Source organism: Larus michahellis, chromosome 2, assembly GCF_964199755.1.
Source record: "Larus michahellis chromosome 2, bLarMic1.1, whole genome shotgun sequence".
In the NCBI taxonomy this organism is placed as follows: Eukaryota; Metazoa; Chordata; class Aves; order Charadriiformes; family Laridae; genus Larus; species Larus michahellis.
This window is the reverse complement of record NC_133897.1, coordinates 34,829,390-34,901,478: the sequence shown is the minus strand read 5'-3', so window position 1 is coordinate 34,901,478 and position 72,089 is coordinate 34,829,390. Positions and strand designations below refer to the sequence as shown.

General features: G+C 40.6%; 1 protein-coding gene across 2 annotated transcripts; it reads right to left on the bottom strand.

Annotated features, from left to right (window-relative positions):
* Nucleotides 1-22,215: 22,215 nt before the first annotated feature.
* Nucleotides 22,216-70,457, bottom strand: ITGB8 (integrin subunit beta 8). Of its 2 annotated transcripts, none has more exons than XM_074574825.1 (14): nt 69,866-70,457; nt 55,581-55,666; nt 52,700-52,874; nt 49,593-49,770; nt 47,884-48,049; nt 45,001-45,159; nt 39,986-40,081; nt 39,804-39,893; nt 37,010-37,144; nt 33,635-34,040; nt 31,179-31,404; nt 29,457-29,560; nt 28,176-28,339; nt 22,216-28,082 (listed from the first exon to the last, which is right to left on the bottom strand). In XM_074574825.1, the coding sequence occupies exons 1-14, from the start codon at nt 69,993-69,995 to the stop codon at nt 27,960-27,962; spliced, it is 2,238 nt and encodes a 745-aa protein (XP_074430926.1). In that variant the 5' UTR covers nt 69,996-70,457; the 3' UTR covers nt 22,216-27,959. The 2 variants fall into 2 exon arrangements, with proteins under 2 accessions (XP_074430926.1, XP_074430925.1); XM_074574824.1 differs by having other exon boundaries at nt 49,593-49,839; nt 69,866-70,455.
* Nucleotides 70,458-72,089: the final 1,632 nt, after the last annotated feature.

Genomic DNA, 72,089 nt, shown 5'->3' with positions numbered 1-72,089 from the left:
ATTTGTACATGTGCTCATCACTTGTGACTAATGAGACAGCACAAAAAGAGGTTTGGCATCCTCCCCTGGGTGGTGACCACTCAGGCTCTGAGAGAAATTAATTATTGAGAGCAATTTGTGTAGGGTAGTTCACAAATACTACTGCTGCAGAAGAATTCATAGCTGGAAGAGGACAGAGATTCATGTCTGACAATTGCTTTTGACAAAGTTTTCCTTACAAACTTGATATCATGGAAAAGGCTTTTTATGATAAAAGAAAATGACCATTTAATCCCGTGCTAATAAACGTGTCCTAAGAAGAGGTCAGGCTTTGCTGTTATCTCCAGTTATAGGTAAGCCATGGATGGGACAAACATACAGTCCTAAAACCCATGAGCCTGACTTATCATTGCATTTCTGCTTTTACGGAGCAGACCCTGGAAGATGTCCAGGGCGTATCAAAACTATCAGAGACTAGTTTTAACTTCAACAGGACTTCGTGCCTGCACAGCTAGCTCCCTGAGGAGAAGGGACACGGGCAGCCAGGCTTAGGAAGGCAAAAACGAACAGGAAAGCAGTGGAGGGACTTAATTAGGGAACGACAAAAACCCAGCACATGGGAAGCTGAACACAGTGGGATAACTGAAGCCACACACATCCCAGTGGGCTGAAAGCTCAGCCCAGTGACCGCTGTCTTGTTTTCTGGTCCAGCCTTTGCATTGACAGGGCGGGTTTACCAGGCGGAGGGTGTTTATCGTGTCTTCTTCCCCTTCCACCTCCTCGTCACCCAGCACGCGATTCATCTGCTAATAATGCACAGCCACGAGTGACCACGCCAGCTCTGGGCCCCAGTCCCAGCTCAGAGCTCATGTTCCCAATGCCGGCGACCCCTTAATGCACACGCTGGTGCCAGCCTGCAGTGTAGGGGTCTCTTGGCATGGGAAGCTGAGGAGTTGCCAGGAGCAGAGGAGATAGATACATGTTTTTCATCTGACTTGACAGCTACCGTGGTTGTGGTCGGTTCAAACCTTCTCAAAGGTTGCAGTGTGACAGGGTGTATGGGGGTCTTGTGGTGAAAAGCACTGGGTTTCTGGGGTGTTAGTGGCACGTTCTTGTTGAAAGGTAGCAAAAGTCTCACCACAGCTGCTTTGAAATCACTGGGGCTTCATCACAGTTAAGGAACCTAGATGAACGAGCTGCTCCACGACAGAGCAGTAAGGTTTTGAAAACCACCAAGTGTCGCTGAGGGACCAGCTTTGAATTTCTTCTGGTTAATAGATACCACGGAGAAATTTTGAAAACCCCAAAACCCATGATATGCCTTTGAAAAAAATCTCCCCCACCAAGTCTAATGCTCAGGAGTTCAGGCAATTTGAAAATCTACTGTAACAGTCTCTGAGAGGAAGACTTGCTCTAGCTAATGACCATGGCCTTATCTCCTTCCTGTTCAGATTTGACTCAAAAAGCTGCGCTAACACTCCTAGCAATATGATGAGAATGGAAAAATAACCCTACCAGCACTTCTCTTCATTTGGCTCATTAACTGCATGGCAAGAATATTAGCCATGTTAAAGCACTAATAAAGCTTTCTTCTCTTGGTGCTAAATGTGAGGACTGCAGTTTACTACAAACCCATAAAGTGTTCATTTAGGCTGCAAGAAACTGTTAAGCTTTCCCAGAACACATTAGGTCATCTATTCAGGGAAAAATCTTCAGTAAAAATCCAATAATGTTTCTTCAAGAGGGCTCAAACTGAATATTTTTCTCCTTTGATCTGAACCTTGGTCATTGCAGCAATGCTGATCTCAGCCACAAATCTGTAGCCACACCTGGCCCCAACTTCAGCTGGATTTGATCAATGGAATCCATGCAGGAGGGACGGCAGAGGTCTGCCCGGCAGACACACGCTCGGTGGGAGTGAAATAGTGATGACTGTCAGCACTTTCCTTCTTGAAAGGGGCCCCGGAGCAGCGAATTCTTGATCTGCTTCAGGATGCTGGGTCTTGCTCTTGGGGAGGATTTTTTTTTTTCTTTTGAAATATTCAAAATTGTCATTTGGTCTCCTTAGAGTTTCACCATTGAGAAGGTGAGAAAAGTTTGCCTGGGAAGTTCTTGCTTCTCCATCCCTCCTGACCCCTCGATGCTAGCCTTTGTTTTCTGTTTTGGGTTTTTTTATGAAATGCATTAGTTTATAATAACAATTTAGAAAATAAAGTAGTCAACTAGAGGAAACTTCTGCATTTAGCTGTTATTCATCTCTATTATCAGAATAGATTTGTCTATATTATAAATAATATGCTATAATAAACATAGCATAAGATAACATAATACAATATATGATACAACATAACATTACATACCATAACATAATATAAATAATATGGTATATATTATACATAAATTATCCTTATCACCCCTCCCCCCCCCGTCATTTTTGAAGAACTGGTGATACCTAAAATCAAAACAATAGCATGAATGTTCTTTCCAGGTGTGGAGGTATGGTGTTTTGTAAACATGAGCTGTGTGCATCAGGGACAAAGTATCTCAAACAACACTTTCAAAAGTGACCAGTGATTTTGCTGCCTAATTTTTAAGAAGCCTTGAAAAAGCTGGATTTTTCCCCGGAGAAAAGTTGTCTTAAGCACCTCTTAGATTTGCCCTCTAGAAACTAAGACTCTCTAAATCGGTAGACACCTTCTAAACTTCAGGCCAAGATACAATTTTGTTTAGATCAAAGAGTTTCCTTGGGGGAGAACTTTCCTGTGTCTTTGTACCAGCGTGTTAACTAGTCTCTCATAGCACAGTGTGGCGCAGTACATAAGGCACCGATGTGCAGTGATTCATGTCCCCAAAAGGCAGGACCACATTACACGGAGATTTCCCTGGAAGTCCTTCTTGGCAGAGGGCAAGTTGCTGCGTGTCTTCAAGAAAATATGTTGGGAAATACTTAATCCTTGAGGAACCACATTGAGATATAGTGAGTCACAGCAACGTTGGGAATTACAAGTGGTGTTCCTCAGGGCTCAGTGTTGGGACCACTTCTGTTTAACATCTTTATTTATGATCTTGATAAGGACATAGAGTGTATCATCAGTAAGTTTGCAGATGACACCAAGTTAAGCAGGAGTGTTGATCTGCATGAGGATAGGGAGGCTCTACAGAGAGACTTGGATAGATTGGATCGATAGGCCAACGTTAACGGTATGAGCTTCAACAAGGTCAAGTGCCAGGTGCTGCTCTTGGGCCACAACAACCCCATGCATCGCTACAGGCTTGGGGAAGTGTGGCTGGAGAGCTGCCTGGGTCTCAATACTCAAGGCCACACCTTGAGTATTGTGTCCAGTTTTGGGCACCTCAATAGGAGAGAGATATCAAGGTGCTGGAGCAAGTGCAGAGAAAGGCAACAAGCTGGTGAAGGGCCTCGAGAATAAATCTTACAAAGAGCTATTGAAGGAGATGGGACTGTTTAGTTTGAGGAAGAGGAGACTGAGAGGAGACCTCAACACTCTCTATAATTACTTGAAATGACATTGTAGAGAGGTTGGTGCTGGTCTCTTCTCACAGGTAATCAGCAATAGAACAAGAGGGAATGGGTTCAAGCTGCAGCAGGGTAGGTTTAGACCGGACATTAGGAAAAAATTCTTCACAGAAAGAGTGGTCAGACACTGGAATAGGCTGCCCAGGGAGGTGGTGGAGTCACCATCCTTGAATGTGTTTAAGAGTCATTTAGATGTGGTGTTAGGGGATATGGTGTAGGGGAGAACTTTGTAGAGTGGCGTTGATGGTTGGACTCGATGATCCCAAGGGTCTTTTCCAACCTAAATGATTCTATGATTCTATGATTCTATGAACGTAGTGGAGAAGGGAGATGGGGAGGACATGCCAGAATGAGGTCTGGATTGGCTGCTGTACCTGGAGTCGGGTGCTTTGCATGGGGTCACAACATGCTGCTTCTGGAAGGACTCCACAGCTGGACTGCATGCAGACCCCAAGAAGCTGAAAAGCTGCAATTAGACCCAAGTGAAAATAAATGGGCAGTCTATTAGTTAAGAGAGGGGTGGCTGGGCATTCCCCTCCCCTTCGCTGCCAGGGTCACGGGAGTGTAAGTCTCTTGTACAAGAACCAAGGTGTAACTGTATGCTGGGACTGGGAGATCTTCCTTCATGAGCTGTACCCACAGCATGAGGCCCCCACTCTATTTTAACAATCCACTTTTTCTCAAGGTGATGGGCCCTGGGATACGCAACTTTGTCTGCACAAGGTTATTGTTTCAGGGTGACGGAAGGCCTCAAAACACAGGAGTAGCAAAAGGAGCCAGAATAGAGTCTCAGAATCCATTTCCCTTCTTCAAAGCTGTACAAACTGTGCAGCATTATACATGTCTGAGCCTCTTCCCCTGCATTTCCCTTCCAATGAGCACCTTCTTCTTGTTTTTTTTTCTTTCCCATGTGTTGCTTTTGTCCAAATGAGAGGCTTCACATGGATGCCAGAAAGTTAATTTGCATAATGAGGCTTTCTCCCCAAACAGGCTTGTGGTTCACCAACAAAACGTTGCAATTGGGAAGGTCCTTCTTCCTCAGAAGTGATCACAGTAGAGTTTGGTTTGGAAATAAGGAGACCTTTTGAAGTCATGACTCATGGCTGCATTTCCCATCTACTCAGTACAGACTCAGGCAAAAAGGACCAGATCTCACCTTGCGCTCCAGATAATTGCTTTAGAAATTATGGTGGTGAAATGAGTGAGGCTGATCATATAAGAATGTAATCATACCGTAGGATTATTTTGTCATATTGTCTGTCCCCTCTGACTCTTTCAAACAGTCACAGGCATGTTTCATGAACCAATTTATAAGCTCAGTTATGGTTGTTATTACAAAAAGTTACATTGGGAACACTTCATCAAAGGTTCTGCCATGGTCCATGGGCACAGTAGGCAAGTTGAGTCAAGAGCTATGTTTTTCTCGGCTCACTGTTGTTAGTGGTCCATGACATTTGATGATAAGGTGTGTAGTAACCTGTAACATCTCTAATTGATCCAGAAGGATGTATGGCACATCTTTCTTTTCTTTTGGGCCTTCACTTTGAGAAGGGTATTAGAAAAAAAGGGTGAAGAGAATTAATGTTTTTATTACATATATTAATGGGATGCAGCGGTGGAATGAACATTGTACATTACAATAATTACATATTTTTTGAATAAGAAACAAGAAATACCGAATGATAACGTGGAAGGAGAAGAAGGGAGTTAACCTAGCTAGCCACTGGATGGCACAATTGCTCTATTTAACTATTGCAAAACTGGGTTGTTTTTTTCTTCAGATGCAAGTGAATAAACAAATCAATCCAGATGTAAGGTAGTTATTTACAGTGTAATAAACCAAACTAGAAAACCAAAGTCATGCACCAAGTAGGAAGTACAGTTTGTCATTGCGCAATTAATGATGTCTCACAAACACTACTATTTTAATAAATCAATCAACCAAAACAACCGATAGAGCAATTGGCACTACACTGAACTTTGCTTTCTCTCCTGTTTAAGCAGCTCCACTGTCTTCAAATTTGTTAAAAAAAAAGAAAAAGAATAAAATTGCTAAAAATGTAGAAGTATAAACGTCTAATAAAATGAAATTAAACTTCCTCATCAAATACTTGTTGTTTTAAAAATAAATTATAGTTAATAGGTCTAAACATTAAAATTATGGAAGTGTCTGTAACTTCCCAGTTGAGTTTTTTGGAACCTCATTGCCTATTTTGTTTCAAGGCCTCTGTTTCATGGTGTTGGGTGTACTGTAATTACCTGATTTTTTTCTTGCAGACATTCTTTGGATCCACACCTTTTTTCCTCCCTTGAGGAAAAGTAGGGAAGATTTCTATAAGTCATAACATGGAAGGCTATGACATATGTTGTTTTCCTCCAGTGAGACATGTTACTAGTTAACCAAGTAGTTTTTCGAGAATAAAGCAGTCATATAAAGATGATATTTAACCTTGGTAGTACAATAATAACACGCAGCAACAGCAGCACTGTCCTTTTGATAGGCTTTACTGGTAGCCTGTTGCTCATATGGGACCTCTCCTCCCCAGCTCCATTTTCAGCTGTGATTTTGACTGTTTTTTCATGGGCGGATATAAATCCAGTGACAACCGCAACGTGGGTGGGCACCATTGTTTGCCCAAATCAACCACAGAAAAAAGCTTAAGAACTGCTGATTTAACTTTTATTGTGGTTTTCTAAAAAAATAACAATAAAAAAAAAAAACAGAGGAAAGAGTTTTGCACGATCACATTGTTTTTGAGTTGGCCACTTGCCTTTAATAACTTCTGAAAGATGACAGCAGCCTACAGTTCTAAAATGTAGAAATTTCTCCCAGTTCGGGGTGAAACAAAATGGTACCTGGGGACAAAAGACATGGAAACAGCAGTGCCCCCTTACCATTTCTGAAAGCTGGCTGTTGCTGGCCTGTCAGCACAGCAGCCTACCGATCAGTGTATGCATTACTTCAACATCTGCTCTGCCAACCAGACAAACGGGGACATGGGAAGAGGGTGCTGGGGTTATCAGGGAACAATGGGGAGGCTTCTGGAGGATGGAGAGCAACCAGACTTCATCGGATCCACCACTCATGCTTTTTTTACTTGTTTTAAAGATGCCTGGTTTCAGACGCACATCAAAAAACAAAGAAATAAATAAGTAACAAGACCTGTGAAGGCTGTAGAAGGCCAAAGCTGTGATGGAAAGGCTGATACTAGCTCCAAGGGTTTGCATGTGGAAACAGTGGCATGTGGCCAGTTCCAAATCCCAGGGACGCCGCTCTCGCAGCAAAGCAAATTCTTTAATAGGCATAATTCAAAAACAGAAGAATAAACACTATTTGTATGAATAGCTGACCAGTTCATGTGTGGAGGAGGGATCCCCTTGACGGGGAAATGAGTAGTACCCCTGAGACCTAAAACCGCTGGATGAAACTGAAAAAAAGCCTGTACTTAATATTACCAAAGACTCCTACACAAACCCAAGGCACGAGCATAAAAGAAGAGCTCACTTTTCTGTAAGGAGAAGGGAAGTCCTGTCATACCACCAGTCTCCAGCGCACAAGCTGGCTCACCCATAGAAGGCATATGAGTTAGGGATCTTAATTTTTTCTCCTCAGAGCATCTAAAATACAGAAAAAAGAGAAGAAGAGGAGTATGATACACTAATAGAGAGGGCAGGCCCTCACTGGCCCCGGCCCCCTGGCACTGCTGCTCTCATCCCCCTCCTGATTTATAAATCTGCTGCAGAGGGCAGGGAGGAAAGCATGATAGGTCAGAGAGGTCCAACCAGGGGCTTTTTGACTGGGTGGGTCCTACCTAGCCCTCTACCCTCCTGCCCCCCCTGCTGCTCCACAGTCATCTGTGCCCAACTGCTTGGCCCTACGCAAAGATGGAGAGTGGGTTCCCACTCTGTCACTCTGGGGTGACCACCAGATGCTCCCAAACCAATGCTCCTCCTGTCCACAGCATCCCAAACAGACCATCCTGGCTTCAGTGGATGCCCAGGCTGAGGACAGTCTTTTTTGGGGGGGCTTACGTTGCCCATGGCACAATGGGTGAGTAACCAGGACCTTGGCTGCTCCTGCAGTATAACCAATAACCTCACTTTGAATGGAGGTAAAGGTACACACGGAGTTATTTGGACCTACTGAATCCACAGGCAAAATCAGCAGTTTTTTGCTGTCTCTGAAATTAAAGCTTTGTGGATAAAAGCCTTCCATTCTGCACATGCAGTGTTTATTTCTCATAAAGAATTTAAAGTAATTGTCAAGAGAATAGACCCCATAGAATAAATACACTGTAGGCCCCTAATTTATTCTCAAATCTTTACTGATCCTGCAACCCACAAACAGCAACAGATCCCTTCGTGTGAATTAAAACTTGTATTTGGTTACAACAATCTGTTTACAGCGCATAGCTTTGAGGCCTGATTCATTATGGCATAACTCCAGTTTTATAAATGGCATTTAGACTAACATTAGAGCGATGCTTAGATGAATCTCACTTTTTAATGTTTTAACAGTTTGTTTTTCCTTAACTATCATAGTTGTTACCTGTCAAAAAAATAACAGCTGAATGTAACATTCACGGGCATGAGTCCACTAGAAGAAATGCACTGCAGGTCTCCTACTGCTGCCTAAGAGAAGGACTGTGACTATGGACTAAGAATTGGAATATGTTATAAAATAAAAGTGTTGGGCAATGTATTTGGGATAGTTAATATTTTTTGTGATGTGCTAATCTGACACGTGAAGACTTAATTGTGTGATAGCTTTGTGGGATGTAAATATGGCACCCATAGGAAGCTTATGAGGCATCCGTATTGGCAAGCCGATGTCTCTCATGTTTTGCTCTGAAGCTATGTTCTCCTGGTCACCCAGATGGCACATGTCCACCTGAAACAAGCAAGCTGCTTCCCAGGAGGGGAGAGAGCCTTACTCATGGCACACTACTATTGCCTTTCCTGCAATGCCAAAATGTCAGGTGAGTGCTGCACAGCTTACACGTGAACAAGCCATACATCCTGGCTGGAGGCACAAAGGGGTCTTCTGACACCGCTGACAAAAGAACGCAAAGGAAACCAGTATGACCTGTCCCAAAGGTGGCTACCTTCCCAGGTTGGAACACTGAGTTTCTTGTAAACCTGATGAAAGCACAATGTTATTGACATAAGAGATCTGCTATTGACTCAAGTCCTGCCAGATTTCGCCCTTCCCTTTTACTATCCTGGTGCAAAGCGAGCACCACAGACATCAGAATCTGCACCTTGCCAATATGGAGAACATGGGTCTCAGGAGTAGTTTGTGTCCTTTGTTCCCAGGTTAGCACATAACCTATTGCAGGATGAAGTTGTAAGAAAAAAAAGTTGTGTTTGTTTTTTGGTTTTGTTTTTTTTTTTTTTAAAATACCACCCCACCTCCAGGTATCTTCTGGGATTTTAAACTTCCTCATATTCACTAAAGAAAGGAAATATCATGGACTGTAACCATGTGGTTTGCCATCATCACGACCTGCTGATAAAGATGTGGGTCATCGGTCACCTCTCTAAGTCTCACCCTGCAGACCCTGCCCAAGGAAATATGTGTTGACCCATTAGCCAGGAGTACTTGCAGAGATGAAGTATTGTCAGATGTAGCTGTTGCACTCATGCTTGAAAATCTGGGAAAATATAAGACAGTAAGTTGATGACATGTATTTCTACAAATATATAGCCCATAAAGTAACCAAAAGCTGGTCTGGTTTATTTTAACTTTAAACAATGCAAATTTAATTGTAACTATTTTTTGTTAGTTCCAATTCCTACAGGTATATACTCTACTATATCTTGAATTTCAAGGAAGATTAAATGACTCTGGGTTGGTTTAGAATTTATTTTAAAGAATGTTTTGTACATCCTTTAGAAATCAAGGTAATTATGCATATTTTTGGAAATATATTCAGTTTCTGGTTTAATCTAGGACTTCTACCTTTCTTCTTGTGTTAAACAAGTTAAAAAGCAATCTCAAAACATCAGACAAGGCACAGATGCAAAAGTTAAGTTAAACTCAACACTACTTTTCTTTAGCCTCATTGTTGACATTTTTATTTCATAAAATGGGAAATTAACACCAGATTGAGGAATCTTCTTTCTTTGAAATATAAACATTACTGCAGTTTCACTTTAGACTGTCAATCAATTTTTTGACAGGAAAAGAAAACCATTAATAAAAATATACATATATCTAGTGTCTTTTCCTTTTTTTTCCCTATGAAATCAATCTACCTTCACTGCTGAAGCATCAGAGTGCCTTCCTAAAGTTACTGTGAGTGGCATTACATTCTGCCTTGTTTATAGAATCTCTCTGTTATATCCCTCTGTTTAATATTTAAAATAGCTTGGAGCCTGCAATTTGATTCTGAAACGCAATAAAATATTTGACAGTGGATTAAGCTTTCTCATAATCATACTTTTGCCTGCCAAACTTTTTTTATAAACTATCAGTCAGCAGTTAAGGGCTTAAGTCTCTCCCTCAGTTATAGGCATCCCTGCAGTTGTTTTCACCTCAAAAATTTATGAAAAGAGTTTTCCCCTTAGGATCTCAGTTTAACAAGAAAAATGTTACTGCTGCATCCCAATATTATAGATGCCCAGAGGGGGAAAACCAAACAAACAAACAGACAAGAACAAACATATCTGTATGACCTTGAGCAACACGCATACGCATTTTATGGTTTCTGTTGCATCACTTCAAGGTTTTTTACATGGAAAACTCAACTGTTTTTCCCTAGTCTGTTCAGTGCGTGTTAATAATCACTTGTGGTCACACAACCATGGGCTACAGGCTCCTCATATCTTAATAGGGTCATGCCTGCTTGGTCCCTCAGTGAGAAACCTCCAAGGAAAGTGAGGGTTTGGGAGGAGGTGGCCCTGGGGTCCCTGGCAGAGCAGTGGGGGCAAGTGCTGAGGAGACATAAACCAAGCACTTGCCACCAGCACCGAGGTCCCTTGCTCTCTGCTCAGCTGCTGGACGGTTGAAGCCAGAGCATCACCGATATTTCATCTTGTGGCATTACAATTTCTCTAGTTATATTCTTGCCACAATTCAGCCAGGAGAGCCTTTTTTCATAGCACCCCCTCCTTAAGCGCAGCAGCATTAGGCTGTGTTAGGTGGCCATGGTGTTTCAAGATGAACATGGCTGAGCTCAGCCCGTAGAGACAGTCACGGCTCGGGACAAGCCTGACACACGCTTTGCTATTGTTAGTCCACTGAAGACAGAATATGGCTTAACAGTAAGTTACTAAGAGTAAATCTTAGCTTAGTTTGTAAATACGCTTCAGGATCTTCCGGGCTGAAAACGTTGCAGTTGTAAACAAGATGTTGCTGTAGAGTAAAAGCAGTCCATGCTGCGTTCCCTTCTGCGCTGCACAGCAGAGGCAATTGCTTGTTGGGCATGAGGGAAGTGCTGAGATGCTAGAAGGTGGGATACAGCATCTCTCCCCACGCCCCAGCACTTCCCAGCGAGCCTTGTGAGGGGCCACCCGAGCAAACCATGGGCATGTGCATGTGCAAACTCATCCCCTCCTCTCCCTGCCCCCTGCCCCTGCCTCCAAAGGCAAATCAGACCCCATTTCACACCCACTGCCAACATATTGGCAGATGGACAAGGCCAGGACTGGTTCAGAATGGCTGTCAGGTTCAATTTTCAAGTTTTTATAGTTGTACGTGAATAATTCTGCATAATCACTTACACATATCTAGAAAAAGGGCATCGATGCCAGAACTCTGTTTTTGTATAATATTTTATCTTGCTAGCTCTATGGATGCAGTCTATACCTGGCCTTGGATGCTGCAGTCATAACAGATCTCATGTACAGGCGAGGCTTTCCTTGGGAAGGTCACAGGTACTATCACCATGGAACCAGCCCTGGTGAGATAAAGTCTAAGTGCATTTTGTCCTGTGTTGTTATTTTCTTATGCCTTGTGGCAGTCTCCACTTCTGGCCAATGTTGACACTGTACAGAAAATTTTCTACACTGGTACTCCATGCATCGCTGGCATACGGTGGACATCGCTCTGTTGTGAAGTTTCTCATACACATGCAATATATCGCCTGTAAGTTCTCTACAAATTAACAATACCCTTCACAGTATTCCTAAATTGCAGTGAACCAAGCTATGCTTTGCAACTTCGTGGACAAGGATGATGTTACCCTGGTGTAATGGATAAACTTCAGCTTACTGTGGGAAGGGGAAGACTGCGAGAAGGGGCATTTTCCATAGGAAATATGAGAATGGACTATATGAAGAATATTTGGCACTTCTCTGATATGTCATATATATCCCACAAGCTTTTCAAACCCAACTCATGAGTGGGAAGAGAGCATGAATTACAGAACAATTGCATAATATTTGGTCTAATACCGCTGCGTGACAGTTTTGGCCTGAAGCAATCTTGTGAGTCTTTCTCAAGAAATCTAATTAGACTTCAAAGATGTTCCCACTAAATTGAACTCTATAAGTGCAGCAACAGGAATGACATCAGAACCTTTGGAAAGGAAAAAAGATGAATACTGCAAGAAACAAAAAAAATGTAGGAAAAAAGCTTTTAGGAGGCTATTGACCCTGGGCCAAACCATGCCCTCAGCTATGTGTGTGTTATTCCCATTGAAGCTAAGGGGATTTGTATATGCCTCAGAGCAGAATACAGTCCCTTGCTTTAGATGGCAAAACTCTTCCATGGCCAGATGAGAAATACACATTCGAAAATCAACGCATGCTATAAATTTCACTGTATTGAGTTTCCTTCTTCACTAAAGAAGATCTGTCTGCTTTGTAAAGGAGTTTGAAAATTGCAGCTTTTCCTTCCCAGCAGATTCTTAGTAAAATGTTGCTAGTAGTACAGCTTGCCAGTTGCACACAGCAAGCTTCTTGAAGTAAATGCAGGTAATAAGGAAGGAAAAAACAATGTCTTCTTGAGAGTTAACCAGACTCCACATTTATCACAGACTCACAGACCTATTCAATTTGGAAAGGTCCTTGTAAGGTCTCTAGTCCAACCTCCTGCTCAAAGGAGAGTCAACACTGCATCAAACTGGTTTGCTCAGGGCTTTGTCCAGCTGGGTTTTGAAAACACTGAAAGAGAGAGACCCCGCAGCTTCTCTGAGCAACCTCTTCCAATGCTGAATTACCCTAAGAATGAACATTCTTCCTTATACGCAGTCTCAATCTCCTGTTTCAACTTATGTCCATTATCTCACCATAGACCTCAGTGAAGAGGCTGGCTCCATCTTCTTGATAACTTCCCTTGCAGGCTGCTCTTTGGTGCCCTGAAGCCGTCTTGCCTTCCAGGCTAAGCAAGCCTAGCTCCCTTGACCTCTTTTCACTGGGCAAATGCTGCAACCCCAATCATCTCTGTGGCTCCCCACTGAACTTGCTCAAGGTTCTCAATGTCTTCCTTGTACCGAGGCCCCAAAAGTGCATGCAATATCTAGATGTGGTCTAATGAGTGCTAAATAAAGGCGGACAGTCACTTCCATCATTTTACTCGCTATACTCCTGTTAATAGAGCCCAGGATGCTGTTGGCTTGCTTGGGTGCCAGGGCCCCCTGCTGTCTCACGTTCAGCTTGTGTCCACCAGGACTCACAGATCTTTTCCAGCGGAGCTGCTCTCCAACAAGGCAGATCCTGGCCTGGATCGGTGCAAGGGGTTACTCTGCCCCAGTTGGAGGACTTGGCATTTATGCTTGCTGAATTTCATGAGGCTCCTGTCGGCCTATTCCTCCAGCCTGTCAAGATGTCTACCTTAATCCAAATGCTCACCCCATGGGGAAAAGCCTTAGAGATTCATACCGTGGAAAATATCTTAATATATTTCTGCCTTGCTGACTCTTACTCTCGGAGTTATCCCAGTAGTCTTTTCTTGTTTTTTAATTTTCCACTTTTTGGGATTCAACAAATGTAGGAGTGCATTTGGGCCTGTACTGTGCCAAAAGTTGGAGGAATCTCTGCCAAAATTTTTAAGTTCAGAACTTTAGACTTTGAACAAAGCCTAGGAGTGAAATAAGGATTTCCCACCCTCAAAAGACCATTTTTAAGGTGATAGTCACCATAGTAGAGGACATGATAATCCTTGTTTTGACTGTTTTCAGATGCACCCTTGTTTCTGTCTCATTTTATTTTTTGTCTTAGAAACAATCCTTCCCTTTGACATAGTTGTGCCTAATTAAAAATTAGCTTATAAATCAGGGAGCCTCACTTAGCAAATGACCTGGTTAACAGATGATATATTTTACAGCAGGAGAGTTTAGGGCCCATATATAAAAACTTCATCTCCTATGCGGCTCAGACATAATCCCTTAACTCTGGCCCCCAAACCTGGAAGCCTTTCTAGACTCTTTCTCTAAGATCTACTGAGTTTGGATCTAAGTTACCCAACCACAGATCAAAGTTGGGGTTTTTTTGTTTCCCCCCTCCCAGAAAAATACTTTTGCAGAAGTTCTGAAGATAGGAAGGGATAGACCCCAAAGGGTGCTGAATCAATCCGCAGGAAATCAGGCTTAGACACCGAAGGACCTGTGCTATGAAGCATGAGGAATGGACAGAGAAATTTATCCAGGAGGCAGCACATTTGCTGAGCAATTGTTGTGATCTTATAGGTACTTTTCCCATTGTGGGAAGTTGTAGACTGGCTAGTAGGTAGACAAGCTAAAAAGAAGTAACAGGCTGATCTAGGAGTTAAAGAACTTAGTTATTTTACAGGAAAATTAAAAGTATTGCAATCCTTTCAAGTTGTGAATCTTATGATCTCCTTAAATAAAATTCGTTTCCGCATCCCTCTCACAACTCTGCGGGTTGTAGGACTAATTCAATATCACGTTTAAGAAAAATTCCCTTTTCAAGAACCCTCTGTATATAGCCAAGGTGCTAATTAGCCAATCAAGTAGCCAACCAAGGACATTCAAGAATAGCAACTCAGTCTGGGGAAGTTTGGAGAGGGATGGGTAGGAGGAGGCCGGCCAGCCACAGGTATGAAGGCAGAGGCAAGGCGAGGATGCCTTCCTCTGTGAAGGCCAGCTCTAGCACAGAGTGAGTAGCAGTCTAAGAAGTAAGTAAGAAGTGGACAATATTTTTCACTCCTGCAGAGAGACGGGAGCAGAAGAGGTTGGTGGCTTTCTGGTTTTTGTGCTGTGGGAGGTTAATGGAATAAGGAGCATCTGGCAAAAGACAGTCCTTTAGGAATTGCTCTTGCACCTACTCACAAAGGTGAAAGGAAGGAAGAACACTGGCAATACTTTTCCTGCAGGGAGAGACTTATAAAAGTGCTTGCCCTGTGGGGAAGCCAGCAGATTTGTGTATGGATATAGGGGTAGGATAGCTGACCCAGAGGGAAGTAGATTAATGGAGATGTTCACTGAGGACGCATTGAGGTTGCTGAACAGTTTAGTCTTAAAAAAAAAAAATTTTCTTCTGCTGAGACCTAGGCTGACAGAGGAGATATCCAGGAATGTCATACGGGCAAGTGAAAGGAAACATGACTACTGCAACAGGTTTCTCTTAGCGGGATTATACATATGTGCCCTCTCTTAATGTGAGTGCCCTTCTGGAATCAGGATGTCCAGCAGGAAGGGAAGAGGGGGAAGATGTTCTCATCCAGCAAAGAAATGTACAGGAGTTCAGACATACAAACATACAATTTGCCTACTTAATGCAAAGCTGGTAAACCTCAGAGGCAGAAGCAGTATTAAGGTGAGTATCAACCACATAGAGAAGAGGGAAGGTAGGAAATTCTAGAGGCAAAACTTTTTTCTCTGAAAAAAAACCTGGAGACCAGGACTTTGGTGGGAACGTTCTCTGAAACATTCGCCATACCCTGTGCAGGACTGGATAGAGAAGTAGAAAGGCAGAGCTGTAGTGCTAGGAGGGTACTATCTGGAGGAGATTTCTGCTTCTGTAGGAATGGTGATACTTGCAGACTAAGCAGAAGCTATGAAGAAGAGAGAGACCCAAAGGTGAACCAAACCGCTGGTATTTGCATTCAAGATAGCTGTGAGTGATCAGCTTTCCTTCATGCAGCGGTTTCAGAGCTAAACATGATAGGATGGTAATTCGGTATAAGACCTCTGTTAAGGAATTAAAAATTCTGCATCAAATTAAGCCATACAAACTTTAGGAAATAAATAAATTATAATAGTATTATAAAAGCAATAGGAAAAGACTCACATCATCAAGTCCCTATGTAAATGGGTGGTTCATCTACATTTTGAATATTCAAACTATTTCTACTCCCTCATCCTTAAGGAAGGGAAGAAGGATGATGGTGAGAGTCAGAAAAGGGCAGCAAAGATGATCAAAGATAAGAAAAGGCTTTGGTATAAAGAATGACCTTGGATTCTGCAGTCTGGGAAAGGCGACTTGGGGAGATGTGACAAGATCTACAGAAGAGAGTCTGGGGCTTAGTGTCCACGCTGAATGCAGGTGGCTGTGTGCCACCAAGCAAAGTGCTGGGTTCAAAACAAAAGGAAGCAGGTTTTCATGCAGCAGTTCCAAACTTGGTGGATTTTTATTTTTTTTTTAAGTTCAATGGCACATACCTGAAAGTGAGGGTTACTGATTAAACAGACTAATAAGATGTAGAAAATTCCCTAAGCTGAAAAATGACTGGGGGGAAACTCAGGGGAGTTACGTACACTCCACCGTTGGAGACAGCTACACAGGGCTAGATGGACTCTAGGTCTGAAAAAATCTGTCTCTTCTCATGGAAGACTGGTATAAAAAGTAAGTACTCTTGTCAGAACACGGTTCTGGTGCTGTGAGAGCACTCATCACTTCTGTATCCCTAAGGTAAGGAAGGCACAGTGCCGCTCACATTCTTTGTGAATACTGTAAATTAAATCATATTTTAATGTCTTTTAGGGAGGCACCCTGGGGAGGCGAAAAATATCATTCCAAGGAACATCTCAAAAAGATTCCAGTTCCAAAAAAAAAAAGGATTCTTCAAGCAATTCCCTCATGCAATAATCCTTAGAATTAGCAAGACTTCAGGTATGCGATACCGGTGACTTCAGGAGTAGCTGTGTATAAATTGACTATAAATTTTATATCCAATAAAACTTCAATAACCTAGGTGTTGTAATCATAGCACAATTATAATACTCTCTTCTTTGCCAAAGTGTGCCCAGGAAAAACAATTCCCTTATCTCGCTGGTTCAAAGGACACTGCAGACTTCACCGTGTTGGCAAGCACCTGCGTTGGCCGAGGAAAGCAGCAGTAACTGGGCACTGACCAAGTAGGCAGTGAAATTTGGCAAGGTAAAAGAACTTGAATTCCATAGGAACTAGGTCACCAAGTGTATCAAATAGTTTAAATGACAGCAATTAAACTCAGTAACACAATTTCCTTCAAGACATTTCAAGTGATGTTGACAGCCATTTATTAGATTTTCCTTTTCTTTTTTTTACCCTCAAAAATAACTGAGTATGTTAATACACTTGACAGAAAGCCAGCTAACTAGAGAAGCAAAATTCTTGGGTAGTACAGGAATTTACAGTGAATTCTACATTGCATTATTTTCAGGTAGTTCAAATCCAAACTATTACTTTGGTGAGTGAAAAGGGGATAAATAGAAAATGTAAGAATAATCCACAATAGTTGCTAGCATAAATTCTTTGTGATCTAAGAGGGAACATCAGCTAAGACAATAAATAAAGATTCTTATGTTTTGGCTTGCCAAACAGGTTCTGTAAGATAACTTTTTTTTTTTTCGAAGAAGGAATATAACACATATTACATTAACATTCCTAATCTGTTATATATCTGATCTCAAAGGGGACCTTATGGACTTGATATTCAAAGATGCACAGCATGTTCACTCCTAATATAATCTGCAGCTGAACCACAAGGGCCCAGCAATTTCAAAGAATTGAACCTTGGACAAAATTGTTGAAACTGAAGTTTCTTTCTTTCTTTTTTTTTTTTTTTTTTTTTTGGTCTGGAAATTAATCTACTTGGTTTTCTTTTTAGGCAGCATGAAACGCTCTCAGTCTGTCATATGACAATAAATCTTCCTTCTGAGAATGCCACTTTTTTTTTCTTTGCAAAACGATCAGTCTGATACATTATCTTTTCTTTCTTTTGACCTAATGCTTCTTTCCTTTTTAAAAAGCAAGGCCTCACTTTCAAAGGCACGAGGAATAAATTGACTAAAGAAATATTCGTTTATTATGTTTAACATCACGATTAGAACCTATTTGTGAACCAAGAATCATAGAATCATAGAATCATAGAATTGCTGAGGTTGGAAGGCACCTTTAAGATCATTAAGTCCAACCATTAACCTACCCTGACAAAAGCCACTTCTAAACCATGTCCCTAAGTGCCCCATCTACCCTTTTTTTAAACACCTCCAGGGATGGTGAATCCACCACCTCCCTGGGCAGCCTATTCCAATGTTTAATAACCCTTTCAGTGAAAAAATGTCTCCTAATATCCAATCTAAACCTCCCCTGACGTAACTTGAACCCGTTCCCTCTCGTCCTATCACTTGTCACCAGGGAGAAGAGGTCAGCCCTCATCTCTCTACAACCTCCTTTCAGGTAGCTGTAGAGGGTGATAAGGTCTCCCCTCAGCCTCCTCTTCTCCAGGCTAAACAACCCCAGCTCCCTCAGTCGTTCTTCATAAGGTTTGTCCTCCAGACCCCTCACCAGCTTTGTAGCCCTTCCCTGGACACACTCCAACACCTCAATGTCCCTCTTGTAGCGAGGGGCCCAAAACTGAACCCAGTACTCGAGGTGGGGCCTCACCAGTGCCGAGTACAGGGGGAAGAGTCCCTGTGTAAGTTGCTGTGTCCGTTTTCCATGCTTTAGGTTTAATGTGCAAGGCAGCAGCCAAAAAAGACAAAAGCACAAAGACTCAAGGAGATTGAACACTGGCGAACGCTTCAAGTCGCGGTTTCAACATGATAGCAGCCTAACTATTAACAGAAATTGGGATACGTATAGGAATTTTAAAGGAAGATCCTGCAATGCATGAGAAATTAGGAGAGGAATGCCATTTTAAATATATACAAAAAAGGTATGTGAGACTACATCTGTATATATCTTGCATCTATTTATATAATTTGGTCCGACAGGCTATTTAGCAGTCAGAGATGAACTTCTTGATGCTGAGGAGAAGTTAATTTGGATGGAATGTGCAGACACACACTTACACACACATGAAGAAATATTTACAAATGATAACAATTGCCATCAGAATGGTGGTTCTGGAAGGGAAATGCGTCTCTGGGGTTTGTGTTTTGCATATACCTTGCAGAAGCTGCAAGGGTACCGTATTTAAAGCTTACAGCAGGACAGTTCCTGGGAGTATCTGAGGACTGGCAAGTTCACCAAGAAATAGCCCTGACTACTCGACACTGGAAAGGGGCAGAGGAATGTGACTGCATCCGACCAGGCTCAGAAACGCTCTGTTTATCTTTGCGCTACAGACGCTAACTTGTTGCTGTCTGCCCAAAAAATAAAAAAAGCTCTCCTCATCAGCTGTTCACTGATGAAGCCCTCTGATTCATTGCAATTTTCAAAGAAGGCACAGTGAGGAAAACTTTCTCTGACAGCCCCGTTTAGATATGGAGACATGCACAAGAAGCTGAGAAAGATGAGAAAACAATTCAAGGGCAGAAGCCAAACCACAAGCTGTACACCTTAAACGCTGCTGAGGACAAAGACAATCTAGGTAGAGCGCACCACGCCTAAGTTGTAGAAGTCTTCAAAATTCCTACTTTGTCCAAAGCGGAGTAAAGAGAAGGTATGTCCAAAAACTCTGTGGAAAACCCAGTCACTGACATGTCCCCTGCCTCCTCAGCAGTTCAGCCACAAATCTTGGAGCCTCAGTGAAGCTTTCAGAATGGCTACCATTAAGGCTATGGTTAAAGGCTAAAAGTCAGAAGGGGGCTTGTGGGAGAGGCTGCTCCCGTGAGCAGCTCTGAGAGCAGAGAAACCCCACTGAGGAACAGGTCCTGAGCTCTCCAGATTGCCAAGGCATAAACAAGAGGCTTAGGGCCCCAAAAGGGGGACTTGGCAAGCTGCAAAGCTGAAAGAAATACATCACACGCACCGATTTCAATAAGCATATGTGACATAACTTGGCAATATTATGCTTTTGTGGTTAATCATTTAGTTTTATCAGCTTGCATACACATCAACTTTATTAAACAGTAACTGTCCTTCATGAGTCATGCAGTTCAAGGCCAAGAAAATAATAAGAGGCCATATTATGCTCTGGGCTGGGTAGATGATAGAATGGTTTGAAAAAGGGAGACGTTGCTTTCTGCCACCCACCACTCTTTCCCTGGGATGAGGGGTCAGGAGATGATAATGTCGGGGCCTCTTTTGTGCAAATAAATCAGACCGGCACCTTATGTCTGGGTGACATGAATTCTGCGCAGTCCAACCCAACTTGGACCACCCCAAGGCTCCCTAGCAGAAGATGAGCAGCCAGAAGCACCTGCACCACACTGAGAGTACCCGTGCTCTAAACACAGCTTCAGACCATTTGGGTTTCTGTAAAACTAGACTTTTTTATGTAATTCATACAATACATTTAAACTATTTTATTTTAAAACCAGGGTAGCAAGAATGTATTTCCATGTTTCCTGTCTTTGTTGTAGACCCGAAAGCAGAAGAAACCACACACTTTTCAGATTAACTCCTTACTAGTTACAATCAGCCTGTTGACAAAGTTTTTATTCGTAATGCTAATTATTGCCTTTTGGTTATCATCATACAAATTGAGATCTTCAATCAAACCAACTATCCCTAATGCTGAACTATTCTCCTCCCATCCTCTCTGTATATTGGATCGAACCTGCACCTACTACAAAGGGAACCATGGAGGGAGGGAAATTCTGTAATAGCGTGCACCTACATGAGTGGTGCCAAAAAAGTGGCTGAAATCAGGATCTCTTTCCTCCTCCAGTTTTAGAGGCTGCAACTTAGGTTTCTTTCCTCTTTGGAGGGACAAAGTGTCAAGCCTTTTTCTTGTCAATGGTATCCGCAACAAAATAGCAGTTTTGTTACATTAAAGCCAAATTACGGCACCCACTGGCACCTTCCTGGATGCGAATAAAAATTGGCTAAATACAATGCCCCTAGTGTCAAAAACTGTCTGTCACTATATGGACATTTTAAGCTATACAGGCATGATTTAATTGCTGGATTTAAGGACAAAGAAAGAAAGAAAGAAAGAAAGACTTCAGGTCACTTAGCATCATTCCACAACATACAGCGTAGCCAACACAGCTTGATGCCAGGATCGCTGTCTGTAGGAGACTTAAGCATTAACACTAACCTTAGTTTCAAGTTTACTATCAAAGGGCAAAATGAATGCCTATGTTGGTAGCTCAAGTTATATGCTTAAATCATATGTCTGAAATTCAGATCTAGCTTTATGTTTACTCGGAGTTGGTGACAACGTTGATGTTCCCTCAACAAAGATCTTTCAAGGAAAATGTGTATTTCTCAGTTTGTAGGACCGGTGATATGTGCTTGCTCTGTGTGTCACCGAAGGATGGAAGGATGGTGACTCCTGCCTCTGTGAAAGGAAATTTCTCAGCCTCAATCTCATCGGGCACATATTGAGATTACGTTCCTTGCTTTGATAGAAGAAGCAACAAAGACGAACAGATCGTCCCTGTAATATTTACTTATTTTTCTTTCTAGTTTTGCTGTACACCTATCCTGGTTTGAGGAAACTCATAAATCTCTTTTATCTCTCCTCCTTCTCTCCTTGCAGTGAGAGGTGGGGGGAGAGCATCTGTCACCTGTCATTGGCCTGTCCGGCCCAAACCACAACAACACCTTTTCCCAGGTGTTTTCTGTTGTATTGTTAAGTCCTGGACATTAAGTGTTGTGGTGATTGAGCATATATCAGTAGTCACTTGATTCTAGCGTGCTCTCTCAGCCCCAGAGCGAAAACTGGCTCATGTTGGAAGCGCGAACAGCTAGTTTTACCAGTGAAGTCACCCAGGTGTCTTAATGCCACATCTGTCTCTCACTGCGGCATCGTGGTCTCACACACAAATTTTGACTGTCCTTACACATAGCATGTCCGAAGTCCTTTTCATGAGAAATTTTGTGGCATTATGCAAAGCAAATGCTACTATTGATTCCGCTCAAGGACGGAATGTGTGTCACCTTCCCAACCTAGTGATGCGTTCTCACCAAGCAACCTAAGCCTGCAGTGAGTGGCATAGATGAGGCATCTGCAGAGACTGAGCCATTCCCAGAAAACCAGCTCCTCTACCACCCAACACAGCAAAGCAGAAGAAAGGCCATTGTAACCACCCATCAATCTATAGATTATATTGCTGCAACATGTATCTTCTTGTCCCCTGCAAAGTGCTAACACCTCCTGGTGCATTCATGTTTCAGTTGGGTTGGGCAAGGTAAACCAGCTGCACCTCCAAACTTCTGTCGTGTTCCTTCCTACCCTCTCAAAGTTCATCCTGAATGTGCATTCATCTGTTTGCCTTACATCTGATAAACACGGTATTCACAGTATTCCTCGTATTTTACCTCTCCATCTTTCCATTTAAATATGACTGTAATCATATGCTTCCCTTTGCAGACATTTGTGCACCTTAACGAAAGTGCTTCCTATTTTTAAAAGGAGGTGATCATCTCTTCCTTATCACAGACATATTAAACATTAAAAATATGAAGAATTCATATGGATTAAATATTGATTTTATTTTTTAGAGAGCAAGTACAATGATGTTGCATTAAAATAATGCTATGTCATAGTTGTTACAGCTCTGATAGAAAAATAAACATCTCAATATACTACAGTGTCAACTCATTAATAAATATCAAAATAGAAGTTAGTAGTCAACTGAAATTAATAAACAGCTATAAAAGTATACTATTTTAAATAATAAAATATTCAGTATATTTCCAGACAAACAAAAGTAGTGATTTAAAAGTATCATTTAAAATGTAAAATGAACAGTAAGAAGTTATAAATTTATTTAAAACCTCTTCCCTTACTAACATTCTCTATGCAAAAAAATCTAGAGAAACATTATTTATCTGTATATACTTTTTTACAAAAGGTAGTATATGTTAAATAGGAAGTTAAAAACTGTAGTATTAATAGCTGTCACACCATTGCTAAATAAGACACTTTAAAGTAGCTTTTACTTTTTGAAGCAGTAGTAGGCAAAAGTGAAGAAGACGTTAGCACAGTGAATTCATCCAACATTAATGTCTTCTCAAAAGAATCTTTCATCTTTCCAACATCTCCCTTCAAAATATAACTGAAAGAGCCCGAACACGATACAGGTATCAGGATGAAACGTTAGGATTTGGGTAGAAGCCATTATTTTAACGAATGCCAGACATTTTAATTTTATTTTTTTTAATAAGTAGGTACCTTTTTTTTTTAAGAGAGTGCGCAGAAAAGGAAACAAAGAGAACATGCAATCCAAAGCAGCATTTCTAAGGCTTGAATCTACTAATTTTAGTTTTTTTTCTTTTTTCTTCTCCCCCTTCCTGCCCCTCCCCCCCCGAAAGGCCAACTATTCTGGGCTGGCTCGCACTCAGTGAAACCCCACTGATTTGGCTCGCTATAGAAATGCATTCACGCTGGCTAATTTTAACCTCTTTTCCCTTTCCACAAATTTCAGTTCTCTGTAAGATCCATGAGATGCCTCTGTGTCGCAGCAGTGTCAAGATCATCATTAAAAAGTAGTGTTCTTAACTATTGCTCCATTTCTGCTTAGCAAATAAATCTTTCCCCTCTCTTGCAAATGGACAGCCAGAACACTGGCACTACACTTCGCTCACAGCCAGAGCAGAGTAAGTGTCACCCAGCACTGACTCAGCACGAATGACTCTATGAGAAGTGCCCTTTCCCAGCTACAGCTTACATTCCTTAAGGCTGGCTGGTGGAAATCCTGGGGCTGGTGGGAAGTCAGTGGGCAGATGCCCAAAGACTTCCCAGAAGCTTTAGTGGAAGCCTGCAGCATCCAGGTTTACAGTACGTACTGGCACAGGTGGTGCTTTGCTATGTTACACGCAAGCATTTTTTGATGAATAAAGATGCGAAAAGCCCGCAGTGCTGAGGACAGTGTGTGGCCAAGCACCAAAGACAGAAACTGCCCCACCTCTGCCAAGCCAACCCACTCTGAAGATGCTTCCTGCCCCGAGAAATGGAGAAGTGTGGTCTCAGAGCACCATCTCTGCAGGATCATTCCCAACTCTGGGAACTGTAGGACGCATTGTGCCTGCTCAGGATGCCATCCCTCTTCAAATCCCTGCACAAGCAGCAGTGCCCTTCCATCTCTCTGCCTTGGCCATCACTAGGCCTTATGGCTACTTCCAGGACTAGGGGTTGCCTGAAGCTGCTTCACACGTTCACTCCCGCTGTTCGCAACATGTGTACATTTAGGTATGCACGCTAAGCAGGAAACAAATACATATGATCAGACTGGGAAAATAATTTTTTCCATTGCGGTCTGAAGAATACTTGACATAGCAGGTTTTCATGACACCGTGGAGAGGAAAAAATAAATCCAGTTGATAAATAATGGATAAAATGTAAACTATGCCTGTACAAACGTCCTTCCTTTTTAAGGTTCACTTTCAACATTCCTTGTGAACGTAAGGGAATTTCAGTTGGGCACAATGAAAATTCCTCGCATACCATGTGCACGTTTTCTGGATGAAACAGTTATTTTCCCACACGCTTCTGTAGCAATGTTATTAACGTACTCATGATGGTTGGAAATAATCAGTTCATAGTATTTCTTCACTTTGGAAGAATCTGAAGTAAAATGCAAGCTTTTTAATTGCATAAACACGTAATTTCTGAAATATTAGACAAATAAACAATTACAGGTAAAAAAAGTAGGATCAGAATTTGAAAATTATACAAATGGATTTTAACAGTAAGAAATCTGCTGTGAAAAGTCATGCACGTGCTGTTTGGGGAAGCAAATCTAAAAACAACTCCCAAACCCAATGATGAGATGCAACAATATCTGCTGTTGTATTTTGGGGTATAGGAATGCAGTTGAATTATTGACTTTTTTTTTTTTTCATTTTTTGAAGAAGCCCAGTATAAGAAGTTTTATTTAATAAGTTTGGAACGTTCTATTCTGAGGCTAGATATTTTTTCATCTATTTTTACGAGCATCTTTGACGCACAATGCATTGAAAACTAATATGAACTAATTCGTCTTTAATATCTCCCACATTAAGCACTATAGGAAGCAGAGTCCTTCTGCAATGGCTGAGGAAATTCCTTGTGAATTACAGGCTGCTTTCTCATTTAAGGTCATGTGCTAAGGGAACACAGCTCCCTAAATAGTGAGGCTTTTGTTGGGCTATTCATCTCCTGCAGCAGCTCTTCTGAAAAACATGGTCAAAGGCAGAGGGAAACAAGTACCAAGCAAAGCCAGAGTTTCTCATGGATAGATTCCATCCCTAGAAACAAAGCCTCCTCCCGAGGATCCTGCTCTGTATAAGCTCCCCATGGGCTTTCTAAAAGCCTTGACCTGTCACATTAGCAGCAGCTTATTCTTTTTCACTAGCCTCCTCCACAATACAGCAAAGCCATGAGGGAGATGCAAGAAAAGCTTTTTCTTTTCTTTTTTTTTTTTTTTTTCCTGACAAAACTTTTTTTTTTTTAAATACACTTTTTTTTAACCTCAGGACAGCAAGCATCTTCCAGTGCCATTTGTCCTGTGAGCCTGCTCTATTTGATCAGAGCGTTTTAAACATTCAGGCAGGTGTCTGCTAAGGAAATACTGGCCGTGCCCCTTCACAGGCAGCACTGCAGAAGAAAAGTAGTAGCAGTGTGATGTGTCTGGAAGATGGGTGTTACAGCTCAAATTGTTCTTCCACAAAGAACCCAGCTCCATTATCCCCTACCCACATAATTTAACTCCCTCTAACAATGAAAAGTAATTTCTAAAGGAAAAAAAAAAAACATTAGCTATCACTTCAGTAAATGCTTTAAAGGCCATTATGGGAATACATCTGAGGAACCTTTTTTGTTAAAAATATTTAGCGCACTGTTTAAAGAACATAATCACATCTTTTGTTATATACTCAGATAATCTCTGCTGAGCTTTTGATTTTCTTTGTTTGTTTTAAGTGAAACAGATAATCAGAGACTTTGTTTCCTACTCACTTACTAATACCAACAAATTGTGACAAGGGCAGAAGGAGGTAAACTTTTATCGACTTTTCATCTTAATACCACTGAAATCAATGGTTTAGAATGTGTTAATTTACATAGGAGGAAAATGGTTCTATGTGTTTTAAAAGAAAATGAAAGTTCAAGGTACACTTGACAGATTACAGAATTAGTCTATAATTAAGATACTACAATGAAGCTATCACTAAAATCAGGGTCAGCGTAAGGAAACCCCCCTTTCTTTAAATGAGGCACTTTTACCTATATTGTAGAAAGCTCAGGGACTACTTTGAAGACTGCTTTAGAAACATTTAATAGTCCATTTTTTATATTAAAAAAAACCCCAATCTCTAAAATCTAAAGCTTTTATGGCAGTTTAATGGAAGGCCGGCTGTCTTTAAATTATTTTTTCTCAGTCCCACTTGATCCATGACCCAAACTCACATAACACTTATCATTTGTCCTGCCTTCCTTTCACATGTGTACTCCTCAGATTTCAGTGGGAATTTACAGAAGAAATACAGAATAGGAAATATGTATATATACTAATTTCTAAAAACTGCATATAAAGAGGCCCTGCTTTGTTTCTATAACTCTTACCTATGACAAGTACAGACCAATGGACACTTTCAAGATTCAGCGGGACAGGGTGCTGGGCCATCTTGTCCAGACCATGCTTTTGCCATGAAAGGTTGGACCACATGATCCTTGAGGTCCCTTTCAACCTGGTAATCTACGATTCTCTGATTCTATGATTCAATATTTAGTATCAGTAATTAACGTTGCTAAAATGATACACTGCATACTTTCTGAGATGATTTTTTCTTTTTGCCAGCAAGATCTTAGTGCATTAGAGGCTGATCATATTTTCGTAGGGTTTTGGCAGCATAAAGTTAGTAAATCAGACTGTTGGCTGACTCTTCCAACTAGTATATAACAATAACACATCTTCTACCACTATAGCCAGGTTCGGGGATAAGAAAATGCTTCTGCTTGACCTTGTAGCTCAAATTCTGCTCTCAGATAAGCTCATATTGGTCCCACTGAGTTTAGAAGAGTTTTGCCCATTTCTAAAGGCAGAATTTGATCCCACATTTATGCTGTCAATGAACGTGTTCTCTTGAGAAAAAGACTCCTGTTTTCCTCACCTTCTTCCAAATTGCAGGTTCTTTTCCACATCACACTGGACACATTTCTCAATGCACAGTCACAAAAATTGAAGTGGTTACGTAAGGACTCAGGAAATCTAATCCTGTCAACTCATTTACATAGGAAAAAAGAGCACGCGTGTAAAATCAGACTTACGTCTCACATCATACAAAAAGAACAAAGCCCTTATTTGGCAAAACACTGACATGTAGCTAGCAAACCAAACACAGCTCTGGTGTAATTTATCTGCTTGCAATGGAGTTGATGCTGCTGACTCCAAAGGTGAGGTCAGCCAGCAGCGATCATCGTGTAGACTACGCTGTTGGACAGAGGAACTCTCCTGTTTTGTGTAGCCAATCAGTTTCCAAATACCATAAAATTCGTATATAGATTTATATGTTGAAACAAGTAAAAAAGCTAAAAATTACTCTTTATCAGATATAAATTATCTTTAAGTGACATCACAATGTATAAAAAACTATATATATAATTTACCTGTGTGTGTGTGCACGCATGTGTGTGCATATGCACGCACAACTATACACTCACACCAGTATCTAAGCACTCATTAAATCCAGTCATTTCTATTAAGTAATGAGGAGAAGCTAAGAGGCTAAAGCAGACAAATCAGTGGAATTTAGTCAACTGAGAGAACTGTAAAAGTACCGTTTACTCTATTTAAGAGCATTTGAATAGTTTTATCTATTGCTATAATATACAGCAATGTTAATATTTCAGTCACAGTTTTTGTCCATTCCCACAGAGCACATCAGTACTAGCTACATGTAGAGTGAGATCAGTGCTTTGTCAGACCGGTTCATATCTACATTCTAGGCCGTAACTAAATAAATTAGAATACACTAAAGTGCTACATCAACACTAACGTTCCTGAACAGTAGTAACGCACATTTCTCTTTCAAAAAAAAAAAATAAAATACAGCAGCTATAGTTTCAAACATAGTCACATTATGTGAATATGCTTACATGTCACTTTGTTAACAGTATTCACCAAAATGCACGACACAAAACTGAACGGCAACAGTCAAGAGTCCGACAGAGTACGAAAGGTAACTTTTTAAAAGTCGAGCATGATGGAAATAGATATTTGCAGAAAACACACCGTCTTCAGAACTCACACTTGAAAGTTTCATTTAATCGTAACTTGCTGATGTCGATATTTATTTCCTCTGGTTTGTCTCGTCTGTATGTTACTGTTCTTGTACAAACAGTAGGCAAAAACATCTTATCCTTGAAGGAGAAGATACAATTTTTATCAATGATTAGCTAACTTTTATGTGAAAGAAAAAGATTACTGAATACGATGGCTCTGAAATCAATTACCTTCTTTGTTGCAGATATTCTGTAATCAGCTGAAGATTTAACTTTATTGCTGCTCCCCTGCAGAATTATCTGCCTGATGATAAGGACAACAAGCAACCCGATCAGAAAGGTAACTATAAAGATTATGGAAAAGACTCTAAAGTAGCTTCGGCCAGAGAAACATTCTGCAACGAAAGGAAAACACAAGTGTAAAGCCTAATGTATGGAATAGGCACACCCCTGAAACACAGTTATAACTACCACTGCATAGTAATGTCACATAAATATAACAGGAGCCTGATAAAACTTAAAGGAAAATAACTTAAGGGAAGTTAAAGGGTAACAGTTGCCATATGCAAGCTTTTAAAGTAGGGCATGTCAGGAAAGGCAATTCTGATCAAGATCCACTGTAGAAAAATGGTGAAACTATTATTCCTTTAATCTACAGAACTAAGACTAAAGCTTCACTGTGTTGGCCGCCATAAATTCTCTGTAAACTGGTGACTTTATAGCTGAAATAGAGAGGATGAGTAGTTAGAGATGTATGGGTCCAATACAGTTTAATCCTCACAAGATTACAGTGCAGGTCATTGGCAAAATATGAAAGAAAATGTGGTTTCTTGAATCTTTGTCCAGTGCTCTCCTCACTGGTAAACCTCCCTCACACAGCAAGCTTTGCTTTAATTAATACTGAAGTTATGAGAAAAGTATTCACAGTTATTTTTCTCATTTATGAACAACTGTAAGATAAAAAGACGTATAAAAATGTGAAGTGACAAAAGGTAACCATTTACCTCCATTTTTGTTGCAGCGTGGACTGATTAAGCTTTATGAGATTCTATTTAAAAAGATGTTATTCTTCCGTACCCTCATAACTGTGCAGTTTTTTATACTTGAAAGGAATATTTAAACATTACTGAATGTGAGGTAAGCATTCTCCTTCATTCTTCCTCATTTCTGGTAATGTCAAATAATGTAAGCATATCCAAAGTAATAAAACATGCAGATGCCATATTATAAATATTTCTTTAAGCATTGCTCAGGCAGGATTCATTATTATTAGATGTGACTTCTCAAGGAGCTGGGAAATCTGATTTAGCAATGCTTGCCAATCACATTTCCTGTTATTATTTATCTTTTACTTTCCCTGAAGCTATGAGTGATTTTTCTCTTTTTCCTGCTTTCTTTGTTATTTTAATAACATGACACCCTTTTGAAAGACACTGTAACAGCGGTGAATTCAATTATTAATCTGAACAGATTTTCATCTTTTATTGAAATTACCTATAATATGTCACATACCTGAAGTCTGGTCAATATAATGCAGCAGGTAAGCGCATGAGGTCGTGCACTGGTCAAGTTTAGCCTGAGATGCATTGTTAGAATGATGGCACTGAACACAGTTCCTGTAAAATAAAAATTTAACTAAAACCCCATGTCTTTCTCCGCGCGCTCCTTAAAGAGATTTGCTGACGTATCGCTTGCACATAATGCTTTCCTGTTGCTAGTAAAAACATTGCGACATTTATTTATTTTTTTCTGAAATGTGATGCCTCTCAGCATTTTATCCCCTTGATGCTTCTCAGAACCAACCAGGCAGAAGTCGTAAAGTAAAAGATGTCTTTTTGGCTTCGAACCACCTTCCTCCAGCCCCTGCTCTGCCTTTTGTGATGTGTACTCTTCAGGGGGTGTAGCTAAGGGTCCAGCACCCTTTCTCCAGCTGTCAGCCTCTAGTTTGGCCCTAGTCTTTCTTAATCAATGTCATTGGCATACACGCTGGGACTGAAGGGAAGGGATAGGTGTAGGAAACACAGCTTTGTTAACACAGCATCCAAAAAACTTAAGACAAAGCTACGTAAGGTGCCGCTGCTGGGCAGTTCAGAGGGTCAGCAGCACAGTGGGAGGCAGTGCTGTCAGTCTTGCAGTCTTCACTTTTCAGCTTTGCAGAAGATGGACGTCACAAGTGATCCTGAAAATGCCCTGACTGAGTTTTTAAACGAAGCTATGCTATCTTCTGAATTTATTAATGGCGCGCATTTCACAGCAACTTTCAGCAAGTGTAAGCCAGCAAGGCTAACTGTATTTTATCTAGTGAAGTCTTAGCAGTCATCTTTTCAGACATGGCCCAGCTTGTCTCTCCAGTATATTCACCAAACGAGCTATAATTCAAATGAAACTGAATAAAAAACAATTCTGGTTTGATGACAATTCCCTTTTCAACTAAAGGCTGCTCTCTCACCCTCTCTGACGCAGTGGGATGCAGAAGGTTACATGTGCTGACAGAAGGGTGTAGAAGAGCCGTGCCCAAAGACAGGGTTTCATTGACTCTTTAAGCCAGCACCAGCCAGCGTGCCACTGACAGCTTGGTCTAGCTTCTCTCCTCCTTGGGCTGCTCATTTAAACCTCCACGCTGTCCCTTCCTTTACACGGGTAAGGAAAAACGGCATGCTTTAAAACTAGCACAGCAAAGACCAAGTGGTTTAAAACTGAGTAACAGAAAACGTTGTTCTCTGGGTAAGACCAGCTCTGCTCTGCTGACCGACAGCAGCGATAATGTGCAGGCACCGCTCCTGTTCCACACCTCCTTCTTTCAGCTGAGAAGCACAAGGAGTGCGCAGAAACAAACTTGGAGAACTGGAGTTGGTGGCATTCAAGAGTAGGATGTACTGTCCATTTTTAGAACTCCAAATTTATGGGCTTTATTTCCTACCTAGAAGATTTCACATGAAGAACCATCTTTTAATAAATACATGAAAAAAAAGATACTCATAGGACACACCTCCTTTGACTTCAGAAAGCTGAAAGTTGGACACAGACTGCTGAACACACAGATGGACATACAATTCTCTTAATTGCCAGTGTGAACCCCTCAGCTACATAGAGAAAAGTCTCAAGTACGAATTGTTCCAATTTCCTACAATCTAAATATCTAAAAAATATAGCACATAACTAGCCAAGCAGAAATATTTCTCCTTGTTTCAACACTACAGAGTTAAAAAGTCAAGTCTATCACAAGAAACGTACCAGTTTTCTTCACAGGCTTTGTTGCAAGTCGGGCAATATTCACACAAACGGCCAAAGCTTCTTGGATCTGTGCACTCACACTTTCCACATACGCATTTTCCTCTTCCACTGCAAATCTGGCCCTTTGAATTCAGGCAGTGCTTTGCTGATTGTAATGAGCACTGGCAACGGTCACCTTCCCAGCCAGGGAAGCATTTGCATCTACCAGCTTCACATTCACCGTTACCTACAACATCAGACAGGCTTGAGTCATTGTGCTTTTATGAAAACATAGAAAACCCATTTTTATATGCATACATTTGTATTGCTGGTGCTTTACATTAAGCAGAGCTAATGTAGACCTTGGCTTGCTTTAAGTTTTTAGGTTAACAATTTGGGCTGAAATTAAAACCATGTTACATATTTATGGCTGCTGTTTGTTGTTAAGTTCAGCAAAAGCTGCTACCTTGATGTCATCCTCAAACGTTATCAAAGTAGTGGGGATTAAAAATTACACAACGACCAGGAAAACAGTCTTCAGGCAAACTAAACAAACTTCTCTTTACCAAGAAAGCATTCAGTTCAAATAAACAGCGCAATTTAGTGGAGGAAGAAGTATCAAGTTCATGTCCACATGCCAGGTCGTTTGTTTTTTTTCTTTTCTTTTCGGAAGCACGCATGATAGTGCTGCTTTTCTGCCTTTCTAAAGGGCAGATGACTGAGCTGCACAGGTGGGTATGCTGTGCTTATGAAACGTAGGTTGTTTAACAAGAACTTAAAATGCAAAGCCTCAAAGATTCAAAGGCTATGAAGAACCTCTGGTGGCCTTTACAATTTTCCAGGCAAAGCAGTGGGAACTGTAGGGCAAAATCCATCTGTTTTCCATGTCGTAGCACGTTTAGGCAGCTGTACAACTGACATGCTGGTAATGTCTAGCCACATTATTACAGCATGGGAAAGCATCTTTAGGAAATATAGAAATAGAAAGCGCATAAAGCACAGGCAAATCTCATGAGGTCTCCTCAGCTATGCCTCAGCAGTACCTAAGTTTCACACAAAGTGCGACGGCCCTCTTGTGCTCCAGAGATCCACAGAGCAGCTGCAGGGAGACAGTCCCATGGAACAGATGGGATCCCCTAAATGGGAGTGAGGCCGAGGTATAGGCTGCCCCTTTTTTTGTCTGGGCTGGGCAAGATAGAGGGGGGATCATAGGGCAGTGGATCATAGAACATCTCAGAGCAAGGCTCTGCACTGGAAAATATCCCACGAAGAGGCACACTGCTCAGCCACGGCCCCAGGTGGCAGGTTCCCCTTGTGGTACCCTAGGGCAGGACTCCATCGCATGTGACAATCTCCAACACAACAGGGAGATCCTCCAACCTCCCTGTCTCCTCTGCTGACCAGGGCACCACACCACAGGCTTTAGGAGCTTGTAAGTTTCAAAGGTCTCCTTAAGTTAAGAAATAGTAAATTTGAAAAGTTGGCTGAGGGGAGGGGAGAGGAGTGAGAAGACAAACGGTAATTCTTTGTGTTGGAATAAAGTATTTAAAGGATTAGGTGACATTATTTCTCTTCATTTTATATAAAGTTCACAGCCATCAGCAGAGCAAAACCAAAATAGCTCTGCTAAAGTCCATATTATTACTCAAAATTTATCCATCTGCGGTTGAAAAAATTGGTGCCTCAATTCACTCATTGTTCAGTATACTTGATACAGGACAGCAGTGTGGATTTTAAAATATTTCATTACTTCTGAGGGGAAAAAAATAATTCGGGTAGAGATACAGTAATGATACCGATTCAATCCCATTTTTCCTTAGTAACTCTAATTTAAAAGTACATGTTTTGTATTTTGTTCATATGCTTTCTTTAAAAAACATAAAGTAGGCCACAAAAAGAATAAGAATTTCTGACAACTCTCCCTGTTTATGTTTCACTTCCACTCTCCTTTTCGGAGCAGGTGTTCTGAACAGTGCTAGCATATATATCAGTATTTGAAATCACATTTCACTCACATATCTCTGACAAGACTGATTTAGGGTGTTACAAAACTGGAAGTTATGATTCCTGCTAACCTCTGAGTATCTCATATTTCCATTAGACTGAAATGTATCAACTTACTTTCTCAAATAATGTTACTGTTTTATCAAAGATATCAGTATCATTACCTCTGAAGAAGTTTTAGATTTAAATCTTACAACAGCTAAATTTAGAAAAAGCTCAATAAGTCTCCTGAAAAGCAGTGCTAAAGTTTAGAAGACAGTGCATACCTCTGTGGTGAAGAAAGCCCAGGAGCGTGAATTCCTACCAGGCTGTTCTGGACATTTCACACACTAATTCTGCACACACAATTCTTGTATTTGACAGCCTTATGTCATTGTTTTCAGCTGCATCATGTATATAAGCTTCAGAAAACCAAACCAAACCAAACCAAACCAAAATGAAAACAAAATACAGACATAAACTCTGCAGCTTACCAGAACATAAGTTTCCCTGGTGATACGGGCAGGAAAAATCATCCATTTCACAGTATTTGCCATACACCGTGCCTAGCTTGCTTTTGTAGCAGAAACATTTCCCATCTATGCAATTTCCTTGGCCACTGCAGATGGGCTGGTCCTGGTGTCGTCTGCACCTCTCAGAAGGAAGTGTATCTTTATTAGAATTACAATTGTTTTCCCTGCAATGGGACTGTTGGCCATCAGAGAAAGTTTCATCAGCCCATATTCTTTTGTGCTTTGCACTGTCTCCATACTGACAGGCACAGCTTTTCTCCACGTTAACGATGGCGGTTTCATTGAAACCAATAGGCTTAAGTATTGCATATTTTCTTCCTCCAGTTGTATCGCATCCTTTCATTGTAACGGATACATTGAAAAGTACCTAAGAAGAAATAAAGACAGATTTTACATCATTATTATTTCCTATAAATTGCTTAACATTTTAACACATAAATAAAGCAGAATCTTACATTGTATATGAGTGTGCACCCACTAATAATAACAAAATGCACAGTGGCCATTTGTCAAACAGGATATATTTGCAATGACAAGCATCACAAATCCTTTTGTTTAAATCCTAACAATAGAAGATTGACAGCAATCTACTTTTCATGTTAAGAAAGCATAGTTGCAGAAGACAAGTTTAATACAAATTAAATAGTAACACAATTACTTTCATCATCCTCCTGATCTTATTTAATGCGCACATTCTGTTATATTATAGAAATACTCTGATGAGAACTGGGACTAGATTGAGCAAGACAATACACAAACAGAAACAGAGATACTCTTCATAAAAAGAACCTATAATGAATGTTCTTGGTGCAGAAATGGTCTGTGCAAATAGAAACCATAAAGGTTTTTTTGGATGGCTCTACTCCTACTAAAATGGCTCACACCTTAGTATCAGCTTTTTTTTCTCAATTCCTACAATGCGTATGAAGCAAGAGAGTCTTGCTGCTCTTGCTGTGGTTCTGGCCAGATGAAGCACTGCTTCAGAGTGGACCCAAGTGCCTAGCTCCTGGCCATGTCATGGCCATCACCACCATGCCCCAGGTCCTCACCCCAGCAGTACCCCCTGCAGCAGCAGCAGCCGCTGTGGCTTTCCAGAGTCCGGGCCCAGGACCCTCGATCATTTTGGTGATTAGATGTCTGCCATAGAGTTTGCGTCAGTCTCTACCAAAACTCTTTGACAGCTCTGACATCTGTGATACTTTCACTGGATAGCAGTCTTGTATTTCACGATTGTTTTTTGGGTTTTTATTTTGACCAGTAGGCTTCTGACAGGGTATTCTCACTAAGGCTATTTAGCATGCTGACAGAAAATGACTCTTCCTTGTCTCCTCACAGAGAAAATATAACGAAGAGGAAAAGGTGAGAAAGGAGCCCAACCTTTACTCTTTACCACCAAAGATTTCTAAATTTAAAAAAAAAAAAAAAGAAACCCAGAAACCCAAAGAAACTGATTGCATACGAGGTGGAAACTACCCGCAAAGACTAAGACCATTCATTTCTCATCGCTGTCTCCCCCTCCCGCTGCGCCCCCACACGAGAACAGCCGAGCCCTTGGGGACAATGGTGGCTTTGTGGCGAGTGGGGCTGCGGCTGCCTACACGGACAACAGGAGAAGAATGCTGTGCAGAAGCATGCGCTTCTTAATGTTGTATTGAGGGGGCACACAGGCTTTATCTTGCCCTTTGCTTTTCTTCTTCTTGTTTCTCAAATGCGCCACTACACACATAACCCCTCAGTTGCCTACGGTCTCCGCGCATGAGACTTCTTCCCTCTGGTTACGGGGCAGAAGTGTGGCTATGCTCTAATTAATTCATACGGCAGGTGCGTATCACATGGGGAGGACAGGCTGCAGCTAGAGAATGTGCTTTTTATTCAAGACAGAGCCCTTCTAGAAAACACCATCTTCATGTACAATACACCACTGGAGGAATGGCAGGGAAATGGGAGGGAAGGCCAAATCATGTCATGAAATTTGATGGGTCTGAACACAGCAGCAGAAAGATTAAATGTATTGCAACTAAACAATACACCATGAACACTGACACTTGCTGATTGATAGCCAAAGTTAGTTTTGCACTCTGAAGAAACCATAGGATTCTTCCAGAATATAACACACTTTGTGTTTTGGTAAGAAAAGGAAGGAAGAAGGATTAGACAATACGAGGAATGTGAGAATTAAGGAAAAGCATTTTGCCTGTAAACAAATACTGAAAGAAGGATTTATGGTTAAAATAAATTAATCTCTTGAGGATGGCTCATTTTCAACAGCAGTAGAGGGTTAGGACCACATGCAATCTGTTATAATCAGCTGGCTTGGCTTTTTATTAAAAAGAAACAGATATAAATATTTTTCTTTTCATTAAACAGAACAAATTCCAGTCCTATTTCTTCTGACATACACAGGGAATAACACTGGAGAAGAGATGAGTTAAGAAAAACATAGAAAACCTCCCTTAAACTGTACAAGCTAATCATCAGCAGGGCATGCAGACAAAATTCAGAAGATCATAAAACGCATCTAAATGAATATATTTAAAATTCACACATTTAATCTACTGATTTGTTTTGCTATTTTTACACACAGGCACAAGTAAAATCACACCAGCTGAGACGTGTGTACATGTCAAGAAGGAAAGAACTCCTTGACCCTGCACTCCAGAAACACAGACCTCTTCCTGGCAAGCTAAATGAATTACTCTACTAGTCCAAGCAATTAAATAAATATATCAAGGCACAGAGAAGTTGTTCTGGGAAGAAAATCATGTTCCTTATATTAGCCAGACATCTTCCCCCGCATTTTCATGGTGCATGATGCTCCAGTTTTACAATCCATTTCATTCAGTAGATGGCACCAATCCAAAAGGGGATAAATCATTTTATTAATTTGATTTATAAAATAAACTAATTAACCACAACCCTGATTGTGCATGAAGACTACTAGAGAAAGGACCGGGAAAGGTGGTGTCTTAGTACAGACCCAAGGAACACAAATTCCAGTGATTCTTTTCAACTGGGTGATTACCTTTCAGCCTCTTTAGGTACAGATTTCATCACAATGAACATGGCTATTGTGCCCAGTGGAGGACAAAGGAGGAGAGTTTTAATGGACGTTAGCTTTCAGGAAAAGCTTTGAGCCTTAGTTCCATGAGATTAGTGAGAATTAAAATAAGATTCAGGAAAAATAAAACCGGAGAATAATAGAGAGTCTGTAGTCATTAATCGCACAAATCCATTTTCAGTTTAAGTAAATCCCTAGAAGATTTCACACCATTGAAACCCAACCGAACAGAAAAACAAGTATTCCACTTCCTTGAAGAACGAGAACTATCAACATACTTCTTCATTATATCGCACATTTTTACATCCTTCCATGCCAGTTTTTTTACTTCCATCAGGACAGATTGCAGTGATATTGAAATGAAGACCTTGCATCTGGTTATCGACTTGAATTTTCACTTCCGAGATTAGTTTCTGTAACCAGAAAAAAAGTTTTAGTCGCTTTGCCTCTCAACATAGCATGTGCATTAGTGACTAACACCAAGTACGGCTACTGCATCTGACTGAAAATGAAGAAAGCTTGTCTGTGTGAATAAAGGAATGAATTAAAGCATTGTTTCCCATATAAAGACCCGATTACATTCCAAATATACACAACCAGTGAACTGGTAATTCTGATAAAGAGGATTACGTTTTCCAGATAAAAACATTTTCAGCTTTTCTAAAATGGTTTTGAGACTGTACTTTTCGCAATTTGAAAATCTATTCTAACAACCGCACACAACAAAAACTGCTTATTGTTTGGGAGACTACACTGCCTTTTAGACACACATTTAAAATAAAACAGTAAACATACATACAACTATTGCTATCCAGCAGAAAAGGTTCCTAATTGACTTGACACTTTATAAACTTCTGCTATTTTGCACCTGTCTTGGAAAAATCCTCTCTGAAAACTTTTCTCTGAAAACTAGAAGTTTTCTTAGGGTGATATAAAGGCTATTGGGATTACTCTTACTGATTTATTTGGGTCAGATAGGACTATATAAATCAACAACTGGTTGATTCCCATTAGGGCTTTTTTACAATATAAAATAACGAAAAAGCCAGCTACTTTGTAACTTGTATTTACTGCATGCTCTAAAATCCTACTTCCTTCCAAGAAGGAATATTGCTTTTAAAATTTAAATTTTTAAAAATTTGTAAAAATTTATTAAAGCTGTACAAACCGACAAGCTGAAAATTGCACAAAGAGATTATTAAAATTCCTGGCATATTAGTATATAAAAAATTAGTTCAGTGGGTATTTTTACTGCTACAAATGGAAATTTAATTACATGAATCTAAACACATGTTTATCTTAGTAACTTTTTGAAAATTAGTGACTCATCTTTGGCTTTTTAGCCAGGGATTTTCAGCCAGGGTTTTCCACAAATAAGCCTAAGGTTTCCCTGCTTAGAACAAGAGTGCAAGAGGCCCACTGTCATCAAACATCAACGCTAAATTTATTTTCTTATCTAAGTACTTTTGCTTTCAAGAAAGCAAAACATTCAAGCCCTGTTCACTGTGTGTTTGTATATTACAAGCCCCTAAAAGTATGATAAAAATCTCAAAGTATCAAATCCAATGAAGTTTAGGATGGGAAGGAAGATACTGTGTAAAAAATGAAAATAAGGCAAGAGCAAACTGGGGGTGGCTGGAGCAGGAAAGTCCCACAGAATCTTTCATTGAACTAAATCATTATTTTGTAAATTTTTGTTTCCTCTCCTTGAATGTTTGCCCTGCACTGTGCTCTAAAAAACGGGACACAATCTAGGATGGACAGTGTAAAAGTGGCACACAAAAGGACTATGATCTACAAAATTTTTTGCCAGCAATTTTCTGCAAACCTCCATATTCAAAATTAGATTTCTCAATTTTATAACAGAAAGTACAATATAGTGAGAATTTCTCTGCAATTTGATTCCACCTAATCTTCTCTGCTTTTGAATGTCTTTGCCTTCTGCACATTTCCAGCATGACAGTGAGGAAAACGTGCACAAACCCATGCTATTGACTAGGAACAGACATGGGACTTCCCTCTTCATTATAGCCAATTTTCTGAAAGCAAATAGCCCTATTTGGACGATTAACCTAGTACAATGGATAAATTCAGCCTCCCATGTACAACTGATCAAAAATAATGTGATATATCCTGAAACCTTGCATATAGTTTATAACTGAATTTTCAACTTTGGGAACTTGCATGTTTGTGTAACTTGCACACCTTAACAGCATTCAGCCATCTAACCCATGACGTTAATTTTGATGCTGCTCCCGATGCTCTAGTACATCAAATGTACACTACTTGGCTTCATTTTCAAAGCTGTTTATGCCCCCTCTTACCAGGCTATCTTTCATTCGCTATCAAGATGCCAATTTCCACTTTCAAGCTGCCATTCTCTGTCAATCATGTGTGGAAAACAACTTTATGCTCTTTACCATACTATTACTTTCTCTTTCCCATACTATTACTTTCAGTTGAGAACTCCAGGAAAGAGTTCACAAAGCCATTTCCATTGTTCTCTCACAAATCTCTATCAAAACTCTTCCTCACTGCCATGCCTCAAAACCCTGAGTCATTACACTGCTTTGTGCAGTGTAAATCCCGCTTCCCACTATACCCAATGTTGTAAAACTACCTCCTTCTAAATTCCCACTTGTTGTCCATTTTCTAAGAATTACGCTGTAAAACCCTCTAGATACTGCACTATCTTTTTGCTCGGAATTTATATGGTGCCTAGACAATGGTGTCTGGTCTGTAACTAAAGATCTGAGATGCCAAAATTCAAATAAGTCAGACATTTCTTTTGAAGTTACATAGCAACAGGTGCAGAGAATCAAACAGCATATTTAGAAGCGTCCTCAGAAAGGAACCAGTGCTAGCTCTTGCCTTTGAGACACCAACAGCCTGGGAATTTGAGAACTATTGTGGGATAGTGTCACCCAGCAACCTGGACATTCAGAAAAGTAGGGAACTTATCCTCATGGACTTCAGATAGAAGCCAAGATCCTGGAAATTCTAAATTGAGGTTATGAAAGGTGAAAAATACCCCTACAAATATGGCATACAACATTGTCACTGTCATCATACCTGATAGGCTTCTACCACCAAATCATTGAGATTTGCTGCTTGTGATTCTATCTGTCTTGCAACAGTACCAGGCAATAGAGGTAACAGATCCTACAAAAAATACAATCATTTATGCAGTTTTAATTTTTAATATAAATATTGTGCTTTCAAAATTGGAAAAAGAAATCAGGTTTCTAACCTACTTTATACCAATGGAACTGGCTTCCTTGAACTGCAAAAATAACATTGATGTTATTGTCAATCAGTTTTTCAGAGAGCTGCCCAAGAGACGGATGCTCCTGCAAAATACAACACAAAAGAGAAGACTGCAAATTAGCAGGGAAAAACCTTGTATTTCACACATGATGCAATACAGGATTTCAAAACCACCCCAATCCTTATTTCTAAATGCACAGAGCAATGCTAGGCCTACATCCAAAGGGAAGTGGGACCAACCAAATAAACAGATTATGAAAAAAAAGTCATCAGGGCATCAGCCAGACTGTGACAGGCTTATCTGTTGCCAACTATGCAGGGGTGCTACACGGTGGGAGGCCTAACTCATACAGTACGATTTAGTTTGTTTGAGTCTGCTTAAGAAATGCTTAAGAAATATGGATATGATGTTGTCCATGGTCCATCTAGAAGAATAACAAGATTCCTGAAAATGACAAGTGGGTTCTTGTGCAAAAGTCAGGAAGTACAACATGAGGACACCAAGATAAGGTGTGCTTTTGGGAACAGCAAGGTGAGTAATTAAAGGTTTTCTTTCTCAGAAATGTGTATTTTGGCACCAGGGATCAGACACATCAGCTAAATGCCGCCACTGGGTCAGATTCTAGCAATGTCAGTATTCTCTACAAATCTTACTTACGGCTGACAGCTTTCTCCTTTGTATGTCCAAGACCTGCCTTAGAAGTGATGCTTCCAGCCTGCACCGCGATGACCTGCTACATTTTTTTAACCATGCTTGTGCTTGAAGAAGTTTCACTTCTCTCCCCAGTAATGACATTGCTCTATTTGGTGAAGTACCTATGACAGCATGCCCTCTGCCAGTGACCTGCCCTTCTACACTTCTCATTGAGAGATCTGACATGGATTTGAGAACAAGAGGTGTGTTGCTATCCCTTCATCGAAGATCTGGGGAAGCACAAGGGTGTCTGTGTTGTCCCAGAGGGCTTTGTACACCTGGGCTATGTGAAATCCCTCCAGCTCCAATACTCTAAAACCAACTGTATCTGAAAGGCACTGCTTATTTACCATACATCTGTGAATACTTCTCAAGAAGCAAATTCAACACTTTAATTTGATGAATAAACATAGAGAAGTGACTAGGGCTTTGACCTGTGTTTCCCCTTACAGAGATTTCATCTGGACACCTCCATTTACGTCAGGTCCTTCAATGTCTTTCCCCCTTATACTTCTGCTGTCTTTCTCTTCCTGATCTTTTTTACCATCTGCCCCATATTGTCTCTCTTTTGCACTAACACACTCTGTTTCCTGGCACAATTCATTTCTCCACAGAGTGCCACTTGTTACTCAAGGCAACCCGCAAGTCAACTGCTCTCCTAACAGCAATCTGAATGCCAAGACAGCTGAGACAAAGTTATGCAAGGGGGCAAAATCCATTTTCCATCATATCGCACCATTATAAAGCGCCTCATATAGAAAGAACAAAGGAGTTTCTTGCTGTGGTTTGATCTTAGCCAGGGTCCAGGCCTCTCTCATCTTTTCTACCCTTTGATAAGAGATTATATTCCTTAAGATAAGTGATGAAAGGCAGCAATAAATGGACCTTCTTACAGCTGCAGCTGGGGAGTGTGCCACATGCAAGGGTCCAGTAAGCATGCATCCCACTACACAGCAGTTGTGGGTGAAGTGCAGCAGCAGTGGCTTTGCTGCCATTCTCAGTAGCCTGCAACACAGTACTACAGCCTCCTGCCTTCTCTATGACCACAGACCACAGTGGTGGGGCCTCCATTGTGCTGCACAGCCCTACAGGCCACAGGCAACTGGCTGGCAGAACACAGACACACTAAGTGGTCCCAGGACACAGGCGAGTGAAGCCAGACATTCTGTAAATACCTCCTGCACTATAAATGTGTGAAAGATGGGGGTAGTGTTGAGACATCACGAGGTGGTGGTCAAGTCTTCTGCTTAACACATGACTTGTCTGAATTCCAGCAAAGTGGCCCTTCAGCATCTCTGCAACTAAGGGCAAAACTCTGGGATCAGTGGTATCAGAAATGGGTTTCCAAGCCCTCGTGAAACAAAAACTTATTCAGATGGAGCTTACTGAAGTCAAGAGATGACATGCAAGATGATGTGCAAGGGCTGCAGGGACTAGATCCCCAACTACCAAGTCTGCTTACAAGTATACTTGCCAGCTCAAACTCACTAGTGTCCAGCTGAGTTAGTAGTACATTAAAGTCTCACTTCAGATTAGAAATAAAGAAATTGTTTTTATTAGAAGAGACTTTTTTTAAAAAAAAGCGTCCATAGACTCACACTATCTTTTTCATTTTAAGCATGTAAAGAGGTGACATAAGGAACGGTTGGTCACTCATGGAGCCTCATTTTGCTTGCTGTAAAAACCTTGCTGTACTTTATGTTTTTTTATCTTATCTCTTCCCACTACTGCTCAGGCGAATGTACTTTCATTTTAGATCATCTTTCTGGTTCCAATCACATCATTCATTTTATTATTTTAACCTACTGTGTTAAGCTGAGAAGATAATTAATACAGATGGTAAGTATTTCAGAAAGGGAGTTAACCAAGCACAGATCTAATTAAAATGGACTAGATTTCTTTCCTGCCTTATGCTTTTTTGCTGGCCTCTGTGTGACTGCTTAGCAAAAGTTAGAAAGAAACAGGCAGAAAAGTGACTAACTGGAAAGACTCCTGATCTAAAGGTTAAGCTTCTGCCAATAAATAAAGCAAAGTCCTCTTAACTGGCACAAGGAGGAAATAAATATATGCCAAAATGCAATCTTCCCAAGACTACCAGAAGCTAAGAATCAAAGTAGGAAAACAATGTGATTACAGACAGCTCTTCAATTTAGCACAGCACAACAAAATTGCATTGATAAGGAAAAAAAAAAGCAAAAATATGTTTCAGATGATATAATTTTTAAAAAGCTGACAGCCTTTCTTGACATTTCATTTAAATATCAAATAGCCTTCCCCCCCCCCCCATTTTACTTGTTCATTTGAAGTTTCCTTATGGATCTCTATGACAAAAATAATCACAGGCTATATACCACTGAGAAGAAAAAAAAGCAGGAAACCAGTACACCTACCCTTACAGACACTATTGTGTTATCATGTCAAATCTACTCCAGAAAATATCCAATGCTGGGAAAGATTTCCGTTCTACCCCTTTTCTATGACTAAGTGCATGCCCACTATTACGCGTGGGCATGCAAGAACTAGCCCGTGGTTGAAAAAGATATGGGCTAGAAAACACAGGGGCCAACCAAAATGTGCCACCACAGATCTAAGCATCTTTCAAGGTCATTTCATTTGGGTAGCTAAAAAGACCACCTTATTTCACAAAAGGCATCAATTGCAATAATCTGGGAGATTTCTTATTCTATATGGGACAGTAAAATCATCATCTTTCAGCCCAGAATCCAGAAAACACTTTCTTCAGTCAGCCATCAATCTGTCATAGTTCCTTAGAGATTAATTTTTTTTTTTTCTAAAAAAGACAATATCTTTATTACGAAAGGAATCCTGCACACCAGAATAAGATTTTTACCTTCATCAATTGTTAATAAGCAGAGCAAAATTCCTCTCATTTATAGCACTGAAACTGGCGGGGGAGGAGAAAGAAAGAAAAAGAGAGATAGGGACACCATAGTCTGTAAGTACGTTCTGCTTTGGGAAAGAAAAGTTTCAGGATTGTTTGCTTTAAGTAGAATAAAGGAAGGGGTTGTTTTTATCCCAGGGACACTGTAGAAATACTGAAACTGAACAGACTGGCTACAGAGAAATAAATAATCCTGACATCTGTGAGGGAATATCCAAGAGGTGACAGAGGGAGTATATGAATGCAAGAACATCAGATAATCGGAAATCCAAACAACCTTCCTGTTAGCACATGCTCAGCTCCCTCCTCTGCTCTACAAGGTCCTGAACACCCACTGATTCCCAGAAACCTCCTGTATTTCATGATCACACATCATACAGCAGCCACTTTCTGCTGGCCCACCATCCTCGTAAATACCAGTTGCTGGGATTGAATTCAGGTCTAGCCTGACTTACACGTAGCCCTCACTGACTTCACCAGCACATTGCTGGCTTGAACACAGGCTATATACTTTAACTAATTGCAGCTAGCGCTAAAACTGTAATATGCTCTAATGATACCACAGTTCATATTTCTGTTTTCTGGTGAATACAGGGCAATTAAGCAGTGATTCATGTTTCTTAAAGAAATGATTCATATTTATTTAAGGAAATAGCCAAAGCAATTAAAAATTACAAATCTTAGCAAAAAAATTCCTTTCTTCAGTCACTCATGACTACTTTATATATTCTTGAAGAAATTACTTGGAAAGCTAAGAATGTCAGCTGAAGGGGTATTATTTTGCTACAGCGGATCTGATGCAACTTTTTGCACAGGTATGTATTACCACACACTGGCTTTATACTGTGAGATTCAAATGTATTTCATGCTCCATTACCACAGCAAAGCTTTGTGGCACAAGAATATTTTCTAGTCCATCATGGTTGAATCAGCTCATTGCTGTTGTACATCTTCTGTTTTACCAAGCCTTCTCAATCAATCAATGCATCTCTCCATCTTCTGACCATAAACCATGACCACTACCTTTGCCTTATAAACAGGATTGTGCAATTCTTACGTATTACCAGCTTCTTTGTGTGCAAAATACCATGCTAGACACTTCCTACTTATATTTTATACAGAATGTGTGTGATTTGTATGAGGTGGTAATAAAAAAACACATCAAACTCAGCAACACATCCTCCTCTGCTGTGCATTGTTGTCCCAGACTCCAAAATACTTTATCCCAGACAAAAAGAATGTCAGCATTTCCAGGTGATTAATTCGTCATTTCACGACTTGCCTACCTGGAAAAATACTATTCTAATAACTGAAATAAAAGCAACGCTTTGGCAGCAACCTAAAAACCTCCTTTACACAGTTTTACACTGCTTCTCTGAACACAGAATCTATGACATATACCTTACCATACTCGTAGCTTTGACGTACACATTATCTTTCAAATGACAGTTTCCATCATGGGGAATTACGATCCCCGCTAATTTACTATCAAGGGCCAGGTGGGAAGTTTGATCTGTCATCACAAGAAGCAGTCGCTTCGCTTCTTTACGCCATCCAATATGGCTCTAAAAAGAAACCAACCAAAATTAAGCATAAGAAAGCAGGAACTACCTATTTTCTAAAATAATAAATAACAAAATGAAAAATTAATGTGGAAGTCTACTTTCAGATATTACACTGCTTAGCAGCACTGAGTTTAAAGCAGCCTATTTAAAGCATTTTGTGTGGAAATAATATATCATGTACTACGTCTGAAAACTACCACTGCGAGTTAGAGATCCAGTTACCACTTTGTTTTTTAGAGGAAGATCTCTCAAAATATACACAAGTTATGCATTATATAGTGGGCTTGGGTAACAGCTGCCATGTCGTGTGTGTATGCAAATGCATAGCATTTGTAAAATTCTTTGGGATCCAAAAAGCACTACAACTGATAAATATGCATTCATTTGTATTGGTATTTGGTGCCCTCTTCTATTTTTACTTTTTATTTATTCACCTTATATTCTCATAATTCCATAATTTCTTTTTCCTACACAGCTTTCCAGAAAGGACATTGGCATATGATCAACAAATCAATACACTAAAATTTGAGTGTCTTCATGCACTTGCAAGTTGAGAAATTCCTTATTATGCAGCAAAATACTACATCTATCCACTATTTTAAGGGATTAATAGCAAAGTGGCATCTGCAAGGGTGAATTAAATATGTTTTAGGAATTCAGTGATGCCAAGGAGGTAGCAGGGCAAACTTATATCTAAATTGGGTTAGGTGCCAATTTATATTTCCATAACATTTATTTCCCTGCAAGGAATAAACGGCTGCTTTAAATCAAACTTTAGAGGCACGCATGAATTGCCTCATAATCTTTTTCCTTATTTCCCCTCCCAATTATTACATCTTCTTCTTCATTAATTCATTTTTTATGCCTTTTTTCCCTTTCCTTGCTTCCCTTTCTACAACGCTGTCTCATCTCTACCTACTTGCCCTTAACACTACCAGGTATCTTTCATCTCATGTGAAATGTGCACCTGCAATACAGTCCATGTACTTAGCCAGGCTTTGTGACTTACTGTCTATCTTCCTTTCTTCGCCTTGCAGAGAGCGATTTACCTCCCTTCTCAGGTTCATTCCCTGCTAGCTCTGAATGGGGATTAAGTATCCCATAACAGTAGGGATAATAAATACAGAGAGGTGTGGTCTCTTTTCCAGCTTACACGTTAGGCATCAGCCTCTCTCAGACAATCCTAGACAGCATTCCCCTAAAGAAGGGGTATTTTAAGTTTTATTTATAAACAGGTTTTATCTTAATAGTCCCAAATTCTCCTCCAGCACCGTAGAAACTTCTTGCTCCTAAGACTCCATCATTTCACTTTGTCGCCTCAAGACTCCTACCTACATACGTCACAGCAACCAAAATTTTAAAGTGCTTCATGCCCTAACCTGCTACTGCTTGCAACAGGGATGTATTGGTTAAAGCAAGATGCAGCACGTTATAAAGTTCTGTTGTAGGCAAAATGAGTGAACATTAATGTAAATCAGAGTTCATGATGGTTGTTATGAATTGCACATTGTTCTCATCCATTTTGGTTCACAATTCAATTAGCAGGAAAGCCTCCTCGTTCTCATGAATGTTTCCATTCTATTGTTTTCGGAAGCATATATTATTCTACAGTTCACATGTCTTAAGTGTGGAATGTGTCCAATGAGAAACACCGAATTTTAAAGAATTTTTCCAAAGCTCCAGAATAATTTTTTTATAACAGCTGTGATCACGGTGTCTATGAAGAGTGGCTTTTATTCACCTGTTTTACAGCTCATCAAAATTTGAAAATAAAATTGGTCCAAACTATTAATTTTTAGCATAGTTTGGATTACTTTTTGTCCTTGACTTATTCTACTGCTCAAAAACAAAAGAATATGAAGATGGACAAGATAAAAGAATTGCCCTGACATCATCCCAAGAGATGAGAAACACATGTGATGTGGAACACAGATGTGATTTGGACAGGAGTTACAATACTTTCTTTAAGAGGACCAGAAAGAGTATCTTGTAGAGCGTTAGCAAACCCATGAATCAGCCAACTTTCTATTGCAGTACTATGCATAGAAGAAAAACATGCAAAATAGCCCTTCAGAAGAAACAAATTCTTATTATTAAATATGCCTATAGCTTGGGAACCACTGATGGAGATCTTTTCCATCCTCTTCTGCATGGGAGAGATGCTGATGAAATTTTATTGATATAAAAAAGTTATTTTTTAATTCATTTGTATTGTTTTTGATATAGATTCTTTAAAAGCCGAGATAACATTGGAGTGCGTTTGTTTTCTTTATCTACACAAGCAGAAATGTAACTCAACCTTCAATTGTCAAATACATTCTTAAGTAGAAGAAATGTCAAATGGCGTCTTCACTTAGGAACACAAAGAGGGCTTTAATATTTTGAAACTTTTTTTGAAATCGACCGAAATTAATACATGTGTTGTTTCAAGCAAGAAGCAGTTGCTTTCATCGTCCATGCTATGTTGGTTAGGCTGGTCACAGCCAGAATTTGAAGGACATCATTAACCAATACTGAAAAATATATCCTTATGATCTTTTTCAGTTTCAACGGGAAACAGATATGTATAGCTAAGGGGGAAATAATGCAAAAGGAGGAAGAAATCTTACTATTATCAGTCCTAGAACTGACATTTTGAATTCAGTAACACTGAGTGCCGTTGTACCTATACATATATATCCATGTCTGAACTTCTATTTAGTGTTTTGTTAATAAGCTCCTTACCTGGCACACAGCTGCTTGGAGCATTGCATCAAAACCCCCTTCAGGTGTATCAATATTCCCAGAAATTTTTTGTTTATTCACTGCATTTTTGAATTCTGCTATATTGTCAGTCAGGGATAGCACGTGAATATAACCGTGAGGAGGCATACAATCTAAATTATAATCACTGTACAAAAACAAAACAAAACAGAAATCTAAGACATTCCATATTTTCCATTTGAAGGAGATGTAAATACCACATCCCTATTAACCCATAAAATTCTGAGAGTATATGATCCCTTTTGGAACGTCTATGGAGCGGTACAGCTTTGCTTTTCATTATCCTGAGAAGGGGTTATCGCACTGCAACATTAAGATTCTTTAACAGCTCAATACACAGGCTACTGGATCAAAACTAAAATAAAATCTAACTTCGTACACCTACTAGCAGTAAGTAAATGTACATGAAATTAATGTTGAGATTAGTGACAGGTGATTAAAAGGACGGGAAACTCCATTTTCAGTAACATCTTAGTTCTAAATGATACTTTTTGAAATCATGCATAAGGGAGAAAGCATGAAGTTTGATATAAGTAAGCTAATGCCACAGCACTTATACAAGTCGTTGCTCTGCGACCCATTTATGGCAGAAGCTGAAGTGCTCCCCTGATTCAGAGATGCCGAGCAGGTTTCAGCTCACTTCTGTTGCATACAGTGTAGGCATCCAGACTACAACCTGCCCGCCCCCAACTCAGCTGGCAGTCAATGAAGAGAAACCGGCACTGTAAGGATTAATACCTCTCCAGATGTCTACTTTTAGGCAAAAAGAATAGTGTCCTAGAAGTGCTAATTAATCTCCACTCGCTATATAGACAGTTTAGATGATTGCTGTATACATAAACATTTATATCTATCTAATAAATTCCCCTACTAGTGCCCAATTCAAAAACCGCTGAAATCAAAAAAAGATGCTTATGGACTTCATAGAACTTTGGATCATGTATTCCCAGGAAAGATAACAACAAGCAAGAAGGTATGAACAGATAATCTTCACTTTTCCAAGTATTATGGTTTATACAGATCGGAATTTATTGTGAATAATCGTTCTCCGGAGGGTTTTGGAAGTGATCCCTCACTTTAAGTAAGTGTTGAACGCAAGGTATAAAAGACATGGTATGAAAAAGGAAATGCAAGCCAGAACACCTTTCTTATTTAAAATGGGAGTTCCTTCGTATTACAACTGTGGAATTAGATCAGAGGATCGCTTTTGTACATTAAATGAGCTGAAAGAAACTGCATCACATCAACAAAAATAGTTTTAAGAAAAGAGTTAATGAATACACAACCAGACACCAGAAGAGAAGGCCTAGGTCAGAAAGTACAAAGATTTGTGATGAATCTAGGCAACATATATCCAAAATAACTAAGAACACAACAGTGCGCTATAAAATTGAGTGCAGAACATAGTCAAATATGCAAAAGCAGCATGTTGTTTGGCTTGTTTTGCTAAAGAAAATACAGCACATTTTTTCTGAAGTCACTCCCCAGACATTTCATAAGTAATCATTGTATAATAATTGTCAGCATTTTCTTATGAACTTTGTTGGCAAATCAAGTTATAATGAAACAAAGACAGGTTCTGAAGAGGTTTAAAAATAAACATTCATAATGCATATTTGTGTAATTAAATAATTTTTCAGTGGTAGAGTAGATATGCAAAGACTACGTACCTGCATTGGTTATGGATTCTACCTGGATGAATGCTGATATAGGGTGACACAGTTTTATCCACATAGGATCCAAATCCAAGTCGAAAATCAAGAGAAATATTCTCCATCTTTTTAGATAAAGCAAATCCAACGGAGTTTAGTTTTTCTATATTGTTGTGCATAGAGGCTGAGACATCAACTAAATAATAAAGATCCACAGGGTATTTCTCTAGAGGACGAACTTTTAACATAAAGTTTGCTTCACTTCCTGATTCAAAGGAAACAAATCAGTTTATTTACTATTTTTGAATGGACACTCTTAAAAATATGTTTATCTTTGTAGCAACCTCAGCACAAAGTTGTTTGTGTCAGCAAACAGAAAAACAAACAAGAAAACCTCCCAAGAGTAAATGAAACCTTGAAGCATCGTTCAAAAATAAGCTATAAAGGGTCTCTTTATAAAACATCTTGTTGTGTTTTTTTTTTTCTTGCAAGAGCACTGTGCAATTTATTGTAAAATTCTTCCTTCTCCCCATTTTCTTTTAAATTCCTGGTTATGCAATCCCTTTGGCACTACACCAAAAGCAGTTATGACTCACTAAGGACACAGATCTGCATACAAATTGTGGTCAGTCACTTCAAGGTTGACACTTCTAAGTATGTAAGTGTGTCCTGGTTTAAGGTAAAACAGAATCAATTTTCTGTTCAGCAATTTTTTAATTTTAAGGTCTCTTCTAACTACCTGCACACTCTGAAATTAACGGCATAGTGTATCCTGCAAACAGTTTGTCATATGAGTCGAAAACTTCATGTGTACCATACAGACAGCACAGCCTGAAAAACTCATGTAAATTATGCTTCAAGTTTATACCAATCTATTTCCAAAGATTCGATGAAAAAACTCAGTAGGATCAAAATATTAAAAAAAAACCCAGGTTTTAATATTAAAAAAATCCATCTTTTGGTGTATACAAAACAGAACTCATCTTTTATTTCAGGATGATGAATGTCTGTCTCTCCTACAGAACCCCATCACGTTCTCATATGTAATAAAAATGTTAATGCTTTGGCAGCCACTAAAAATAGTCCCTACATTTTTGCTTGCCAAATACTCTGCAAAGCCAGCAAAAAGAGTGAAGTGACTGGAGTATGGGCAGCATAGGTACAGTAATGCATGACTTCAAATTGTTCTTTATTCTACGTCACTCAAAGTGTGAGCTCACAAAGAAATGAGGGAGGAAGATCTTTCCATGATGAGGGCAGAATGTAATTCAGTATTATGCAATACAGCAAAGGACAGGAGGAAGGGAGACATTATAGAAGAATTAGGCAGGTTTTCAATAAAAGCTATCCAAACACATACAAAAATAGATTCCCTAAAGAAACCCCACCTGAAATGTGACTTATCTGTTAATGACATTTACTGATGCATATGACATTGCTAGATAGCATAATTAAGGTACACATAACAAAGATCTGACCCAGAAAAGTTAAACATGCGAAGTACTTCCTTCCAGTGGCCTTTGAACGTAATCCACCTGAAAATGTCAGGATTTGTCTGTATCAGGTCTTGCACAAAAAAACCAGAATTTCAGTGTGCTGTAATTTATGTGTTTCCTCTTTGCCAGTGTAAATTGAATGACTTTTTGTAAATGACCCTTGCAGGTTTCCAGTTTGCATATGGCAAGCTGCTGAGTGCAGCTTTTATTTTTTCCCATGTAAATCCTGACAGTTGGGTATATGTAAACAATGACAAAAAAAAACAGTATCAAAACAAAAAACATCTTTGTCTGCATGATTATACTGTATCAAATTTCTGTTTTGAGGCACAACTATAGCTGTATATCTGTTTATTTCCCTGGGGAATAGAATAAGGGCAGGATGCCTATATATCAAAAGTTATTATTCTGGAGCCCTCAGAATTTCATTCTTCTGCCTCCCTGATGCAAGAACTTCCACAAAGCATACGGAACCCCAAATTTAATTTCACTATTTGCTGGCAAAAAGGTTCATTAAACCAAAATTTAGAAAATTAAGTCTTTTCTGTGAATCCAGTATGCCTTTGGAAGTAAATGTGATTACAACCACTTCTAGAGCTACCTCAGCTCCTGAGACCATTTCTCAGTGCAAAGCAGAGTATCTGTCATTTATTTGGAAAGAGAGTGAGGAAAGGAGAAGTGCTGATGTTGCTTTCTCAGTTTTATTATTATAAAGACTGAAAACCAGAGTTCCTTTGTGTTTTACACCCATGCAGACCCTTCCTTTTTCCCCTATAATTGACAGAAAATTCTCTTTTATACAGTGAAGATCAGCAAGATACTTTTCCTATTCACTTTAAGTTTTTCTACCAAAGACTGATCCCTCTTAAATGACATATTTCTTTCTCCAACTATAGTTTGCAAAAGAAAGAAATAAGTTAAATTTTATGATAGGAAACATACCCCGCACCCCTTTGTATCACCTTCCACTTCTGCTGTTAGCTACAGCTATTTTAGAGACAGAGAACACACATTGATTTAACTCGAGTTCAGTTGAGGGCAAATAGAGATGTACTAGAAAATCTCAGATCCATAAAAGGACTTGCAGATTTTATCAGGGCCAAGTGTCTCACATTTTATAAATGAAATGTTAGGCAGTGAATATACCTAAGTGTCCTTTAGGAATCCAGTCCTTTCTTATATATTGGCTTTGATGTCTTCATACTTGTCTAGTCAATGCACTTAAAAGTAACCAAATAATTAAGAAGCTTATCAAATCATGAATTTAGGAATTCTAGCCCGATTTACGTTCAGTAAGGAATTCAGTTTATATGCATGTAAGGGAAAACTATTTGTGTAAGTGGCTAAAGAAAAAGAACAAAGAAACCACAACAGAAAACAGAAAAGACTAACTACTTGCATTTTTTCTTTTCCATTTACTACTTGCATTATTCTGACCTTCAGCTGTGTTTGACAGAAACACTTCTTGCTGAAGACCGTACTTGAATCATCATAGTCCTATGATATAAAGTTATAGCACCATTCTTTAAAATAATTATTCCAGTGGCTTCTTCACAAAATATCTGTACTGAGTAGTACTTTATTTAGTTTAAATTGACTATAATATCAATGTGTTAGAGACAACCCAACCTGGACGCAGCTGGACTGAAACTTTTCCTGGTGTCACTTGTGTATTTGTTTCATGGTCACTGGGTATTTTAACATGAACTGTGGGATTTTCCACAAAATCTGATTGACAGCCTCTTTTCATTAAGTTGAAAACAGTGTCACAGCGTCCTTTCTGTGTTGCATCGGCCATGAAATCCTGTTTTATAAGAGACAAAAAGTACAAAACAATCTGAGCTGAAAAAAACAACTGTAATATCTTCAAAGGAAAGAGAAAAACAAAATAATAGACTTTGAAACAATAAACTATGCTACTATAATTGCATAAATTGTAGAATGAGTTCATGGAAGCCATATGTTTTTAATAAGTGCAATGACAAATATTTACATTAGAACGTAAACCTAAGAGCCACAATGACTTTTTTCTACAAAGGACAAAACTTTTGTATGAGAAAGAGGATCTTGCACAATCTGAACAAGCTGACTTTGGAGAAAAAGGAAACCATGTACTGTCACTATGTCACTAAAAAAAGTTCTGTGCTATGCTATGAGTTAGTTATACCACGAAAGTGTCACTCACATGACATCAAAACAGGTTAGTTTTCAGAGAAATCCACTACTAATGTTACTCAGGCTAGTATTTAAAGCAGAATTTAAAGCTGCTTTAATAAAAAAAAAAAGTACAGAATTTAAAGAATTTAAAGCTAGTATTTAAAGCAGCAGAAGTCAGCTTTAGATTTATCTAACCTGAATTTGTCTATCACAGATATTTAAGTTTTACTCCATACCCTAGACCAGATCCAATATAATTTCAATCCCCAGAAAGAGGAAACTATGTAGTACAAGACTGGACAGTTTAAGATGCCACCAACATAAAAAAGCCCCTTTAACAACAGAAAAGTGATTAGTAGCCGGATGATCTCAGAAGCGGCACATCCTTTGTTGCAGTGAAAGGGCAAAGCTGCCAAAATTGTGCCAACATGATCCAATGCAAAATTCCTTCCTGACCACAAATCTGATGATTAACATGATCCCGATCATGCAAGCAAAAAAAAAAGACAAGATCCTTTGTACTCTTTCAAAGCATTGGTCCATCCCAGCCACAGCTGGAGACCAAACAATGGACAGTCTTTGATATTTCAGAGGCAGATGGGGAAAATAAACAATCATAAAGTGCATACAGCCAACTGTGTAATAGAGAATAGTCATCAAGACCCTGAAAAGACCAGAGAAAGCCCCTGAAGAATGAGATTCAACAGTCATGTACCTTGCTTTCCAAGTTCCAACTCATTTTTGTAGTCTATCTCTGATATATTTTTTCCATAACCTTCTTTAATGTAGACAGCAGAGACAACTTTTTTAGGTTACTGCAATTTATATAGCCTTTTTGATGCATATACATTTCGAAAAGGTAGATTTTTAAATGTATAAAGAACTTCGCTACTCTCATTGCTAACACTAATGACTGATAGATACGTAGCATTTTCTGCATTTGCTGTCTGTGGGTACGACGTCAAAGCATCTCAAGTGTTGGGATGATTTTCTCATTAAAAACATTGTTTAGCAAAGCAGGCATGCCAAGCTGAAAACCGCTCCTGTAACTTTACTCTGGAAAATTTCTACCTGCATTAATACAGGTTTGCATTCTACAACCATGGACGGGTGCATAGGTGAACCGGCTATCAAAGCATAGTCTAGGAGGGTTTGACAAACCCCTGGCTTCCATGAACAACTCTCAGGATAGACATCAGAAGTGAAGCATGCGAAGAAGGGCAGAAGTGAAACCTGGTCAAATCTGAGCGCCTAGTTAGAAGGAGACCTACTGCAGCTCCATGGCACTGGAAAGCTAAGAAGGGCTGTTCCATGATAAATACAGACGTAGCAGGAAAAAATTGTTCTCTTTGTAAGATAGGACATCAGGCCACAATAATGGACCACTCCACATTGCAATCCATTGTGCCATCTACACGTGCTCTAAGGCTCCTCTTGGAAAACAAGCCCTCCATGTCTCTACTGCATTACTTTTCCTTATATTTGTTTCAGACTAAGTTAATCATTCCAAGACACAGTATCTTGGATAAAGTTACTCAGGTGCCTTACACGCCTTATCTCTTCCAGGCACACCCTAGGAATTTATCTACCTTCTCTGCTAATGAGAGCTACTACAGGTAATTTGCATGTGACCTTCAAGAGCGTATGAGTTTGTAATTGCCAGTGATATTCTTAAAAACCTTGCTCCTCTGAAGCACTCAAAATGGTCCAGCCTTACTCGAATCATGTAATCAACTGTTTTTTTTCTGTCAAACAACCCCAGAAATTCCTGTACTCCTACAGTTCGCAAAGCAATAACAATTTCAGAATAATTCTTGCTACCTAAGATCTATCTTCTGTGTAAGTCTCAGAACTAATAGTTTCAAGTGTCAAAATAAGAAAAGTATCATTTTTTCCATTTGTGACAGGGTCATAATATATGGTGAAGTCAAAGTTAACTCCACTGTTAGTAAAATTGCTAAATGCAATAGGCATATACGTATAGACATGCTCTGATATATAATGAGGACTTATTATAAATTACTGATAAGTAATTTTGGTTTTGAAGCCAAAAACTGTTGAACTCTCAAAGTTACTATAAGTCTGCCAAAGCTGTCTACAAAGCAGATGGAACGCATTAAAAAGTTCTCACTTTATTTAAAATTACTGCAATTTTCCAAATAAAAGGTTGTATTTTCTCCTTTGGAAACAAAATATATTTCACATGATTTCTCAGGTTCTGTCTCCAGAGGTCATTTAAAGACTTTCTTGCCATTTCTCACTATAATTTTCACAGTTTAGAAGTCTTTTATCTTTATAAAGATCAGAAGCAGCTAAAATATACAGTCACAAGTAAATAAGCAAAATGCCATACCTCTTGAGCACACCATCCACACTCTGGACCCAAAGCAAGACACTTTGTGCATGTTCCTGCATTTGAAGTGGCACATCTGTTTTCCGCTGCAATGAAATATAAAACCAAACATTTGTGATTTATGATGATATGTGGGAATTGTAAAATACCTAATTTTAAACCAAGATTTCAAAAATTACTTCACCAGATTAAAAGTGATGACAACGTATCCAAACAGAAGTAAAACAGAACAAAGGCAGCCCGGTGAGGGAATACTCGCAGCATTTTTTTTATCTACAGTTTAGAACTATATGTACAGATTGAATAAACTCCATTCTCAAGGCCAAATTTTTAAGATCCTGATTTAGAATAATTTTGAAGTGAAAGTTTATCTTTGGCATGTACCTTGCTGATTTACTGCCTAACAGAAAAAATTTACCAGGTAGCTTATCTTTTCATAGACATTTTCCTTTTAAGTCATTTACACTTGACTGAGTTATTCATTATTCACTCTGCATGGAACCCAAGATATTTTCTCACCTTCTATAAATATTCCCCCTCTGCATTTTCTGGAATGAATAGTTTCCCAGAAGAGGCAGACTTCTTTTTGTTTTTCCAGAAGCAAATACAAATGTATCCAACATTAGTGTGTCACAGATTGAAGACACATCATTCTAACAACTGCAAAAATGGTGCCTACTAACAGGTCTATCAGCAAAGTCCTTTATACCCTTTTCACACCTTCGTTTTATAGGTCATAGCTACTCTTTGCTATGGAACTCTGGCAGTTGGAATTGAGAAGAAGAGATGGCCTTTTCAAGGGACTCAGTCAGCTCAACCTGAATGTCAGCATTAGCGTATCTTTTCAGCACGTTCAGCCCAAGTCTCTTGAGGACCAGTGTGCCTCTACACCAGACAGAAGCCACCTGCTGAGACTTACGCGGAAGGCGCACAATATGACTCTTCAGTGCACAGTAGTAGTGCTGTTTAACAACACCGCTTTGTGGCATATTCAGCATGGCATACTATAAAATATACTGGAAACAAAATAAAATTAGTTACTGTATACCGGAAAGGCTACATCTGTTAGTTTGTCCATAGTGATAATGCGCCTATCATCATACCAAAACACTTCGAAGGTTTGGTTTTCATCCAAAGTTTTGGCTACATGTACTGCCTCTCAGATTATTTCTTTCCAATCTGCAATAGCGAAACCATTTCTCTTTTTAGAGTAATGAGAACAACTTCTCACAGTGAAAAGCTATCTTAGGAAAACATGTAGTAAAGTATCTATTTTGTCTTTAACTGCTTTCAGCTGTGAATTCAAAGATGAGATCCCGTATCACGTGAATAGCTAGTCCTCAACCGGTCACTTTGAATAACTGATGATCCAAGGAACTAATCACAGCTTGCAAGTTATTAGTATCAACAACAGATATGCCATTATCAGTATTAACAAGATAGAAAAGCCTAATATAACACAACTGCAGAATTATACTGGTAATATATAGGTTATTGGCAATTTCATTAATTTCAAAGGTCAGACCTATATTCTATTTCATATAAATGGCTGTTTTCAATTTTTACCATGCAGGAATGTGAGAAAAGAAATGTATACGAAAGGGAGAGAAACTCTTACAGATACAATAGAAACAATAAGCTGAAAAGCAGCCCAGGAACAGAGGGAAAACTCATGAAATGGTGGGAGAGGTGGGCAGGGATAAATAAAGGAGGAGTCACTAAGGAGAGAGAAAAGAACAAGACAAAATCCCAAAAGGTTTTTGTTTGTTTGTTATAAAAACAAACACAGCAAGTTTGACTTGGATGTGAAATGAGAGCAAGCTCATTCGGCATTGAAACAATAAAACTTCTTTGCATTTATAAGAAGATGGCAACAGCACTTTACGTTCTGCAGTCTGAAAGAGCAGACCTGGAGGCCATAGAAAAAGTTACTGCAGGAGAGGAGACCAAGTATGAGGATTCCAGGTAGGTACCGACACGCGCAGGGTTACAGAACTTGCCACAGAACCCTTTCTAGACAGTATTGGTAAAGCGCAAAGACACAGGATGAAAAGTTGTTGAAGGAGAAAAAATAAAAGGAATGTAATTGTTCTTGGCACGGAAATATCGCTCCCATCTTCCACTGGATACCAAAGACAGCAGAGATGAAAGGCATTATAAGAGAGTAAGGTGATGGATTCAGTAAAACTGTCAAAGGACAAGGAAAGATATGAATTGCTGATTTGCAGCATAATAGTGGCTAAAGACCACCATGGGCCAAAACTGGGAGGAGATGACATGAACTTTGAAGTTACCAATCAAGTTAACATCCACTGTAAGACACTGAGCTGTTCTGATAAGAATAAATAGTTGACAGAAAGAAATGAGAGACCTGTGTTTCTTGTTATACAGATAAGTAGTAAGTCAAATTAATTCCTGGTCGCTATAATCAGTAAACTAAAGTAAACTAAATAATGAGATTGGCCTAATTAATTTCCTGCATTAATGTCTGAAACTCCTTTCCTAAAACATATAATCCTATCTGCATAACAAACATTTCCCAAATCAAATGGCATTGACCATGTAACAAAACTTTAACATCTATTGTAATATGCACTTGCTAAAAAAAGAAAAGTATGTGTCTATGATGCATTGGAAAACTGACTGAAAACATAACTGTCCCTTTTTTTTTCTTTTTTTTTTTCTGTATGGTTGTCTTATTGAATCTATTGAAGCTTGATTTAGTTTCTCAATACAGCCTGTCTGGTAAAACATTGGCAGGGGGAGGAGGTTGTCTCTATAAACTGCTAAAGCAGAAGAAAAGATCTTGAAATCCAGTTTGGGTTTTCAATGTGATCATGGCAGATGAAATGCTTTAACAAATGAGATACACAGTATTGCTGGATGCAAATCTCTTTGCTGATAACTCGCCAGTCTCAAGAGCTCCATTTTCGCAACATGAAGTCATGGATTGGCAATTGACAAGCTTGGTACCACTGGCTCAAAAAGTTGATTTTTTTGGAATAAAGAGAAACTTGAAAAAGGTTTATTAATGCCCAAAACACATTCTGGCTCCATCACTACTGTAGGTCCCAAGTACATAGTCCCTTAAAGCAGTAACATTTACGGACATGCTTTCATTCACCAAATATTTACTTACAAGCCTACTCTAAAACTGTAACTGATTTAGCATAAACTTTTCAGTTTCTTTTAAAAATCATATGCTAAAGCAAGAAATTTTTTTTATGAGTTGGCTCGAAGAAGAACTGAGATTTTTCCTGCCACTTCACCAAAAACAGAGTCCAGACAAGACTGAGTTACAGTTCAGCCAAAGCTAAGGGCAAGTTTCTACTGGCTTAGTTATAACTGATGTATGCCAAAAGGTATTTTCAACAAGGGCCAAATTTTGTGCTGGGAACTGCGCAGGCATATGCATATAATAAAAAGTGAGTGCAGCAGGTTAAACCGCACTTTTCTAGCCTCCTCCACAAAATACAACTGTGCTCCAACAACTGCAGCTATTTACAGTGATCACAGGTGTGGCAAGCCTAAACTCTCAGGAACAAGAGGGATCAAGGCAAGACAAATATCATATATGTTATAATCATATCCTGCCTCCCTATTATGAAAATAACTTTATCACGATCAGGGTATTTATCTCAGAGATGGAATAACAATAACACATACTGACGTTTGAGAAGAGATGTTAAACAGGTTTTCAAACAGACAGTACTTTGTTCAAGTACAGCCAAGAATTCGGATTTATATCAACTTCATTGTTGGTACACGTTTGTGCTGTTTTTGGAGGATGTACCATTTGCTTTCTTAAAAGAGAAAGCCAAAATATAACTAGCAGCTTACACTCCCTGATCATGGTCCTCAGACTGTTGAACACTAGTTAAGGTAAGAAGATCCAAAATTACCTAGCCTCTGCAGAGCTTATTTTCCTTAAATTCTGCATCCAGTCTTGTTCTAGGGCAGCAATCAGCCAGGCTGTCCCTCTCCACTGATAATGTGACCTTCAGTAACTCGTGTGTGGCATCACGACTGAGGGAAGCTGCAGCTTTTATGCAGTACACTGCAGTTACCTTCACCTTTCTGTCTTGGGGAGCCAAGCAAGGGGACTCCTGCAGAGGGGACAGCCAGAAACTGCCCCAGCTAACACACAGCTTCCCAATTCACTTTGGCTGAATGTGCAGATACAATGAAAAGCATTGTAAAAATGCTACAGAGGGGGATTTTTTTTCCATGATTATTGTGTCTGACACTTACTTGCTCAGATTACAAGGAAAAAATGAGTGCCTGTGCTTTAACTGCCAATCCTAAAACCTGGAATTAGGGTTTTTTCCCCCCTTTTTTTCCAAACAAGCAATAATTCTCTCTACCCTTTGTGCACAAGGCCATGCTTTAAAAACACTCCGTCACCACCAGTTTTCCTAAGAGGGTTACAAGGTCTGCCTCAAAATCAGCTTTAAGAGGTACTCACCCTTGCCCAGAAATGGAGATTTCAACTCAAATACTGTACATCTATTATGCTTTATAATAAATTCCTAAGATTACTTGAGAAAAAATACCAGACAACTTTTCTTCCCTCTCCCTTTTTTCTATTACATGGATTTGTTAATTGATTTCACTTCTCTATTAATGGTTGCCCACTTTAGTTTCACTATTCAGACAGGAGCTAAGCTGCACAGGGATTTGCAAATATCGTTTACCAGCAAGAGAAGCAGCAGTAGACTAAAACTCAGCATGTCAGAGACACGTGTGTTTTCTTAAAAAAAGAAGACATATAAAAGAAAGGTGTAAAACATGACTGGCGCTGTTAAATCCTGAGCCCTGGAAAAATACTTCTGTAAACCTGGCAAGTGTGTAAAAAGAAAAATACTTCTGTAAACACGGCAAGTGGCTAAAAGCACCCTTCCATTAAAAAAACCAAGCAAACAAACAAGAAAAACCTCAAACCAAAAAATACCCCTGACCTTTTTGTACTAGTTATTTAAAAAATAAATAAATAAAAAATCAAGTGTTCCTAAAAAGAAAAATGGAATATACTGGAAGACAGAAACTATCATGTGGTTTCAGAGGAGATAAGAGATATAAACGAGACATAAATAAGAAGTATATGTGCACATCTGGATAAAAGCAGTGAAAAGCACCACTAGTGAACGAGTCCTGATGGAAGATATGGGCTTCCATTCCTAATTCTGCCAATACCTCCCTGATATTTTTGGGGTTCCCCAATTAATCTGCATTACCGTGTGACCACAGTACCCTATGAACGAGGGGCATTACTGAGACCTACACAAATAATTCAAAAAGCCATCAAAATGCAAAGTAATGCAGCAGTCTGCCTCATTGTGTGAGACTTAGTCCCTTTGCAAACTATGTGGCAAAAATAACCAAGATCCTCCTTCTTTGCACATGGTGCAAGCTATGAGTGACAACACTCAAGAGAACTGATGCTGGGTATCAGTTGAACAAGGCAAAGGCAAAAGGCAAGGAGGAAAAGGGGGAGACCTCCACCAAGACAGCACTAGGAAAACCCTGGCAGAAAAGGACAGTCGTAGCTGATGCTGGAGGACAGCAAATGCCTGGTGTGTAACAGCACATGGAGATGGAGTTCCCAAGCAGTGTATGGACACTTTGGACACTTCCATAATTAGGGAATGATACAGATCCCAGGCCTCAAGGAGATACTCTTGACACCCTTCTGGGCCTACACGTGTCTTCCTTAGCCTCATCTCTCTGAAAAGTTCCATCACTTATATGAATATTGCACATCATTCAGGAGGAAAGCTTAGAAAACAGAAGCCTCACACAGATGCATACAAACTCAAGATTTTCATGTATATATATAAATTTAGAGGATTTTTAAATTTCGTCAGAAATATGCATATAGCAGCATTTTGGAAAAGGTACTACCTAAAATAGCTACTGGTATAGCAGTTAGGACTCACAAACACAACATTCAAACCACAGCCTCAAACATGACCTTGACTGTGGGAGACAGAGCTATTGACTACTCCAGACTGACTTTGTTCCCAAGCTGCAATACAGAATGAAAACAAGCAGTGTAACCTTGAAATTTTTCACAACACGCAATTTTTGTTCCTTGGCCAACTTTACTTGCAGCCTCTCCTTTCTATGAAACTTCCTGCTTTTACAGGAGATGGTTAAATTTTGTTGATATAATCTACGCCTGCAAACAATAAGTCAAAGACTATTTAGTTTCTGAAACCAACATATTCTGTCTCTCAAAAATAAAAACATACAGGACAATTTACTCTGATTATATCGTTAGAAGAGACTCATTTCCCACAGCCATTAGCTTTTATGGTACAGGTTTGATGGTCCTGTTTGCACAGCTTTGCACCAAGAAAAATGCAAAGCATATGGAACTGGAGAGCTTAAATCTTTTTTTATTAAATCCCTTGATTTAAAGGGAACTTCAGGATGGTCGGAGCTGTGTTAATTCCCTTGTTTCCAAGGAGGGAACATGGGCATGGGAATCATTAGATTCTAGTCATTTCCAGCTGCTAGAATCTCCCTCGGAGTTGGCCAGCTTGTATACAGTCATGCTGCTTGAGCAAAGCCTGGAACGCCTACTGCCATATTTCATTGCTAATTTATTTTCTAGTGTATTAGTAAGCAAGTAACACATCAACCACCTAGAATGGTTGTTGAATATTATAAAGTCTACCTAAATATGAGGTCATGATGAATATAAAGCAGACACAAATGACTATTTTTGGCCTCCTTAAGAAGTTCAGCTTTGAAGAAAAGACAAGTCCAAGCTGTATCTCCCACCATCTCATATAGCTCCACCTCCTCAAACCTGGCCCTCAACCTCCCAGTTGCCTCCCTAATCTACCTTTCTATCACATATCTAGTCTTCTCCAAGTTCTTGCTTCTTGCCGCTGTGCTTTCCTTCACAAACCCAGAAGCAGCGCAGACGATGGACAACAGCTCAGAGCTATTTCTTCCATATAGAGTGTCAGTGTCATCATAGACCGCCTGATCCACAGGTTCTTAGTCCATAGCAATGCAAACAGCTCAATTCACTTACTTTTCTCTGCATACATTGGGAGTTGAAACAAACCTACTCTGTATTTCAGATCGTAATCATCAAAGCTCAAAACCTAATGGAACCAGTCCTCCAATTCTAAACACAAAATGATAACCGAATTGTGCTTTTACAGAAGTTTTTCCTGAAACAAACCAAAAACCAAAAACTGTGTGCATGTGTATATTAAGAAGACATGTCACGATTAAACAAAACGTAGAACACATAATACATAGTTTACATTCACAATAAGAAACCTCAAGAATATTAAGAAAAAGCTAAGACTGGTATCAGAGAGGATAGCAACCACTCTTCAACGACTTTTAATATTTAATGCACAAGTTTGGGAGGAGCAGTTATTCAGCAGGGCTATTTTAAAAATGTTATTGCCTTCTGGAATACAAAGTGTTTGGCATTTATTTCAGTAATTTGCTTTTCAATAGGGTTTTCAATCTTTAAACATAGTTATTGGCCCTGAGGCAAATGGAATGTGGTAAAAACTTTTGGGATTTTCTTCTAAATTATTTTTCTTACTTTTATACTCTTTGAATGCAGCAACAGATGTCATATTTGAATTAACTGTGTGATAACAGCACAAAAGACTCTTATGATCCCATTTGAAGATTAACAGCTGAATTATGAGTCCTTCAAAGGTGAGTTAAACTACAGTGTTTTTCTGAATATATAGATAAAAAATGGAAGAACACAAGGGTCTTCTAAGAGAATACTGAGAAATTAGTTTCTCAAATATGAGATACATGCATTGCTCACAAACATTCAAAAAAACCACCCCCCAAACCCAACATACCTGTCTAGGAACAGACACTGGCCAAACTCCATTTTAGGTTTATATAAGCTTGTTAGTTTTTTCTAATTTGGGGGCGAAGATTACACAAAACATGACCGCAGGCTCTAAAATATGCAGACTCGCATACTCACTATAACTGCTGGTGCACATACACTGTTTGAATTCAAGCTTCTGCTTGTGCTTCTGCAAATAAGTATTCCCACATGCGTACGGTCTGCAGGTGCAGCTTCAAGGCTCTGGAAGGGACAGCCTTCAAACATGCAAAGTCTAGATTTCAAACAGGTAGCGGTTGGTTTAATGCTCTGAAGTAATGGCACAGCATTTTTGACAGCAAAATGCAATCCAATGGTTTTGCTTAGATTGGAAGATCATGCTTGCTGATGTCATTAGTTTTATTTAGGTAATTTCGCATCATTTGTGCCAGAGTGTAGATTGTCTCAACTCTTCTTATTTCCTGGGAGTCCTGTTTGCACGAGGGATCTCGGTTCAGCTTTCCAGCAAGAAGCTCCCATCTGAGAGAAGCAAGCTGTCCTCAGCACAATACTAACCCCTGTCATCCTGAGGAGGTGAAATGGAAATAAATTGTACTCTTAAGTACAGTAGAACAAGTGGAATTCACTTAGCCTAATTCCCTTGAACACCGAGAAGGAACAGAATTTATTTTGGAAAGGGCAGTTACTGGTTTAATCACACTTGGACTACTTTTGTGATGCCACCATACATCATGCAGCTGTATTCATAACACAGATACAACAACAGCAAAATACCAAAAATACCTAAGGTTTCGAGATTTGAACCCAATGAAATACTGCTGCTAACAACTTAGTTCCCAAGTCAGTGGGCAGAGAAGGGGCATGAAAAAAAATAAAAATCAAGCACTGAGGAACATCATTCCACCTGCCTGAAACTACAGAATTTTCCTCCTCCAATAACTGTAGTTAAAATCTCTGTCTTAGTATCTTCTGATAATTATAAATACTTCAGACTCAATACTGTCACCATGGGTAATAGCAGGAAGAAGTCACCGCAGGCATATGACAATGAAGTCATGGGAAGCATAAAAACATACGAAGAAAAAAGTCAATTATGAGCTTTGCAAACTTTTCAATTCAAACAAATATAGCCTCAGCTAAAAGTTGCTTTTTTGGCAGCTTTCTAATGCTGTAAATTCCAATCATCCTGAAACACTTACATTTCGCTCAAGGGGTTATTCTTGTTCTGCCACCAGAACAAGGGGGAATCCTGAATGGCTGGCAAGAAGCTTACTTTTCTTCTTGAAGAAAGGTTCCATTACAGTGGACAGTGAACTAATTCATTAGAGCCCTACTTCCTTCCCAAAAGCTAAACTAAATAGCCCAAGTCCATTTATGTAAACTGCCAAAAGAAAAAAAAATTATCTTTTAATAAAGTTCAAGTGCTTAGGAAAGAATAACAGACCATATCCTATTTTGTCCATCATAAATTATGCCTATTTAAGCAGATCAGAAAGAAGTATTACATCTTTCCACTGGTTAGGCAGAAGTCAGCAATTAGTAATGGATATGCACAAGAGCTTTGAAGACAGATTTTGCTGGAAAGGAGGACACAAGAAGCAAGAGAAACACCTAGGCCATAAGAATTCATAAGTTCACATATATGATTCTCGAAAATATTAACATACGATCTTAGTGTGATTAATATATTAAAGCTCAGGAAACAAAGCCATTCTGCTTGTCCTTCTTACCCTGACAGAACTCATTAAATCCCAGTCACTGCCTAAGATACACCTGTCCCAAAACCAAAGAAGTATGAGTATGCTATATGCAGTTTTTAAAATGTATATTGGCAATAAAAAAAATAATTCCTGTATGTAGTGTACATATTGTTTGTACAATAATGCTAATGTTTCTTACGTCAGGCCTATTCTAAAGAAGGGAGATCCCTAGCTTCTAAGGACTTACTCCCAAAAATAATAATGAATTTGACTTTCTGAAACAGTCCTGATAAATACCAGCAGCACATGTCAACTTACACAATTTGTAAATATAAAATCTTTTGTTTCTCTTCTCATACCTCCTACTGTAGATTAGTAACTGATACAAATTGTCCCAAATTCAAGACACGATTAAAGTGGACATGTCATCATGAGTTCTTTCTAGGGACTTGAAAAATATTACCAGCATTCATGCACTTTGTGAAGTATAAAGGAGATTATAATTTGCCATTTTAATGTCCTCTTGTTGAACATACAACCAGATGAGGGCTTATTTGATGAAGATTTCCTTAAGCTTCCATAAAGCTCACACTCTGACATCGTTCTGTCAGTCTGGGGAGGTAAATTAAACTTAGATTGTACTTTAATGGAAAATCAAATATATTCATTCCGGCCTCTTGACTAATGGGGTATGATTCCTGCTTACTTAGTTGTTGCAGTTCCAGCCCTCAGAAGTTTAAGGACCAGAAAAGAAGCTACTGCCTCTTCCAGCTGCTATACAGAGTATTCCTGCTTTATGCAATCTTTAGGCTGCCTTCACAACTTCCTTCAGCAACAGCACATCCTAAATGACATAGAGACAACCTTTCCAGAGCACCAAGAATATGCTTATTTGCTTACTGCTCTTCTAGTTGGTGAACTGCCCATCTTCTCTCTTTTCCCAGTCTCGCCACATCTTAAACACCTGTAGCATGGAAATATTGTAAATACTATACAGGCAACCACCAGTATCATTCAACTTGCAAGAACCGTAAAATAAAAAAAACAACCCTACCATATAAAACCCCTGAAGAGACATGAAATTGCAACAGATGATGATAAGCGTAAAATCTGCAAAGGAAATTTATGCATACCATTGGCATAATATGCTCCTTGGGCAATCTGCAGATAAGCAAACCTCCCCTTCGCTATTCCTCAGAACTGCAACCTACAACCATGCGCTCTCTCAAACACCCAGGTTGGCTTTCCCGACGATGGTCCAATACCTCTAGGGAACAGACCACCCATGCAGACTCAGGAAATTAAAAATGAATTTTTCTCTTCTTGGGTTGTTTTAAGCCTTAGGAAAAGCAGAACTGTCTCATTGTTGAGTATCCCATACAATACAGCTTCTTCCACTGAGCCCCAAAAGGAAATGGGCAAGCACAGAAGAGAAATCAACAGACAAACACCAGTTAAAGCTACCATGATGTTCCATTTATTTGACTTTTTTTTTGTGTCCAGGGACAGACCTGCACCACCTCTCTTCAAAAATGTTCTTCCATGGGTGGTTTGAATGACTTTGTCTATTCCTTTGAGAAGTGACACAGTAATGATTTATGAAACTTTCTAACTAGAGGGAACACACATAGGAATCTGATGTAACGAGACTGGAAAAGCACCAAAGACTCAGATGAGGGAACATCAACGAATTATGTTTAGCATCAGAAGTCATGCTTATTGGGATAAATCCATTAACAATTGTCCCTGCTATGATCACATATCCTCCACTTGCCTAAAACCCCTAACCGGTCTTTCCAAATGACACTCTAAAAAAGACTGACAATACCAAATTTTAAAAGGTCAAGAGATTTGGCAACCATGACTATGTAACAGAACTGTTGTGTGACAGTTCTCCAGCTCCTAAATTAGGGATAAAGATTTTCATGCCATTCCGTCCCTGTGTGCACATTACAAGCAAAGCCTGCTTACATGAGCTTCATACAGGAATGACTACCTAGATAGTTTTGAAAGCACCGAACACTTTAGTTTTCAAACTTTAATATATGTAAAAACTGGTTTTGAGACACTGCTGAGTTTTGTACCAATGGCTTCTGTTATCCTTGACCAATCAGTCATTCCTCAGTATTTAAGCCCTACATATTCCATGTGCTTATACAGCAGATAAAAACTAAAGGAGTTTCAACAGCTCAGTTTCTGAACAAGGCAAGCCTGTCCCACTGAAGTGAGCACTTACACAACTGATTAACACAATGCATACACGTGCTCTTGCTGTAGAACCCAGCATTTACTCAGTTCGCTGGTTTACATCTTTAGGAGTTTGTCGGGTTTTAGCGTTCAAACATAAATTTGGGATCTGCATAAATCACTATGGAACTAGCTCCATTCTTATGTCAGGTATTTGTTTTAGTTGGCTTAGTGAACTGCAAATTTCCTTTGGTGAAACTTGCTGAACAAGGCACCCTTTGTAGAAGGCGGCAACACTAACCTTTTTATCTGAGCTTACAGAACCTTCAATTTGGGACTTGCAACTTTACAGTATTGTGAGATTTCCTTTTGCGCTCCTCGTAACTCCAAACCCAGGGTCAAATTCTACCTTCACTTATCCCCAAGCAATAACTCACATCTCAAACTGCAGTTTGCAGAACAAATACCTCAGGTAGCATCAAACGGTCCATTTTTCAATCAGAAGAGCCACAAGTGCTCCAATAAGAATGAATAAACTGGAGTCCCATGTACATTTCATATTAATTCCAGTCTCTTTTAGAACTGGAGATTCAGTGCAAGAGATACACAGGTTCTGACAACTCTGCATATAAATAAACTGAACTCGCTGATGGCACGGGAACAGCATGATGCTATTCTCCATGCCCAGCACTGTCATGGCAGAAGCAAAAAGGAGTGGCTGCTTCAACAAAGCTGCACTGCCAAATAGCTGTGCATGGAGCTACTGCCCAGAGTCCCTCTCAGAGCAGTCCACAGAAGTTCAAAGAATCCAGGTGGTGCTGCACTGGCTGATAGAGCTATCACAACCAAAGGAAAAAGCACACACTAATAATAATAATAATGAAAAAATTCATGCATTCATTCACGGAAAAACAACACAAAACACTCTTCTTGCTTCAACTGTGGCTCTAGCCTGTAAAGTGATTATGTATGAAGGAAAGAATTCAGTGTGACTTTCAGCTTTCATGAATTAGCAGAGGTTTCAAATGAAGAGGAAAAAACAAGGTCTATCTGAGTTAACACGCTGCCCAATCTGGGAGCTGTTGTTACAATAAACACGTAACCCATGACATATCATCCATGTATATTTTCACTATTGAGCACAATGAAGAGAACAAGCATCCTCTGGACCAAAAGTCTCATGCACAATCTTCCCCTATGGCATTCTGTTCTCACGCATTATTTGCACTGGTGTGCACCCAGGAGTTACACTCATGAGCAAGTACAGCACTGCACTCAGGCACAGAACTATCCTCTCCATAAAGTTTCAATTAGCCTTTCAACTCAATTACACTGCACAAAAAAGAATCTGGGATACTAAACACAAGATGTCATGTTTCATAAGAAATTTAATAATATTATATTTTATTTTTTCCTATTGACATTTAGTTTGGTTTTGAATTCAAAATATGAAGCCAAAAAAGCAAAATAAATTATCCTATGAAAGTTAACAAATTATTCCATTGTTTTTAATAGCACTGGGCAAATCCCAGTGAATTAGGCATGAATTTGTCACATATGCAATAAGGAACTTAAGACTAATACATTGTTCCCATTGTAAATCTTATTTTTAGAGGTTACATGTTAACATTTTAAATTAACTCCAGGCTTAAACTTGGAATATCCATTTATTCCACAAAGGAAACAAAAAAAAAAAAAAAAGGGAAAGGTGATTGACAACTTGATCTGCTTTTCTGACCACTACTGGTTAAATAAGATCCTTCATGAAATACTTGACCAACCTGATAGCTCTGGCTGATCAACTGCAGTACGATCTAAGGTGCATTTGCACAGACTCCCCTCAGCCTGCATGCATCAGAACTGATGCCAGGGGGTTTTGGGAAGCCCTTCCACAATTTGAGGTGTTGCCCACAATTACCAGAGCCTTTGCCACCACCAGTACCACGGCTAGCAGGGAACTGTCAGGATACACGTTAGTCCAAGGTAAAGAGACAACTATTTTTCCATAAGTCTATCAATTTTTTAAACCCTGTCACCATATGCCATATAAACGATGTAAAAAACAGTGTTTTCATCCCTAAGAACTGTCCATCCGTAGCCTGTCACCCACCGGGGTGTCTGTGTGCCGCTTCTCGGAGGATTGCAGAGGGTGACCGGGCACTTCAGGACCCCGCCGCACCCTGGACCTCGACACTCCCCGCGGGCTCCCGGGGAGCTGCCAGGGCTCGGTAGAGGCTGGACGCCCCCGGGACGGGCAAACCACGGGCTGGCACTAGCGCTACTCGAGGAGCGTGAAGTTCGGGCGGGGGCCGGCCGCTCCAGACGGGCTCTCCCCGCAGGTACCCTCCGCCCGCCAGCTCCGCCCGGCCGGCCGGGGCGGTGTGTGCCCGCGGCACCGGGCGGCCCCAGCTGTCAGGGCCGTGCCCCGGTGGGCTGCCGCTGAACCTGGGCATGCCCTCTGCCCCGGCACGGCCCCCGCGCGAAAACCAAACCCAACCCCAACCCCAACCCCAACCCCAACCAGGCGAGCAGCCCGAGGGGACCCGGTAACTTACGGCGCTGGCAGAGTCCCGGCACGGCCGCCAGCAGCCGGGCCGCCCCCAGGAGGGGTCCGGGGCCGCGCTGGCACTTGGGCACGGAGACGATCCCCGCGGTGAGGCACGCCAGCAGCGGCACCCACATCATGCGCCGCGAGCGGCACCGCTCCCGCTCCCGCTCCCTCACCCTCTTCTCGGGGCCGCGTCTCGGCGCCGCGGCGCGTTCAGTCCCGGCCCCCGCGGGGGCGGCGGCGGCGGCGGGGCCGGGGGAGGGGCGGCGGCGGGCCCGGCACAGGTAGGGCGCTCGGCGGCGGCGGGGCGGGCGCGGGCCGCTGCATCTCAGGGGCAGCGCCCGCCGCGCCCCCGCGCCCCGCGAGGGGCGGCCCCCCGGCGGCAGCGGCGGGGCCCCGGCCGAGAGCGGAGAGCGGCTCCCTCCATCCGCCTCCAGCCCGGCGCACAAGGGGAGCCCCGCCGCCCGCCCTGCCCGGCCGCGGGGAAGCACTTGGCACCGCGCGGGGAGCGGCGGCGGCACCGCACCTCCCTCAGGGAAACAACCGCCCGGCAGCTGTCCCCGCCTCCCCCCACCCCGTCTGCCGCCCCCCGTCCGCCGCCGCCGCCGCGCCGCCAGGTGGGCACTGCCCGCCGCCGTCCCGACCCGCCGCCGCCGTGGCCGCCTCTCCGCGCCGCGGGGCCGGGAGGCCGCCCAGGCCGCCCGCAGAGCCGTCGGGCCCCGCCGCGGTCGGTGCGCGCGGGGCCGGCGGGTCCGCGCTCGGTTGCTAGGAGACGGCAGCGGGGCAGGTTCCGCGGGCGGGCGGGCGGGGGCGGGCCCGGCGGTGAAGTCACTGCGCCCGCCCGCGCCTTTGTTCGGCGGCTGCCGGCGCCCATTGTTCGCACCGACGCTGCTCCCCCCGGCCGCGCCAGCGGCCGCCGCGGGGAGGCGGGCGAAGGCCGCGGGCACGGCGCTGCGCCGCCCGTCCTGCCCCGCCACCCCTCGGCCGCCGCTGCGGGCGGCCCTGTCAGCAGCCCCGCGCCCTGCCGGCAGTTGTGGGTCCGTGTAAAGCCGGTCGCCGCTACCGGGCGCTCTTGCCACTCTCACGCCCGCCACCTCCTCACCCTCCCCGTCGCTGCCCCTGACCTCAGAAACACGCCCATGTACCCTCCCGGGGCGCCCCTCCGCCCCGCTGCCGGCAGCGCGACCGGCCTCCGGTGCGGGCCGGCAAACCGCCCTCCCACGGCGCACCCCCTCATCCCCCCCATCCGGCCGCCGCCGGTTACTTCACGTTACCTAAAAATACCTCCCCTCCTTTTATCACTCCTATCGCCCTCCCCGAGTAATTTCTGCGCGGAGTTTCCACCCCTTGGGGCCAAGTGGGAGTAACGCAAAGGTTAACCGTGCCCGGGCGGAAAGTACCTTGCCGTGCGGGCCAGGAAAGCCCCGCCGGGCCTAGGTGCGCTCTCCTGCCCGCCCAGCCCCGCTCCGCTCCGCGTCCCGCCTCTCCTGCTGTTAGTTTCAGCGCACTTGGGTCACAACAACCCCTTGCAGCCCGGCAGAAAAGGACCTGTGGGTATTGGTGGACAGCCGTCTGAGTATGAGCCAGCAGTGTGCCCAGGTGGCCAAGAAGGCCAACAGCATCCTGGCCTGTATCAGGAATAGTGTGGCCAGCAGGACTAGGGAAGCGGTTGTCCCCCTGTACTCAGCACCGGTGAGGCCGCACCTTGAATACTGGGTTCAGTTTTGGGCCCCTCACTGCAAGAAAGACATTGAGGTGCTGGAACGTGTCCGGAGAAGGGCAACAGAGCTGCTGAGGGGTCTGGAGAACAAGTCTTATGAGGAGCGGCTGAGGGAAAAAGGAGGCTGAGGGGAGACCTTATCGCTCTCTACAACTACCTGAAAGGAGGTTGTAGAGAGGTGGGGGTCCATCTCTTCTCCCAAGTAAAAGGTGATAGGACAAGAGGAAACGGCCTCAGGTTGTACCAGGGGAGGTTTAGTATGGGTATTAGGAAAAATTTCTTCATAGAAAGGGTTATCAAGCATTGGAACAGGCTACCACAGGGGAAGTGGTTGAGTGACCATCCCTGGAGGTATTTAAAAGACGGGTAGATGTGGTGCTTAGGGACATGGTTTTGTGGTGGTTTTGTCAGTGTTAGGTTTATGATTTGGCTCGATGATCTTAAAGGTCCCTTCCAACCTAGAGAATTCTATGATTCTATGAGGGCTCCACTCCCAGAGGAGGTGGTGGGT

Excerpts from the sequence above, each read along its gene's own strand:
- ITGB8 (XM_074574824.1), bottom strand. The coding sequence starts at position 69,995 with ATGATGTGGGTGCCGCTGCTGGCGTGCCTCACCGCGGGGATCGTCTCC. Across the intron at positions 49,840-52,699 it reads TTCAGTCCAGCTGCGTCCAG|GAAGTGAAGCAAACTTTATG; the intron begins GTTGGGTTGTCT and ends CCTTTGAATCAG. Across the intron at positions 40,082-45,000 it reads ACGTCAAAGCTACGAGTATG|GAGCATCCGTCTCTTGGGCA; the intron begins GTAAGGTATATG and ends TGTATTTTGCAG.